This window comes from Ipomoea nil, unplaced genomic scaffold (genome assembly GCF_001879475.1).
Source record: "Ipomoea nil cultivar Tokyo-kokei standard unplaced genomic scaffold, Asagao_1.1 scaffold0298, whole genome shotgun sequence".
Lineage (NCBI taxonomy): Eukaryota > Viridiplantae > Streptophyta > Magnoliopsida > Solanales > Convolvulaceae > Ipomoea > Ipomoea nil.
This window is the reverse complement of record NW_017616726.1, coordinates 1107873-1179961: the sequence shown is the minus strand read 5'-3', so window position 1 is coordinate 1179961 and position 72089 is coordinate 1107873. Positions and strand designations below refer to the sequence as shown.

General features: G+C 38.6%; 2 protein-coding genes, 1 long non-coding RNA gene and 1 pseudogene across 3 annotated transcripts; 1 reads left to right on the top strand and 3 right to left on the bottom strand.

Moving 5' to 3' along the window:
* Positions 1–14439: 14439 nt before the first annotated feature.
* On the bottom strand, positions 14440–16781 carry LOC109157582. Its single transcript, XR_002050251.1, has 3 exons — positions 16772–16781; positions 14797–14807; positions 14440–14538 (listed from the first exon to the last, which is right to left on the bottom strand). It is a non-coding gene; the product is annotated as an uncharacterized LOC109157582 (long non-coding RNA).
* Positions 16782–22074: 5293 nt separating this feature from the next.
* LOC109157574 (heavy metal-associated isoprenylated plant protein 20-like) lies at positions 22075–23386 on the bottom strand. The gene is made up of 3 exons (XM_019305427.1): positions 23188–23386; positions 22687–22762; positions 22075–22467 (listed from the first exon to the last, which is right to left on the bottom strand). The coding sequence occupies exons 1-3, from the start codon at positions 23260–23262 to the stop codon at positions 22178–22180; spliced, it is 441 nt and encodes a 146-aa protein (XP_019160972.1). The 5' UTR covers positions 23263–23386; the 3' UTR covers positions 22075–22177.
* Positions 23387–38620: 15234 nt separating this feature from the next.
* Positions 38621–40117, top strand: LOC109157381 (protein FAR1-RELATED SEQUENCE 5-like). The gene is made up of 2 exons (XM_019305298.1): positions 38621–38817; positions 39112–40117. The coding sequence occupies exons 1-2, from the start codon at positions 38621–38623 to the stop codon at positions 40115–40117; spliced, it is 1203 nt and encodes a 400-aa protein (XP_019160843.1).
* Positions 40118–55613: 15496 nt separating this feature from the next.
* On the bottom strand, positions 55614–59027 carry LOC109157374 (annotated as a pseudogene).
* Between the last annotated feature and the right edge of the window lie 13062 nt (positions 59028–72089).

The window sequence follows — 72089 nt, the reverse complement described above, 5'->3', positions numbered from 1 at the left end:
GGCAGTCCATATAAAATATATTTTATGCTCATGGGAAGGATACAAGCCCAAAAAAATGAGTAGTAAACAAAGGAACCACCACCTCACCGAAGAAAAGGCGCCGGCTATCAACTCGTGTTGGTTGTAACGCCCGAATCGGGTTCACAAGACACAAAAGCGGTAGCTACATAATCCATGCACTTGAGTTATGGCACACACATTGCTATGCTCTGACATTGGGAGGCCATTTCTTAAAATAAATAGGAAGCTAGATATTGGACACAAATATTCGTAGCAAACTGTGCAAGGGCAAACATTGGTTCCACAAAATCATGGAGGCTATACAAGGAAATGGTTGGAAGTTTTTCAGATATAGGAGCAACATCCACCGATTTCTGCAATTTTAGAAGGGACTTGTTGGCATATATTTCCGGAGCAGATGCACAAATGGTAGTAGAAGATATGTACAAAAATAAAGAGATGGAACCAGACTTCTACTTCGATTTTGATCTCAACGAAGACAGGGAGCTATGCAGCTTTTTTTGGGCAGACACGATATCCCGGAAGAATTATGTATGTTTTGGCGATGTGATGTCATTCGACGCAACTTACAGCACAAAACAGGTACACATCACAACAATTAAAATAATTTAATTTAAGAAAAATGTTTGTGTACATGCCGTTTAAAACTGTATGATCATGTCATTTATTTTTCTTTAACAATGGGGTGGGAGTGGCCGAACCTGTGGTTATGGAGCCAAATAGGTTGAGTGCACGACTATGCATGTAAGTGTGCATGGGGATCTATACCCCTGATTGCACGCGACTGACTTACAATTATAATGAATATCCACTGGACTAGAGCATGATAGTCGGCTACATACAGTATGCATGGGTAATAAGCATGAGGTACTTTTAATACCACTAACCGTATGGGTGCTTGTAATTAAATGTTAAACTGGGTAAAGGTGCAGTGTGCACTCGTATGAATCCTTGTGTGCATGGCAGTACTACCATGGTTCCAAAAAACATTTGCTAACTGTGGTAGGAATCATCAATTTTGTAACTGTTTTACGTATTTCTGTCTACAAAGCTGTTATTATATTATACGCGTGTGCACTAATTACTTTACAACATAAAACATGCAGATACAAGCTCATATTTGTACCGTTTACAGGAGTCGACAACCATAAACAGAGCATTACATTTGGGGCAGGCCTCATTGCAAGAGAGGACGTGGAGTCGTACGAGTGGCTATTAAAAAACTTCAAAACCGCGATGGGCTATACACCAAGATGTGTTATTACAGATCAAGACCCTGCATTAAAGGTCGCAATACCTAACATTATGCCGGAAACAAGGCACCGATTCTGTATGTGGCACATCATGGAAAAAGTGGGGGACAAGGTAGGGAATGCACTAGCACAAAACATGGAGTTTAGAAAGGCACTGAACAATGCAGTATGGGACGAAACTTTAAGTGTAACTACATTCGAATTGAAATGGGCAAAGGTAATGCAGGAGTACAACCTTGTTCAACACCGGTGGTTTGATCAAATGTACAAAGCCCGTGCATCATGGATACCTGCATATTTCCAAGATATATTCATGGGGGACTACTCAAAACAACATCACGGTCAGAATCAGAGAACAGTTATTTTGGCAAATTCACCAATCACCACAACAGCTTGGTAGAGTTCATAATGCAATACAACCGCGCCATCGGAGAACAGAGGTACCACCAAAAACAGCTGGACGCCAAGGGCGAAAGTTCATTCCCTGAAACCAAAACCCCATTGGCCATAGAACGCCAAGCTGCTGCAATGTACACCAAAAACATATTCTACGACTTCCAGGAAGAAATATGGGAAGGAAACTTCACATGCAAAATCACATGCAAGACAAATGATGATGGGGGTTACAAGTACACTGTTCATGAAACGGGGGGAAATATATTTGAGGTAACGCACGAAGAATCTACTAAAAGAACATAATGCAATTGTAACAAATTCAACAGAGTAGGACTATTATGTAAGCATGTGTTGGCCGTGTTCAAGAACGAAGGCGTGGAAGAAATACCAGGATGCTATATTGTTCCCCGATGGACTAAGAGTGCGTGTGCGCAGCCAATGTACAATGTTGTGTGGAAAGCATGCAGTAATACACAGGGTGGGAATGAATTACGAACAATTGCCAACCAACTTTGGAATGAGTTCTACAACTGCATGGGATTGGCTAATGGATGCCCAACCGAAATGATATAATGTTATCAACAATGCAAGAACTTAAAGGGAGGTTACAAAGCGCCAGACAACAAACCAGAGCAAGCACCACCCCACAATCAGTGATCGAATCAATACTAAACGCCACTGCACCTGCCGAGATCCAAATCAAACCACCAAGCGTTGCAAAAAACAAAGGTAGTGGGAAAAGATTAAAAAGCAACAAAGAGAAAGCAACTGAAAAGGGGAAGAAAAAGGTGAGGACATGCGCTACCTGTGACCGGCCGGGGCACGACAGCAGGAACTGTCCAGAAAGAAAAGCCCTACCAGACGAGTAGCCCGTTTGTATTTTACATCACTATGAATACTAGCTCATTTGGAATTTCAATTAAATACTTGTCAAAGTTTAGATTTACACCCATTATTGGTAATTAGTTTTTTCAGCTATGCACATTATCTACCACCCTTGCACAGGGATACATATTTTATTAATAACCATGTATGGCAATAGAGAACTACTTTATTTGTTTTGCTACCGCACACCATCTAATAACAATGTGCACACCCAGTTTAGTCAAGTAGGCAAGACTCGCAGCTATGCACACCGTCTACCACCATTGCGCACCCACCCAGTTTAGTCAAAATAACTAAGACTCGCAGCTACGCACACCGTATACCATCGTTGTGCACACAGAGTTTTCAATAAATTGGCCTTAAACGCAACCCGCCAACTAGTATGCCGATCTAGCTATGCACACTATCTACCGTCACTGTGCACACCTCGATGTTATTATTCCGATCAAGCTATGCACACTATCTACCGTCACCATGCACACCCCGATGTTAGTAGTTGTCATACACGCTAATAACGAACTAAATCTACCATTAAAAATAATCATAATAATAATATCCATGAGCACAATGCATGTACCAGTACAGGCATATACAAACCATAATTAAGATTCGCAAATAAGATCACCATCGAAAATAATAACACCACTAGGCCTAAAAACTGCAAAAAGGAGGCCAAAATCCAAAACCAAAAAAAACTACGAACTAAAACTCCACTATAGAGCCCCTGATACAGACTTCACGGAATGATACGTCCTGGAGATATTTTGACACTTATGTAAATTGAATTCGGAGGTAGTAAGTTCCTTCATGTATCGCAACCTCAGCTTCTTGAGCTGGGCAGTGTTACCTTTGGTAAGCCCGCATTTCCATCTGGTAACTCCCTGACCTAAATAACTCTCCATATGATGCATAACATACACGCCATAGTAAGTTCCTTCATGTATCACACATCGTAGACCTTGTCGGGTCGATGGATTTAAAGAACTCCATAAGCATGTGCAACTACAGCAAAATTCCAAGTGTCGAATGAATACCAAACAAAAAGACACATAACAAAAAGTTAAGCAAGTAAAAGCCTGGTCACACAATCAGACAAGTATAAAAAGTTTGACAAAAACCCTACCAAGTCATCCGGACAATCACCATACTTCAACTGCTTGGTGGACTAAAGCGTTGAATTGTCAATAATCTCAAATCGGATATTACGAAAATCGACGCAAAGAAGAAAGTAGTGTCCCTGGCGCAGGATGGGAAACATAAACTGCAACCAACAACCATGAATGGGTGAAGACATACAATGACTACAAGCAAAGCATCCCACACCAAAAAGTAAAACCAAATCTGGGCTGAGTGCACAAAAGGCAGCCACCGGGTGCACAACAGAACTAACAATAGGGGCAAGGAACAGTACACTGAAAAAAGCAGAAAGCCAAACATACCATGTCAACTTCATTAATATGCTGGTAAGGCGTCATCTCAAACTCCCCGTAGAGACTCTCCTTAAACATAGCAATCCGCTTATCCAGATCAAGAGAGGTATCCCAAACCGTACGAAGCTTCAAGAACAATCAAATATGCAAAATCAAAACACATAACCACAAAAAAAAAAAAAAAAAACCTTACCATAAGGGTACGGACTAGAAACAAACCGTGGAAAGAGTGGATGCAAAAAAACGGGAAGGGGCAGAAGGAGCCCTATACCGCTCTCGACAATTCAAAAGACATGCCCGCGCATCTACCACGGCAACCTCATCCAACGACCCGGGTGCAAGTGACAACAAATCCCCCCATCGAGCAGCCCTACCACTAACATCGAACAATATATCATCCCTAAAACACACAAAGAACAAAAAACACATGAACTAACCATACGAAACAGAATCTGCATAGCAAAAAATAGATTCAGAAACTAACATGTTCGCATCTGCTGCACACAACAACCAATTGCAAATCACTCCCTCATCCGGTTTGTCCAAGTCGGGCAAAGCCATAGAACTCGTGGAACCGGATGCGCCGATATCTAGGCGCGACACCCCCGGAGGACCACTACTCGGCGCCCGAGTACCACCCCGACAAGGTTTCAAAGGTGCTTGACACAGAGGGCCGGCATACCGACACCCAATGGCCTCTCCCGCAGGTATTGATGGCTGCACACCAAAATAACATAATTAAACAACACAAAAAAACACACGCAGCGGGGGATATCGCGCTGAAAGGTTATAAACCCTGGACCATGCGATCGTGCACTCGTGGGAATAGCCAGTGAGCAGTGCCATACACACCACAGTCAATTCATGTGCACACTGCATACACGGAAAACAAAAGCACATACCAAACCATGCTGAACTGGCATAGCCATCGCAAATTCACCGTGCCCAGGAACAGCACACTCTCTAGCTTGTACTGCAGCACCCCCACCCTATGGAAGACAGAAATCGAACAACACCACATTTCACCAAGTAACTAGATCAAACATAGGCCACATGCAATGTGCACCCACATTAACACTAGTATGCTCACCCCGCCGAGAAGAACCCACATGTTTGCAAACACAAATTGAAACATATCCCTAAGTAACTACGCAGAACACATTATACGTACCACCCCAGCAGACACAGGTGTAGCAACCGGATGAGAGGCAGACGCAGGTTCACCAGTCACCACCGGCCGAGCACCCTCAGAACCAGCCCCATGCTTACCACCATTTGAACCACCCTATTCGGCAAAAACAAAAAATAATAATAACAAGACAACAATGAGCTTAAAAAGTCAAAACAAAAGCAAAAAAAACAGTTCAAAACCCACATAATGTAACCACTAAGCCGAATGCACACAAGAAACTGGCCAAACAACCTTATAAAACTAATAAAATCAAAATTGGCATAATACCCACCACATCAGAATCAAGAATGCCAGTATTTGACGGGACCAAGTCCCGCAACACAGCCTCAATATCACCCCAACCACAATCCGCTATATCCTGCGTAATACCCAGACTGAAGGACGGCATATCATCGGATAACGCGTCACACTGATTTGCAACAACCACCCGAAGAAACTTGATGGCATCAAAAACCCCTCGAAGCACATCACTACCGAAAGCACCATCCGGCCCTTGCTCCACCAACTCTAACACCTCTCTCGCTATCTTCGTTGTTGTTTGAATTACAACATCACCAAATGTCTATCCAAACAAAAACAAGACAACAAAGCGAATAAGTGCGATTAAAAGCCACAAAGACACCTTGAATGACAGGTGCACCCGCAGCAAAAGACATGTGCACACTTAAAACATAAACATAAGCAAACCAACAAAAAAAAAAAAAAAAACCATATCCTAGGCCCATATTCAACCGGCGGGATATCATCACCTTCATCCCCCCCACCACACAACTGAACCGGGGGCTCAATGCCACCAAGGCCAAACCCTCCACTCCGAATCTCAACGAACTCACGCTGACGTAGCAAAGGTGACGACCACCCACGAAGAGCAGGTACAGACCGAGGGACAACGCGGGCACCATGCACAACCCGATCTACATAAAGCAACTAGAAAAACACCAAAAAGAAATACATGAAAAAATATTACAATATTAGTTGGAACAAATAAAACAACACACATAACTCAAGACAAGAATAGCAACAATACCGTAATGAACTCAGTCGGCCCAAGAAAAAACTTATGCTGACCAGAACGCCACGCAGCCTGCGTCTCAACTAAAGTGTCGACCACAAGCTTGCACCAGTCTAGATCACGGACACTCGACACATCTTCAAAATGATGAAAATACATCTGGTTCGAGTAACCGTTACACATACAACAAACCAGGGACGACAAGACTAACACAAGGAAATGCCGCTTAAACCAGAATCCACCATCAACGGCTTCCACCATCCTCTGAATAATCTTCGCCGCAGTCACCCTGTGCTTCCGCTTCTGAAATAGACCCCTCCAGTGTTTGAGGGTGTTGCTCACCTTAAGCTTATCCCGTGGAACCATCTTAACATGACCCCGTGGAAACCCCAAAATCAACTCGACATCACTCTCATTTACAACCAATGATCTCCCACCCCCAAGATCAAATGACTTCGACTGCGAATCAAAATTAAATAGTAACCATCGCAAAAGACGTGGTGGAACGTCCACAATGTTGAACTCAAGCAACGCCCCAAACCCGAGCTCCCGAATGTCAGCCTTCTGTTGAAAGCTAAGATCCTTTAAGGCGTTTACCAATACCCCCGTTTGTCCCCTCATTTTCGCCCTAGGATACAACGCATCCTCCTCAACGGTCAACTCATACTCGGGAACATCCTCCTGCGGTGGCTCTTGCTGAAACCTGAAATGTACCACCCTAGGCGGGGGCGACACAAAATCACTATCGCCTTCAGATACTCCAGAAAGACCCGCATCCGATTGTGCGCACCTAAACTTTTTAGCTGCAAAAAGAACAAACACAACCAAGCATATGATCCACCAACCATTCCAAACTAAAAATTAAAATGACAACAAAGGACACATACTAAGTGCCATATAAACACTGAACTTCGCCACACCCCTAAAGCAGCAGTGCACACATATGCAGTCAGCAGTGCACCCAGCGGATGAACAACAAAAATGCATACCCAGCATTTATTTAAAATTTGCAGATTGCACAAAACATATTTGCAGTGCACACATATCCAGTAAGCAGTGCACCCACAAAAGGAAAAAAAAAAAAAAAAAAAAGCTTAACCATATTTTATTTAAAATTTGCAAACTGCACAAATCATATTTCACTTATCTCATTCACCAAATATAACAAATAAAGATAATGGATATGTTCCATGGCTGCATTTTCTTGTTTTCTACCACCCTCATAACTATAACCAATGTAGCTACCATGAAAAATAGAAGCATCATGTTTAATTTTGTTGACACAATTAACTTCAAACAAAAAATATAAATACAAATCCACACACAAACCCCCAAATACAAAATTTAATAGCACTGAGTGGAGAAATGAGAACTGAGAAATCCTCAATAAACAAGCTTTTCTGTTTTTATTTTTCCAGCTTTGCGACTATATTTCAAACTGCATACGCTGAATTCAGCCCTTACTTGTATCAATTAACTCATAATCATTTCACCGTCAAACTTTAAAAAATATAAATTACTTGATGAAAATTTTTGTTACAAATTTCTCCCCTCAGCCGGTCACAATTCCACACACAAATCCCCAAATACTCATTTAAATACCACTATTATAAGAGTTCACAATATACAAACGGAAAACCTTAATTGATCAACACAATACCACACACAAACCCCCAATTAACCTTATTTGATCAACACAAACCCCCAATTACTCAATTTAATAGCACCCTAATAAGAGTTCACACTATAAAAATTCTACAAACAAGGTAACATGCTTCCTTTCCCGAATCAGGATTCTCAATTAAATACCACTGTAGTAAGAGTCCACAACATAAAAATGGAAAACCTTATTTGATCAACACAATACCACACACAAACCCTCAATTACTACATTTAATAGCACTGTAATACGAGTTCACAATATAAAAATTCTACAAACACAAGGATAAGGTAACATGCTTCCTTTCACAAATCAGTACATGCCATAACAGATTAAGAAAGAAACTCATAATTCATTACTGTCCGATTACCGCCCAACTAACACCCCCCTGCGCCAACCACCACACTCGGGAAAACAGGGGAACCGAAATTAGGGCCTAATTTCCGCTCAGATTAAGCCCCAAACCGTTAAAAGTTTATAAAAATTAAAAAAAAAAAAAAAAAAAAAAGAAACCCTACCAGTGCCGGCGCTGCCAACATCCCCACCCCGCCGTGCACCGCCCAAACCAGCACCCCAGCAACCACACACCCCCCAAACTCGTCTGGAACCCCACATGCAAAACACCCCAACCCCGACGTTGCGAGAAAAAAAAAAAAAAAAAAAAGCAAACGGAAATGTGCGATCAGTGTTACCTCGACCTACGCCATCAGACGGTGTTCCCCGGCGCTTGGCACCACCGCGATCCCTCCCGGCGACCATCTCCGGCTGCTGATGACGACGGCGTGGAAGAGAGCTCGGGACTACACTGAAACGCGAGAGTGAACGAGGGAGAGAGAGCGCCCGAAAAGCTCGTTGGCTAATAAAATTCTAATACAACTGAACCGCCCACCCAAACACAAAATCGCAAAAATACCCCCCTTAAAATATGTCACGCGGCAATTGAAATAACAGATACCATAATTAATCAAAAACAAATCCTGTACATCCAATATCAAAAACCAACGACCCAGATGAATCCGCATTGTTTTTATTTTAAGCACTGTTTGTATTTGAATATATTCCTATATATATATATATATATATATATATATATATATATGGATGGAAGGGTTCAGGTGCGGGTATAGCTTCCCGTTGTGCGGGTCATTAATGTGTGTGAGGTTTGTACTTAGTTTGCATGAGTATCGTGCTTAAGGTGCGTGAGGTTTGTGCTTAATGTGCGTGAGTGTGTAGTGCTTAATGTGCGTGAGTTTTGTACTTAAGGTGCATGAGTCTGGTGCCTAAAGTGCATGAGTTGTGTGCTTAATGTGCGTGAGTGTGTTCTTCATCTATAGGGATATTAATAGGCATCTCAGTCTGACTTAAGTTTTTAACAACTCACATTATGTACACACTTACGCACATTAAGGACAAAGTCGTGCATCTTAAGCACAAGACTCACGCACCTTAAGCACAAAACTCACGTACATTAAACACAAAACTCATGCACTTTAAAGTTTCAACAACAACTCATATTAAGTACGCACTCACGCACAATAAACACCAAACCCACGCACCTTAGGCACAACACTCACACACCTTATGTACAAGACTCACGCACATTGAGTACAAAACTCACGCACATTAATCAACCGCACAACCGCACGGGAAGCATTCAACCGCACTGGAACCTTTCAATATATATATATATATATATATATATATATATATATATATATATATATATATATATATATATATATATATATATATATACCAACAGTGTTAACAATATGCACCAACAGTGTAAGGAAAACACACCACAATGAAATGCAATAAAACATCAAAAAATACACAACACACCCAAAAAAATACACCATATAACTCACCACTCCCAATGGTGTATTTTCGAACACTGTATGGTGTTTTTACGCACACCTAATGGTGTGTTTTTGGTGATGCGTACCTAATTTGTCTCTGTTTTTTGTGGTGTATTTTCCTAACGTTGATGGTGTATATTTGTTGAACTATTGGTGATGCCGCACCGCCGCACCGTAAGACAGCGTCGCACCTGAACTCGCCTATATATATATATATATATATATATATATATATATATATATATATATATATATATATATATATATATATATATATATATATGTAGAGAGAGAGAGAGAGAGAGAGAGAGAGAGAGAGAGAGAGAGAAAGGTTCAGGTGCGGGTATAGCTTCCCGTGCGGTTAGATCTGAGCCGTTGATCAAATCTAGATCAACGGCTCAAATTAATGAAAATTTAAAAAAAAAACGCATGTTTCGAAGTAAGAAGCATAAGTGTTAGATCTTAAGCACAAACTCATGCACATTAAGTACAAAACCCACGCACATTAAGCACAGCCTCACGCATATTAAGCACAAAACCCACGCACTTTAAGTATTTCACAGACCTTAAGTTTCAACAACTACTGACATTAAGCACAAACTCACGCACATTAAGCATAAACTCACGCACATTAAGTACAAAACCCACACACATTAAGCACAAAACCCACGCACTTTAAGTATTAACTCACAGACCTTAAGTTTCAACAACTACTTAATCACTAACCTCACACACGTTAAACACAAACCCTACGCACATTAAGCACAAACTCCACTCACATTAAGAACAAATCTCACGCACCTTAAGCACAAAAGCCCACACTTTAAGTTTTAACAATTACTCACATTAAGCACAATCCCACGCACATTAAGCACAAAACTCACGCACCTTACGCACAAGACTCACACATCTTATATACAAAACTCACGCACATTAATCACAGAACCGCTCACCTTAATTTTGACCTAGATGCAAAAATAAAAAAATTACCACCGCGTTTTTTTTTTTTTTTAAATTTGGTAATCCTGAACGTTGATTTATGCGAGATGAATGGCCCAGATTAAACCGCACAACCGCACCTGGGCACCCTAACCGCACCAGAACCTAATTATATATATATATATATATATATATATATATATATATATATATATATATATATATATATATATATATATATATATATATATATATATATATATATATTGATGGATATATTATACCCACGACCCGACCCGGGGCAGCAACATGGACCCGGAGCACCTTAGTGGAGCCCAAGAACAACACAGACCCGGGGCACCACGGAGGTGCCCAAGAGCAACACGGACCCGGGGCACCACGGAGGTGCTCAAGAGCAACGCGGACCCGGAGAACCATGGAGGTGCCCCGACCCGAGCCGATCTACGTGGAGCTCAGTCCTACCCGAGCTCGGCACCACTCGAGCTCGAGACCCGACCCGACCCGGTCCACCCGGGCCCGGTCAAAGTGAGATCTAACCACCCCCCGATTATGGGGGAGGCGGTTGGGGGGTTAGCTTGTATAAAACCCCCCTCCTTGTCCTAACAAAGGGCGATTCATTACATATTCTACACTTATTACACACTTTGTCCTATCGGATCTTTGTAATAGCCAAATACTACGGCAATTAATATAATATACGGTCCCCAGCGACCTTTACGACATCGTTCTATATTATTCGCGTATTATTCTTATTATATTACGTTCTTATCCAGATTTATTGATTCGGGCACACCCCCGGGTTAATTAAATCCATCATATATATGTATATATATAGGGTTCGAATTCGGTGCACCCCATCTAATAGATGAGACCATGAGGCCTCCTAATATCCATTGATTCAATTTCCATCAATGGTTGAGATTATAAGAGATTAGGGTAGTAATTAAGGACATTTTTCAATGTAAAGGATATATTAGTAATTGTAATACTAATTTATTTATGGACATAATATTATTGGAATCTGTAGCATTAAATTAGGGAGTTTATGGATGGAAATTAATACTTTGAATTACTACAAAGGCTGATTAGGTGAACTTGGCGTGAACAAGGCTTGAGGAGAAAACGAACGGGTAAGTGCATTTACGTGTCATCGTCTGTGCATACGCTGAATATTGGGGTTTTTTCCGCTGGGATGGTGGGAGGGGGGTGGGGGTTGGTGGACGAACTAGAATATCTGTTATGTGCGTAGCGTGTGCGTGTTCAGGTGGTTGCATACAGGTCTGTTTGTGAAACCGATATGTTGACGGGAGGATGCATAGACAACAATGAGTTATATACATTAAAAAAATATCATGGTTTATATACATTAAAAAAAAATCAGCAAGAACTAACGCACACACCATACTATAACAATGCACACACCGCTGTAAGATTGCATTTAAAATAAAACGGTAATAAAGGCGTGCGCATTAAACTGGTGTGTGCTTAGTGAAGTAGGTGGATGCGTAGGAATGAGCACGTAGATATTTGCTAATTAGGTTTTATTTCACAATCTATGGCCTGTGCGCACACGGGTGACAGTGTGTGCGTAATGCTGGTGACAGTGTGCATTCGAGGTATAAGGCGCATGCGATATGCTGAAATTCTATTATTGCACAGACGTCATTATTATCATGCACATAGCAAAATGTGACAGTGTATATTGCGCAGCAGATTCCCACATACCAGAAATGTGATGCGCACAAATTACAATGTGGTTTGCACACACCTAAAATACAAAACGAAAAAAGAGAAAATGTAGTCCCAACAAAACATAAATTGATCATTGACCCGGCATAGCCATTTACTAATAAAAACTTTAGGAAATGAAAACAAAATGAAACAAATCAAGATACAATCATCTAAGGCTCATGGAATAAAAATAGCAATATCAATTATATAGGATATAGGGAATAACACATTTAATGTAGATTAGCAGCAAATAAGGCTCTTTAAACTTCTAGATGCCAGATGAACAGCTTTAATCCCTTCCTTTTCGTGAGCAACAACAACATTAGGAACCCACGTCCATAGTTGAGTATAATTTGTGATCGTGGGAATATAAGACAAAGACTATAAAAGAAATAAATATGATTATAGACATTAGCAAAGACCAACATGCATCAAAATAAGTTAACAATATTCCACTGTCAATGAGAAGATTGCAAGAGCAAACATTAATAGGGGTTTGCAAAAAACATTTAGCATCATAAATAATTCCAATTTTCCACATCAAAGTGGAGTACAATTATGATGGAGGGATGACAATTAAAAACCAATCTGCAGGCACCCACTCTCACCCAATACGCACAAGTAAGGTTTTTTCAAGGGTGGTGGGTGGGGATTGGGTGTGGATGTGAAAATCCCACTCAAATCCATTGCCAGCAAAGGGTGAAAATCCCACTCAAATCCATCCAAAGCACAGACCATATATAGCAAAATAACAGAGATCATATATCTTAAACACAACATGACTCTTGTTTTTCAAGAAACTCACTTCATAAAGCTAAAATCTTCCTACAATTTTTCAGCAACCAATCACAAATATTTCGACTAAAGTTATGAAACTCCAGATCTACTGGCATCAAGTCCAAAAACTGAAAACAAAACCCCTGAAGATAAATTGGAATAAGGGTATCAAACAAGTATAAATGAATAAGAACAAACTTGTTTCCCCCATTTTTCCTAAAACTTGATAGATGAAGCAAAGCAACCAAGGGAACCTACTCATTACCATCCTACAACAGCCACCCACCATCCTACAACAAGCACCATCGAGAACATACTCTCACCGACCGGAACCCCAACCATCCAACAATGGTCACCCAGCACTGCCAGACCAAAACCCCCCAAATTGATACAAATTACCAGGTCTAACATCCAAAAAAAAAAAAATACACCCAACCGTGCAGAACCCTAAACCCCCAAAAGAAAAAGAAAAAAAACATGAACGAACAAAAAAAAAAATCACCTTCCTTTCAAAAAAAAAAAAAAAAAAAAATCACCGCCACTACGCATAGCTCCCACCATGCCGGAAAAATCACAAAAACAAATACACAATGAAACCCAATAAAAAACGAAAAGAAAACATGAAATCGGAATACCTTGTTGACACTCGGAAGAATTCCTCTTTTGTCGCTTTGAATGCCTGAAGAAAGAGTTAGTCATTGAGATTATCACGCCACTACAGGGAGAAGCGACATCAGAAAATCCACTAACTCGACAAAGACGGATGAGCGAGCGCCGGAAAATTATCGAGTCGGAAGATTGAACTCTGTGGAGACGGAGGAGTGAGAGATATTTCACAAAGCTGCGATCGAAAAAAAGAATTGAGAATAAAAAAGACTTTGCACCTTCCAATATAAAGCAAGAAATAAATAAGGTAATATAATAAATATAATGCCAAAAGACTAGAACGCCCCTGCCTAGTAAATAAATCAGCTCACAGCCTTAAAAATGCAAAGCAATCTCACGCGTTGAAATGAAAAAATAAAAGATCAGGATCTAGGCTCACGAGCTCACCTGGCAAGAGGGGATATACCGGATTCAAAATCTATATATATATATATATATATATATATATATATATATATATATATATATATATATATATATATATATATATATATATATATATATATATATATATATATATTAGGGAAGGTTCAGCTGCAGGTATAGCTTCCCGTGCGGTTGTGCAGTTGACGCACCTTAAGCATTAAAAGTGCACCTTAAATACACAAACCACGCACCTTAAGCACACAAACAAAGTACCTTTAAGAACACCAACCACGCGCACCTAAAGCATTAGATCGACGCATCTTAAGTAGACTATAATACCCCCTAAAACCATGCTATTTTAAGCCTTAAAACATGCAGATAACTTAAACCAAAACACCAAACACAGCGGAAGACTGAAAGTGAAGATATATATAAAACAAGGAAACGGGGTGCTATGTCACGCTCACCCAAGGGTGAACGCACAGGCTAATCTGCATTGTTTAAAATCTACAACCATCCAACAGAGTACTAAGTGTAGATTGGCTCACAGGCCACAAAACATAAAAGGGGAGCTATACTAGCTGGCACTAAACCGCGCACTCGTCTAAGCATCACCTGAAAGAAACATATAAAATATGGGACGACGCCCGGTCAGCGAATAATGATGGTAACCCACCAATACATGTGAAATATCATACATAGGTAAGGTATAAGTTTGTAAAGCCATTTTCGAAACGGAATACATATATATAAGTCAAAAACCAAGAGTAATAGTCAACACAAACTCAAACACTCTCAACAAGAACACGGGAACACATCCCAAGACTATAAAGAACAACAACGACTCACAAGAAGGCTCAAGGTACAATCTATCATCACACAATAGATTACTACCCGACATGCATAACTCAAAGGAATAAAGACACAACACACAGCAACACATGCCTTTGTGACTACACACGTCACAAGAAGAGAACTCATAACAACGGCTACACAAGCCCTCGTGACATCACCCATCACGAGTTGATATGCCTTCCTTATGCCCGGTTTCGACCTTATGGCTACCCCCAACCTTATATCTTCTTCCAACCATTACCTCCAGGACCCCTGTACACCAAGTCCAACCTTTTCCCTCCGAGGACCGTCGTCCCCATCCGCCAACGACCGCCAATAAAACAACCGATTTCATAGTACACGAGGGTACCGTTCACACACTTGGCAACACATGCCTCTCCCAAAATACGTGAACCTGACACACAGGCCACAATTCCATAATCACATCATGGACACCACGAGGACCACTGCAATACCTTGGTGACTAGTGTCCCATACCACTAATCGTGCAATCCAGGTAAAGCCACACACGCATCACACCACAACAGGGATCAATCAACGTATCACAACGAAGATATGAAACCATACTCAATCAAGGAATGGGTCACAACCCAACAACAACAACGATGAATAACAGAAGTTATCATCAACCAATTAGGAAGGTACAAACAACACACACGCTAGCATTTAAACACCGAACTAGCATGCTTATCAAACAGGTAAACCAAACGTAGTTCCGAAGAACGCACAAGACTCATCACGGTTCAACGAAACACAATGTTGAACACTTAGCACGATTCAAGACACCAAAACCTACATGGATTCCTACCATATAGTTCTAGACATACGAAACATCAAGAAGACACTCAAATAGTTCCACAAAAGAACAACGGGAAGTCAAAAGACCAAATACCGAGTCAAAAAAATCACGGGGAACAAATCCCAAACATACACCAAGGTGTACCCCGCGGGTGGACCCACGGGTAGGCCCCTACCCGTGGTTCTGCCCGCGGGTACATACCCATATCTGGCCTGTTCCCCGCAGGTAGGCGGCGGGTAGGGCTCTGCCCGCCGTTCCGCCCGCGGGTACGTTCCTGTGCCCAAAATAATCCCTTCGGGGATTTTTCTCTCCAAACTCAAATTCAAGTCCAAAACATGCAAAATCTCACCAAATACAACAAAATGACTTGAATCAAAGGAATAGCCAAGCAATGGCATACAAGAACCCTAAACACAAGCTCTAGATATGCATTTTCACAAGACAATGCATAAACACTCACATTTCATAGCAAAACACGTGTAGAATCCAAGAAATATTCATATAGGTAAGCAAAATAGATTTTGTAGAGCATGGGTTACCTCTTGTAGACCAAAAACCTTCACTTAACACCACACCAAGCTCCTATCAAAGCTCACCTTCCAAACCCACTTCAAGAACATACCAAAAGATCATAAAGATTCTATCTTTAAGAAAAGACACATAAGAACATACTAAAAACACAAGAGGAACATGGATCTTACCCTCCTATATGCCCAAATGTATGAAAGGTAGAATCTTGGAGACAACTCTTGAAGTCTTGACAAAGCTTCAACTTGGCTTGGAAGAAAAGCTACCCACCTTTTTAGAGAGAGGGTGGAGCTAGGATTTTGGAAAGTGTAAGGATAGAAATGAGGATGTTCTCACTAGGTTAGGTTACAATACTAACACAAGGTGAAAGGTCAAGAATACCCTTACTAACATGGAAAAGGTGTAAGGAACAAGGGAACTCCTTACAAAGCTCAAGGTACAACTTTGACTTTGGGCTTGACTAGTCAATTACTAGTCCCCGACTATTAAATTTCAGGAATTTAAGGAATTAAATTACAAATTGAAATAGGATTAATTACTTAATTAATCCCTTAACCAAATTTGGATTTCGGGGTGTCACTTTCTCCCATCCCCCCCCCCCCCCCCCCCTTCTTCAAAGAAGCTTCGTTCCCGAAGCTTGGGTACGACGAATTAAAACAAACGGTAAAAGAACAACAATGTGACAAAGAGTGTCAAGAACAATTTCTTTTGGCCAAAACCCCAAAAGGTTCCACAAGATTTCAAGGCAAAAGACTTCGAATCAAGAATTGGCAAGAATTAAGCAAACGGATATATTGAGCATAACGAACTCTAGTCCCAACACAAACACCAACTTCTAGACAACAACTAAGAACTAAGCAACTAACTCCAAACACCAACTACAAAACTAACTATCCAACAAAGCAACAAGCAAGAACAATCATAAAAGCAAGCAACAACCAAACGGTAACAATGGCTAGGAAGATAACAACAACTAAAGAAGAGCAAACAAGACGACCACAGCTCCACTCTAGAAAGATTCGGTCTCCGTCTCCTGAGACTCCTCGGATTCATCTTCATCTTCTCCTCTGTGGCTTGAACTGGCTTCGATCTGGTCTAGCCTCTGGTGCACTGCAACAAACTGCGCCTTCATGAACGCGAAGCCTTCTTCGATCATACGGTTCTGTTGACGAAGCAAGGTGACAACGCGCTCTTCATGTGCCATGGCATCATGCTCCCTCTTGGTGCGATCTTCCTTCCTTCTTCGGTTCTCTTCAATCATCAACGCTACGAGTATGATCCAATGCATTGGTATCATAAGCTCGATCGGGTCATTTCTCGATCGCAATCAGAGTTAAAAGGCGAACTCGAGAACCCGTCATATCTACTCCATTATGCTGACGATTCTCGCAACTAAGGGAGTGGGGGGCTACAGTGGTAGAATAGCTCGATTAGCTCGTTCGCCAAAGTATTTCCCGAGTAGATCGGTCGAGTAGCGCGTTCGTCTCGTGTCTCCCGAGTAGATCGGTCGAGTAACACATTCGTTTCCCGAGTAGATCGGTCGAGTAGCGCGTTCATTTCGTGTTTCCCGAGTAGATTGGTCGGGTAGCGCGTTCGTTTCGCTAAAGTATTTCCCGAGTAGATCGGTCGAGTAGCTCGTTCGTTTCGCTAAAGTATCTCCCGAGTAGAGCGGTCGAGTGGCGCGTTCGCTTCGCTAAAGCATTTCCCGAGTAGCCAAAGTGCTTCCCGAGTAAACCGACTTAGCTCGTTCGCCAAAGCACTTCCTGAGTAAACCGACTTTCTCGGTCTCGTCATCACTTCTCGATCAAAATAACTTTCTTAGTCTCATTATCGTTAGACCTTTGGGTCTCTTAGCGACCCCTTCGCTTGGGGGCTCTCTGTTCATAAACTGAGCGTAAGAGGGAACAAACTTCCTATTCAGCTGATTGTCGTTTTCAAAACGCATCTCGCTATCGTTAGACCATCGGGTCTCTTAGTATCCCTCCGCCTGGGACTTTCGATTCGTAAACAGGGCGCGAAAAGGGGGAAATCGCCCCAACCGAGTAACTCTTAGTTATCAAAAGGAAATCGTAGTGAGTAGTGCAATAATCAAAGCCAGCCGAACGCAATCGGCTAAGAACGATCTTTTTAGTCGAGTGATCTAGGTCAGAGTTTGGCCGAGCTCAAACCAGTCACAACCGGTTAGTCCGAGTAAGGCGGGAAAAGCGTTCCCGTCTACGATCCACGCGATCCACTGAGGTCCCTAGACAGTAAATAAAACCAATCTCTCGATTGGTAAGAAATAGATAGTAGGTTCCCCTGCAAACCCAATCTCTTGATTGGTCAGTACTTGATCGTTAGACCGCGTGAAAAGTCCAACCTCGTATAGTCCGAAAGACTGTGCTTAGCGTTGTACTCTTTTTCCTTAGCTTGGCTGAAATTTTTTCCCACTGAGTTTTTTATTAGCCTAAAGGTTTTAAACGAGGCAACCAGCGCATGTCACGAACCATAGCCAGATTTTCCAGCTCGAACCCTTCCTCGTTAACTCGTCGTTAGGGCACGGACTGGGGGGGGGGGGGGGGGGGGCTCCTTGATAGGATATATGCCCCGGATTCAACCTTTATACGTCAGAGTTCCCATTTTATGGTCGGGTCGGGGTCCAGCGGTTCGGGACCCGGTCTACAGGTCAAAGTCAAAGGTGACAGGTCAAACCTGTAACACCCCGTGTTACGACCTCCGAACCCGGACTAATTATGGAATTCATTCCGTTAATGTATAATTAAAAAGGATTTAATTGGACTAGCTTTCCCATTAATTAATTAGTGTAGTCCATAATGGATCATGGACCCTTATCCTTAATCAAGTCTTTAATTCTGTTAGGAATAGGGAAAGTGGGCCTTTACTATTCAGATTCTAGTTAGGACTCCTGAATATATATATATATATATATATATATATATATATATATATATATATATATATATATATATATATATATATATATATATATATATATATATATATATATATATATATATATATATATATATATATGGGATTAGGAAGCATTTAGAAACCCTACCACAATTGATTCTACCACGCGAGACATCCCCCGAGGAAACTTAGCAAAGGAATTCCCCACCACCGAACCTAGGGAGATCAATCGGAGGAAGATCTTAGAGAAGAACCTTAGTAGCCAAGGATATTGATTAGCGCTAAGAGGTAACCCATGTCTTACAAAACCTATTTTCCTTGCTATATCTTATTTATTGGCTCCTTTGATGATTGTATGTGTGATTCCGTGATTGAGTCTTGATAGAGCCTTGCCTAAGATTCATATTGTGTTTATTTGATAATCTTGGTGATCTTGATGTTGCGATTGGTTATATGTGTAATCTTGTATTTAATTATGTCTAGAGCTTGTCCCTAGGGTTTATATCGTGAATCTCGTTGTTGTGTTGTTCTTGGTATTCTTGGGTGGGTTTATTCATGATTGGGTGTTGGGTCTAGCCTAGGACTCGTCTTTAGGGCTTGCATATAGAATTCTTGATGTTCTTGTGGTTCCGGATGCTCCTGAATCGTTATGTGTTTGATGTCGAGTCTTGGCATGTTTAGGGATCGTGTTAGAACGTAATTGGAATGATTCTTGGTTTAATCTCCGTTAATTGAACCCGTGATATTGTTGTTGCGTGTCAGAATGTGTTTGGACATGGTTTTGGGTTCCACGAACGAACCCCGAACCGGATCTTCTACCCTTGTACTAGTGGGGGGTAGGTGCGGGGACGAATCCCCGCCACCTACCCGCTGCCCACACTGCCCGGTTCCAGTGGGCAACTAGCGGGCAGGCGACTGCCCACCGGGCACCCACTGGAACAGTGACGCTGCCGGCGGGTGGTCCACCACCCACCCCCAACCCGCTGGAAAGGCGAGGTGTGGCGGGGTGTTTTCCCCCGTTTGTTGTTTTCCCGTGTCTCGTTGTATCCCGTTTGATATTTGTGAGTCTCGTACGATGTTTTGAGTACCGTTCTAGGAATTTGCGTGTGTCGTTTGTTTATATGCCTTGATTGTTATTGTTGATTACATGATTGATTGATTGAATGATGATGGGTACCGTGGTCATTGCGCAATGATTAATGTGACTAATGATGATGAGATTGTGATTGATGGAGATAAATTGTTTGCGGAAAGCACAACGAGTGCACGGTTATCATGCTAAAGGCACGGACCACCCCTTAGACTTGCTGGCTAAAGGCTTGGGTCAGGGTATAAGCGCCGCGGTGTCATGTTAGAGTTATATGCGTTGACCCCTTGGTATTGGTGTTAGAGGCACGGACCATGCGAATGAAACTTCGGTGCTACCATGTTGGTGGACTTGTTGGTGGTTACGTAGTGGGGCATTTAGTTGCTCCGAAGGAGGTATAAGGGTGGCCTGGAGGTACAGGTTGGAACTGATGTAAGGATGGATAGGAATAAAAAGGTTGGAACTTGGTATAAGGTTGGAAGATGGATTGTGTATTTTGATGATTACTTGCTAATTGATTATCTTTGAATCCCGTTGCTGTCTCTATTTGTTATTTATGAGCTTGCTTTCCTATTATGCGTTGCCTTGTGTTCTTAGGATGCATGTTAGTCTTTATGATTGTTCTATAGTGTTAAGTCTGTTGTTGTATCTTGAGTCTTGATCCCGGTTTAAAAGCTAGTGTCGCTTAGGCTATATATGTATTCCAGTTCCAAAATGATTTCCTATACTTATATTTATTGTACTTAACGTGTGGGAGTGGGTTACTCAGCATTATTCGCTGACAGTTGCTACGATATGTTTTTCAGGTGATGATCATTAGCTGATGAGTGCGCTAGATGGACTCGTAGTCTTAGTCTAGTTATTCCTAGCTGTAGTGGTTGGCCTACGTGTCATGGATTGTAATTGATTGTTGACTTGTGGATTTACTTGTCTGAATAGTCTTAGCCTGGGCACCTAGGTTCTCAAACCTAGGTGTGGCATAGCACCCCGACAATTGTGTTTAGTGTATGCTTTGTTTGGGATAATTAATGGAAGATTGCGTTATTTATATAAGCTTTTAATCACTTTAAAAATTAGGGGTGTTACAAAACCCGCCACCACCGTATGCCTATAAAAGGGCCTTTGGCCCTCATTATTAAGGGGTGACCCTCACTCTCTAAGGGATATTACTCTCTCTGCAGACACCCTCCTCTCCCCCTTCTCTCTACAAAGACGAGAACAACATTAATAAAAGAACCCCCTTTACTATATCTCATCTTCTTCATTCATACTACAGAGATTCTACATTTCATCTACACATTATACATACAGTACATACATCTTACTATGAGGGAATTAGTACTATCAATGACGTTAAATACAATGACATTTTAATCTATTCAATTCTATGTGTTAAGTCATTTTCCCCTTTTGGTCCTAATAATTTGTGTCATTCTATTTTTAGTCATTTTTTTTTTTTTGAAAATATCTATATTGATCGTAACATTATTGTAGCATGACCATTATTGGTCATCCATCAACAAATATGTTTAAATGATATTAAAAATAACGTTATTAACCACTCAAAATCATCCAAAAATTTATGACCAAAGTTCACCAAACAAAATGCATATCAATGTATACACAGGTATAAGTTCTATATATATATATATATATATATATATATATATATATATACTCGTACTTACAAAATCAAAGAATACCTACTACACAATTAAAGAATAACTATATATCGTATCATACTAATCTAACATCAAAATTTAAAATTGAGAGTAGAACTTAAAACTTTACATAATAAAACAAGCATTAGGGTTTTCGTCGCTAAACATGGTGGTGAACCTTTCAGTGGTGGGATTGGGCAGAAGGGCTTGAGGGACATTCCTGACATAACCCTGGGGTGCTACCTCATCATAGGCTTCATGGGCATAAGGGTAGGCCACCAAATCATATCTAACGTATGGCCAAAACTCAGCACTCTTTCCTGTTCTTTGCACCTTCCTTAACACCTTGTTTGGTTCCACATAACCCTTTACCGTCACCCTGCTTTCATTTCTGTCGATTTCCACTGACTCCGCGCCTGTATCAAAGGGAAGTCATTAAACATAAAGCAAATTCAAATATACTCTCTATAGTCTATACTATTAGCTTAATGCATACACTACATACATATATCTCTCAATTATAAAACATAAAATGTGTTACTAAATGAGGTGGAGATTTAATTTGAGATAAATATATATCAGTATATATGTATATGTATATGTATATGTATATATGAGAGATGGACATATCGAACCTTTGATAGATGAAACAGCTTTCCTCACTCTCTTTTCACAACCATCACAGTCCATTTCCACCATGATTTCAACTGTCTGAAACAATGCCCAAATTCAACATCATACTTAGGAAACATTGGGAGAAAAACCCAAAAAGAAAAATAAAATCACAGGCCAATATAGAAAACAAATTAGGGGTGTTTGATAAATAGCTGTCAGCTGATTGTAGAAAAATGTTTGGTGAATTAGCTGTTAGTTGATAATATAGCTGATTATATATACAAAATGACATTCTCAAAAAGACAAAAAAATTATTTTGAGCAGGTTTTTTAATTTTAGTATTTTAAAGCAATACAAAACTCTAATTAATCAAACACTCATATTAGTGGTTTAACCAAGTCAAACAACTAATAGTGATCAAACAAGCCAAAATTAGCTGATAAGTTAACAAGTCAAAATTAACTGATAAGCTAACTATTTTACCAAACATGACTTAAAGCAAGCAAAAAATAGAAGCTTACCTGCATGGCTTTTCTTGAGCTCTTTCTTGTGCTTGTAACCTCAAACTTGTCTGATAGATGATCAACAAAACCCATATCTTCCTGTCTTTCGTTCCTTGTATTTGTCTTTTATTATTTTCAAATTTAATTAATATTTTTTTGAAAATAATTTGAAGAGCAAGAAGATCTATAGTAGTTGTTGGAAGGGTGAGAAAGATTTGTGTGCATTATTTATAGCCCAACCTAGTCGTGTGCTACAACGACAACTAATGATTAGCACACAAGGAACGTATAGTTGTCAGCTAGCTGTGATTGAGAGATATTAATTTATTTATTATGAAGTGTATATTCAACGAAATTACATAATACATATATATATATATATATATAGTTGGGTTTTACTTGCACCCCAATTAATCAATCAGTAAACGAAAATGCGTCCCATTTTGGACAATATGCTCTAATGTATCGAGCGCGTAAGTAACAGAACATTTCCAGGTTACTTCCCTTTACAAAAATATAAAATAAAATTAAAAGATTTTATTTAAAAATCAATAAAACATTACATTACGTTGTACGAAGACTATCTAAGCCAATAATAATTAATTATGTACTTAACAGTTACGTTTAGATAATATATAGTTTGGTATTATTATAAATTTTATTGGTAAAGACTATTTCATGAATGAGAAAATTTTATGATGCGTCATGATCGTGATTAAAGAAGAAGCTTGTGTTTATTAAATTAAGTTTTTACTTTGAATGAACTAAATGTTCAATTTTGAGCGTTGGGTAAATGTTTAATTGTCAATAACTTAATGCCTAACTAGTTGGAATGAGATAATCTAAATATAAAAATATGAATTTGATGCTGATTATATATATTAATTGCATTTTGTGGATTAAAACTTGTTTGAATTTTTTTATTATTTTTTTTAGTTTTAAGAATTCGATCTCGGAAGGGTTAGTTCTAATTTTAATTCTTATGATTTTGCTTTTCAATTTTAATTCTTTAATTCAAAATTCACTAGATCTTATCATCAATAATTAAAAATGTATCACATTTAATTTGTGTTCAATTCGTGTCACTTTTTAGTCCTATATTAAAACTAAAAGTGACACGTTTTTAGTAGTTTGGTAAATAGTTATTAGCTGATTGAGTTAGCGAGTTTGACTAGTTGATAGCATTAGCTGATTGTAAAAAAATATTTGATAAATTAGCTGATAGCTGATTACATGCAAAATGACTTTATCAAAAAACTTATTGAAAGATGCTTTGAGCAGCTTTTTGAATTTTAGCATTTTAAACCAATAAGTTGTTACAAAAAACTAATAATCAAACACTCATATTGATTGCTTAATCAAGTCAAACAGCTAATAGTAGTCAAATAAGTTAAAATTAATTGAGAAACTAACTATGTTACCAAATATGACCTTCATATTGTTTGTTTCATTTCTCTATAGTCATTGTTGATTAGATTATAGATTCAACTTAATTAATACTCCAACAAGTAGTCAATGAACAATTATGATCCATTTTAAAAATAATTGCATTTTTTAAAAATAAAATATAATAACCAACAGATCAAAACTAAAATTAATAAAAAAAAAAGGGAAAATTAATAAAATCACACATAACAAATTTAATTAAAATATATGGAAGAAAATGATGTGAACTTACAGTACTGTTTCATTACCGTTATTAAAACATAAAATACATAATGATGTGAACATAAAACAAGTTTTTATATATATATAAAATCAAATTTTAATCACATAAAACATATGTGGGGCCGCTAGGTTAACAACATTTTCAAAATCTAAATGTGAAAGCGTGGTTTACAAGTTTTTGCATATGATGCGAACGTAGTGTTTCATTGCCGTATCAGTTGACTCAATTGTTCCCACGCGTTTCGGTTTGTCGATATTAGCAGTATTAGCTAAGGTTTAACTGCATATAATTATAATGTTGTTCGTCTTTACGTTATTCCATTTTCTTGTCTTGAAATGAATTGTTATTGGCTTGCATGACAAGATTAAGGTTTGCTAGAAGCAACTATATATATATTAGTATTTTTTATACGCAATGTGCAAGAAATAGGTGCCCAATATTAGTACTTTATATTAAAAGTTTAAGTTTAATAATAATAATAATAATAATAATAATAATAATAATAATAATAATAATAATAATAATAATCCTTTATATAATAAAGCTATATGGTTTGGGAAATAATTAATGTTACAATTAATGCCACAACATCCTTTATTATAAAAAAAAAAAAAAAAAAAACACAACATTTAAAAAATAAAATAGCTATATATTATATAATCATATAAAAAATATACTTTTGAAAAATAAAATAGCTATATATTATATAATCATATAAAAAATGTGTTCAATTAGAGTTTAAATTTACACATACAAAATTTGAAATTTACTTTCCAAATGTAATTATCTTAGTTATTATTCGTATTGTGATAAAAAAAAAAAAAAAAGCACAACATTTAAAAAATAAAATAGCTATATATTATATAATCATATAAAAAATATACTTTTGAAAAATAAAATAGCTATATATTATATAATCATATAAAAAATATGTTCAATTAGAGTTTAAATTTACACATACAAAATTTGAAATTTGCTTTCCAAATGTAATTATCTTAGTTATTATTCGTATTGTGATAAAAAAAATAAAAAAAAAATAAAAAAAAAAGCACAACATTTTAAAAATAAGATAGCTATATATTATATAATCATATAAAAAATATACTTTTGAAAAATAAAATAGTTATATATTATATAATCATATAAAAAATGTGTTCGATTAGATGAAATACAATTAACAATAAATCAATGTAATTATGTAAATTCTCTCTATAAGTTTATTTGAATATGCACATAATTAGAGATTATATTAACCATATAAAATTATAATTTTAATTTTAATTGTAATTTTGTATTCTATAAAAATAATAAATACTTGACGAATGGAAGCTCAAAAATATTATTATATTAAATAATTTAAAATATTTTAGTTTTTCTATTTTTTATTTATATTTATAATAACATAATTTTTTTCCGTGCATCGCGCGGGTGAATTACTAGTAATAATAATAATGTAAATGTTATAAATATTTCATTATGGCCATTAATCTTGAGTCTCTTCATTTGCCTTCCACTTATTACATTGTTTATGATTAAGGATATGAAAGGTTGTATGGATTCCTATAAATTGATAGTGAAGGCTAATGAAATGATATGGTTGTTGTGCCCTACATTTGTTGTTCTTTTTCTCTTTCTCTTTTACTTCTCTACTCTATACACGCATACATATACACGCATATCTCCAAGCTATTACCGTGCAACTATCACGCGAGATCTGGGCTAATTGATAGGTTAAATTACAACACGTTATCAGCACGAATCGCAAACATATTCCTCGGTGAACGGTATGCTCGGACTTGTTATAATACATGTTTTTATACTAGGCAAGCATGTTCATAGGATTCATATAATACATGTTTTATATGGCGCATGTTGATTCTACACCTCTTGATATGATTATGAAATGCATGATTGATATGATACATATTGATTCTAAAATTTGAAATATGAATTGCACATACTGGTTCGTATATATATATGATTGTGTAATTTTTTGAATATATATTTTCAATTTTATTTTTGATTCTTCAAATTGAAAGAAAAACATGTGATATATATGTTTCTGTAAATAGAAGTGGCTTTTCGTATGAAGATGCAATGTATGTATACATATTATTTTCATTTCGCATACTTTGTATGTTATATACCCTATGTTGTAGTGCATTATTATGTTTTTATGATATGTCGTTTGCATGTGATTAGCAATTCGTTTTTGTGCCTAATTAGGCAATGAATGAATGGTTTTAATTAAGATTGTTAAAGTTTATTTTGTGGAAGCTTAAGAGTGAGTAGACTTTAAAGCTTAATTGATGACTTGGGAGCATCAATTAGGTGAATTGGATAGTGAAGCACCACTCATTGCCTGTAGCACGAGTTGATGCTATAAACATGAGTCGATGCTTGCTGCATCAATTCGGTGTTTGCCGCAACAATTCGTGTCTTGTTGCTTGTAGCACGAGTCGATGCTTGTTGCATCAATTTGGTGTTTGCCTCACCGATTCGTGTTGCACCATTTTGATTTTTGTGTATATATGAATTTTGTTTGGAACCTTCAATTATTGTTTCTATGAAATGGGTGATAATTCTTCATGTTTGTTAACAACTTTTGAGTGATGAACCCCTCATCAAGACATGGTTAAGAATTTGGGTAAATACATTAATTTGTAAATACATATTATCTTTATTTATTCTCTCAATTCATGTATATGAGATAGGCTCTATATGAACCATGATGCTTTGAAATGGTAAATACATGTGGTTATATGTCAAATTGTATGTATATGTATCCATGTATGTTCTATAACTATGGATATCGAATGCATAATCGGTCCTTATTATGTTTGCATTGGATTGTTGTGTTTGTATTAGAATGCTAAGAAACAGATATGCATATTTATGTAAAAGGTGTTTCTTCATCCATTGCTTGAACATGTATTCAAAATAGTGGTTTTTCTACAAGTTGTCACATTGTTTCCTAAAGTTGTATCAAATGATGATCTTGTAGATTATGCATTTCATTGAAAATGTGAATTTATTGAGCTCGCTCATGTCGATAGCAATTATTTCATTTATGCTTTGGATATTGAAATATTTTTGGCATCTAAGAAATCGAGCCAAACTTTTGTTGCTAAGTCACAGAGAACCGATGCCCAGAAGGCACAAGCTCTCATTTTCATACGTCACTACTTGAACCACGATCTTAAAATTGAGTATTTGATTGAAAAAGTCCATATTGCGTTATGTAAGTCCCTGAATGACCATTTTGACTAGTAGTCATCTATTGTCCTTCCTCAGACACATTTTGACTAGATTAATCTTAAGTTTTAAGATTATAAGTCAGTAACTGACTATAATTCAGCTCTTCACAAAATAGTCTCAGAAGTGAAACTCTAAACAAGAAGTTTTAGAGAAATATTTAATTGAAAAGACATTGACAACTTTTCGTGTGAGTAATTTGTACTCCAGCAGTAGTACAAGACAACAAAATATGAGAAGTTAGTTTATGCCTGAAGCATGAAGTATCCGAGTAGTTAGCTCATGCATGAAGCATCTGAGAAGTTAGCTTATGCTTGAAGCATCCGAGAAGTTAGTTTATGCCTGAAACATCCGAAAAGTTAATTCATGACCGCAATATTCGAAAAGTTAAGTTATTTTTGGACGCAAATTATTATGAGTGCAAAGTGATTTTACTACTCGAATTGACTATTCTAAAAGTTTACTTCGATCTCTAAGCTTATCCATCTAAGCTTTAACATGGAGTGGTAAGCCTAGAAATTTTACTTTTCGAATGATGTTTACTTCCTGGACTTTATTTTCCGGAGGAAGTTTACTTCTCGGAGTTACTTCTCTTAGTTTGCATGCATATTTATGGAAATTTTTCTCATGCGTGCAACATGATTCTCGTATGCAATTGACTGGTTGCTAATTCGAAGTTGAATTATTATTTGTTCTACATATCCTTTACCAATTCCGGAAGGATTGCTATTATCAAAAAATTATGATAATCATCTTTTGACTAAATTTAAGATGTCAAAATGTTGAATATTTCTCCGAATATGGCTTAGTGCAATTTTGTGTTATTTAAGAAATGGAATACTCCTATATAAGAATGATAATTGATTTATGCCATACATGATGTAATTTGTTTAAATGTTATTTGAAAGGTAGAACACTACCGGAAATTATGGAATTTCCGACCACCTGAAAGTGATCTTGAATCAAATTGATACCAAAAAGTGGTCGGAAATAGCAACAAAGGTTTTTCCGGATACCAAAAGTGGTCGGAACAAGGCTTCGACTTAATTTAAGATCACTTTCAGGTGGTCGGAAATTCTATAATTTCCAGTAGTGGAAGTAAATTATATCATGTCAGTTTGCCCGAAGCAAACGAGGGAGTAACTTATATCATGCCAGTTTGCCCGAAGCAAACGAGGGAATGAATTATTTCATATCAGTTTGCCCGATGCAAATGAGGGAGTGAATTATATCATGTGAATTTGCACGAAGCAATTCCCAAACCAGTGAGTGAACTAATGTAAAGTTGAGGATAAGGATTTTTGGGAGATCTTGAAGATCTTTTTTTTTTTTTTTTGACAAGCTTCACAGCTTCCTTATGATTGTTGCGTATCCTTGTAATATCATTTGATATGTATGCTTTCATATCTTATTATATATTTTCTTGTTGGGGACATCAGTTTTATATGCTATTGTGGTTATCACAATCTGACCTACTGCATATCATAATTATTCTCCCCTAGAACCTAGTACGTGGTATAAAACTAACATTTCTCATCTGCGTTTTATTCACAGTGTGCAGTCTTTTTCCTATATCACCACCATAGCGTACCTTTGTGGGCATGTATATGTTGATTATAAACCTCCGTCTGTTATTTAAATCCTTAGAGCCCATGATAAGGGATCAATATATAAATTAGGTACGCTGACTGCACAGTTTATGAAGATCATTTCACGGCATTAGGGGGAGATAAGTGCTCAAATTTTATAGAATGCCGGGAAATTCTATGAATGATTGATCTTCAATTTTTGAATCCACGTACTAGGTAGACTGAACTAGAAGTTCATAAGAAGTAAACTGAACTAGAAGTTCAGAAGATAATTAATCTGCCAATATATATACTGATAAAAAGAGTGACTAGGTCCCATGTATCTTCCCGAACTTGGACCGTATGTATTTACCAATGCTCCTTGGCGCCAGAAGCGTTGAGACATGTTGATATAAAAGACAAGAATCCGCGAAAAGCTAAAGCTAGTAGTAAATTTCGTCACTCTTGAAATCGATTAAAGAAGTATATGTCCTGAAGGCATTCGTCCAGAAGGCAAAAAAAAAAAAAAAAAAAAAAAACCAGTAAATTTATAAGTGCACCCAAAATTATAATACTGGGGATGCGGAATGACCAGATAAAAATATCTTTGAGAAATGTCTAGAGTCTGGTTGAATTAGAAATTGCCATTATTTTATATATATGAGAGAAATTTATGAAAAATATTATAGTTGTCGACAACAGAATTGCCTTTACAAATTGCTCTCGTTATATGAGAATCTGGATCCAGAGCTAGGCACCAGTTGTGCCTTGGTATTTTTTATGTATAAAGGAGCAATTAAGGCATATATAGCTCAACTCGCTAAAACTGTATTCTCTTTATAACATGTACACCATTTAATGTTAACCCTGAAGGCTACAAATGAGTGTTTGTACAAAAGAGAAATACAAATAATCTGGTGGTATGATATAAAGCGAGACTGGTAGCTTAAGGGTTTACGCAGAGACCCTAAATTGATTTTAATCAAATGTTCTCCCCCATAACATATGGCATTACGTTCCGCTAATTAACATTATTGGCAGTGAATTATAAATTTAGATATGCAGTTGATGAACGTCATGACCAACAAACTTATGGGTCATTAGACGCTAATATTTATTTGTAAATCCCTGATGGATTGAACACTTTTGAAATAAGGAATGTGAAAATCGCAACGTGTAGCATTAAACTACCAAGTATTTGTATGACTTGAATATTATTAACTGAGTGTTTTCCTCCCAAAAAAGGAATATGCAAATAATATGTACCATTATGTGTTCCTTAACAAATTGCTAATGGAGTTATTTATTTATCATCTCAGTCGATATTGATGGTTTAAACATTATTGAAACACATAGAGAGCTTGGTGATATTAGCTCCTGCTGAAAGACGGAGTTTTAAAATATAAGACTTGGGAAACCCAAGTATTGTATCGACATGAAGATCGAGCTTCTCCTTGAACAAGTTTTTATATACCAGTTAGCCTACTTGAAAAATATCTTGAAGATATTTTATATGGATAAATATTATTTACTTATCACACCAATGATTGTCCAATAATCTCTTGAATTAGATAAAGGACCATTTAGACTCGAAGATGATAATGAGGATATTTTAAGACTGGAAGTCCATTACTTCATTCCCATTGGAGCACTATTATTGAACTAGAAGTTCCATAATCGCATCAGGCCTGATATTGAATTTGCGATGAAATTGCTAGCAACATTTAGTGTTTCCCTCTACAATGAAAATTGGAGTGGTATTTAACATATCCTCCAGCACCTTCGAGGTACAAAGATTTTGACATTTATGTGAGAAACCCATATGTGGTTTTGATGGGCTACTTGGGCATTGGTTCTTTTATTTGATCCCTATGATGCCAAGTCCAAAACTGGTTATGTTATATTTTTACCCCCAATGTCTCATATGAGGACAAATAAGATTGTGTTGCACAAACAAGTAATAGGTTGGTTAAGGGGAACCTTACAAAACCTGTTGCACCTAAGTCCTTCTACACACATGAACTCTAGAAGAGTTGTAAAATTCTTGTTGAGAAAGTTTGCCCCACTGAACAATCTTGCAGATATGTTCACTAAGTCTCTGCCTACATCCACATTTGAGTAATATGTTTATAAAATTGGGATGCTCGTAGGCTTAGAAGATTGTTATCTTCAGGGGGAGCGACAACCCATAGCTGTGCTAGAATGGACAATCTAGAGGACTTTTGTAATCCTGAAGATTATGCTATGAAAGAATATGGTTGTACTCTTTTTCCCTTAGCTAAGTTTTTCCCCACAGGGTTTTCTTAGGCTAAGGTTTTTAATGAGGCAACCAGTGCAACACAATAGTTTAACATACTTCGTGTACTCTTTTCCTCGTCTAGATTTTCCCACTGGATTTTCTAGCGAGGTTTTTAACGAGGCATGAGTGTGGTAAGATAATGGCCAAGGGGGAGTTTTATAAATATTTCATTATGGCCATTAATCTTGAGTCTCTTCATTTGCCTTCCACTTATTACATTGTTTATGATTAAGGATATGAAAGGTTGTATGTATTCCTATAAATTGATAGTGAAGGCTAATGAAATGATATGGTAGTTGTGCCCTACATTTGGTGTTCTTTTTCTCCTTTTTCTTTTACTTCTCTACTCTATACACGCATACATATACACGCATATCTCCAAGCTATTACCGTGCAACTATCACGCGAGATCTGGGCTAATTGATAGGTCAAATTACAACAGTAAAACATTTTTATAAATTTGATATTTATTTTTTAAGAAATAACTAACATATAACCCCAATATATAATGTGTATATATTATTATTATTATTGAATAATATATAAGAAATTATATGCTTTCAAAAAATATAAGAAATTATATGGTGGATGCATGTCCATAGTAACAATAGTGGAAAAGATAACGGAAGTTATAATGGTAGGGGTATGTTTGTCCAAAATATTATATAGTACAACTTTTATAGCATAATGTATCAAAAAACTTTTAACGGAAAAAACGGAGATAAATGAAGGGTATACCTTCATCCACACTTATTATGTTTATATATATATATATATATATATATATATATATATATATATATATATATATATATATATATATATATATATATATATATATAGGATGCAGTTCAGGTGTGAACTTTGCGTAAAGTGTGGACGTGTGAACTGTTATCTGCCGTCCGATCGTTGTTGATGTACGGTATCAAGCGTAGGTGCAGCGGATACGGTGTGCATGCGTCACACACTAACTATTACACTGTTAAAGTTGGGTAGCTTTTGGAGTCTTAATTTGACCGTCTATCTTGCTAGACCTCCACACCCGAATTCCATAGGGCTCTTCACTGCAACACTCATCGGTGACCCTGTCGGTATTAGTGAAGGATCCATGGGTGGTGTCCGTTCGTGTTGTTCGGACGGCGATGACCCCACCACAGAACGACGGGCGTCCGGGATCACCATGCGGCCTTCTGCAAAAGCACAAGTTGAATGTTAGGGGGTTAAAAAAAAAAAAAAAAAAAAAAACACCCGCCGCCGGTCACCCATGCGGCGAGAACGCGGGGGTACCTCTGACTGCACCGGTGTCGGATTCGCTCATTGTCACCTCAGTGCCGTAAACATCGCGAACTGTTAGCGGTCGATGAACGGTAGAACTCTGTTCAAATACGTTTGGGGGGATCCGTAGTTATGTAATGAGGGAGTGTATCCCATGTTGCGTAGTGTAGGGTACTAATGTGCGTAGCCTACTTTGCTGCCGTTCGATCTATAACACCAATGCTCCGGATTGATCCACTAGTTCACATGTTAATAATGGTTTGCACCAGAAAAATAGCGTATATATATATATATATATATATATATATATATATATATATATATATATATATATATATTGGCTCCGGATCCCATGAGGTCACATATTTAGATGGGTGTATGAGATCTAATCATATCCATTAGATCAATGAATATTTAAGGGTGAGATTGAATTAGAATCTGTATGGATTTTAGGATGCAGTATAGGCATAAGGGTGAATAAGTAATTGTAATGTAATAAGTATTTATGGTTACAAATAAAATGGAATATATTCCATGATTAGCATCCGTTTTTTTGGGATTGTAATATATATTTGCGATAATGTAATAGAATTTGTATTGTGATTATTGCTTAACGCAAGCCATCACCATACAGTGTGAAAGAACAGCAGTTGTAACGAGCTCAAAGATGGGACTGCCGGACATAGGTATGTGCATTTTAGTTTATGTTTTTTTTTTTTTTTTTTTTTGTTGTATTTTTATTCTTGTTTTCTTGTGAACATGTATGTGCATCATGTATTCAAGCGTTATTGGATTCTAGTATCGTGTGCTTCTATCACTATGCGTTTGAATGCGGCGAGAGACCTATTGTTTTCCAGGCGTGTTTGAATGTTTTTGTTCCTTTTCTGTCGTTATTATGGTGTCATTTTTTGTTCAGTTTCCACGTACTGTATAGCGTAAGGTGTTTTGTGCAAATTCAAAGGCAGGTGTGTGCAAATGACAATCCATTATTTTTAAAAAGGTGGTGAGTACCGTAGTTTTTTCCGACATGTGTAATGGGGGTTCTGTGTTTGTGCAAAATGTAATATGAGCATGTGCAATCAAAGTATAACTACATACGCTTGTATTAATGATGTTGTTGAGTAAAATATTATGCTGAATTGTGGGTTCTGTGTTTGTGCAAAATATAATATGAGCATGTGCAATCAAAGTATAACTACACACGCTTGTATTAATGATGTTGTTGAGTAAAATATTACGCTGAATTGTGGGTTTTGTGTTTGTGCAAAATATATGTTAGAAATAATTTCTATGGCTCAGAATCCATGCAGCCATCATCCACGTTGCTTCTTGCACGTACTGCCGCAACTGTCGCACTATGTATGCATGTTCTCCATCTTTGCGTTTTTATCTCTAAATTGCTTAGTATAAATAGGGTAGCTTTATGCTTTGTAAAATGTATCAAATCTTTTGAATTCATTCTCCTTCCTTTCTTTCTTCACGTAGCTTATATATATATATATATATATATTTGTAATTCTCTTTTGAGATTAATATATATATTTATTATATCTTACCCCAATTTAGCAACTTCTTATTTTGTCATTTATATAATTTTCTTCGTTTATATATTTTTCCTATTATTATACTTCTATAATTCTCAATTTTCAATTCTTTGCTTCCGCATTATTCCGCTATATTCCTAACAAGTGGTATCAGAACGGTTTAATTGAGAGTTATTTTCAAAGATGTCAACTGTTACCAAGTTCGATATCGAGAAGTTCGACGGGAAAATTAGCTTTTCTATCTGGAAGGTTCAGATGGAAGCCGTTCTAACCCAGAACGGTTTGAAGAAAGCGCTAGCTGGGAAGAAGAAGAAACCGGCTACAATGACAGATGTAGATTGGGAAGATCTGGATGACAAGGCACGTTCAACCATTCTTTTGTGTCTGTCTAAAGAAGTTCTACGTGAGGTAGTAAGTGAGACGACTGCGTCAGATTTATGGTCCAAGCTGGATACGCTTTACATGGCCAAAACTCTGGCGAACACGTTGCGTTTGAAGGAGCGTCTGTACACAATCCGTATGACGGAAGGTACTTCTATTAAATCTCACTTGGATGAATTCAATTCTATTTTATTGGACTTGGAAAATATTGATGTTATAATTGAAGATGAGGATCGCGCTGTTTTATTGCTTGTCTCTCTCCCTAGATCATACACGCATTTCAAAGAAATTATGCTGTATGGTAATAGTAGTGATACCCTTACTTTCGACAATGTTAAGTCGAACTTATTGTCCAAAGAAAAGTTTGACTTTGAAATTAAGTCTGAGGACAAAGGTGAAGGCTTGACTGTAAGGGGTCGTTCACTTGAATCAGGGAGTAGCAATAAAAATTCTAGATCCAAGTCCAAAGGACATAAGTCCAACAAATCCTGTAAGTACTGCAAGAAGCATGGTCATGATGTGACTGAATGCTTCAAGTTGAAAAACAAGCAAGAGAGAGAAAAGAAGTCCGCTGAAGCTAGTGTTGTTGAAAGTGATTCAGATGGTGATGTGTTGTTATCTGTTAGCTCCGGTGAGAAACGGAGTGAAACCGAGTGGATTTTGGACTCTGGTTGTACATTCCACATGTGTCCCCACAAAGATTGGTTCATCTCTCTGGAACCGGTTGATGGTGGAGTTGTCTTGCTTGGTAATGATATCCAATGCAAGGTTAGTGGAATTGGAAGTGTTCAGATTAAAACTCATGATAACGTTGTCAGGACTCTTACCAATGTTCGGTATATTCCTGATTTGAAACGCAATCTGATATCATTGGGCACCTTGGAATCTCTGGGGTGCAAGTACACAGCTGAAGGTGGAGTTTTGAAGGTCATAAAAGGCTCTCTTATTCTCATGAAAGCTTCTCGTTCTGGAAGCTTGTATGTCTTGCATGGCAGTACTGTGACAGGTTCAGTAGCGGTATCCTCATCGGTGTCTGATGCGAATCTCACTCAGTTATGGCATATGCGTCTGGGGCATATGAGTGAGAAAGGCATGCATCTCCTGAGCAAGAAAGGCCTCCTTGGTGATTCAGGTACGAGTAAATTACAATTTTGTGAGCATTGTGTTTTTGGGAAACAAAAGAGGGTTAGTTTCTCTACTGCTACACACCGTACCAAAGATGTTTTGGAATATATACATTCTGATTTATGGGGACCAACTAAATTCCAGTCCCTGGGAGGCTGTAGATATTTTATGTCTATTATTGATGACTTTTCTCGCAAAGTCTGGGTCTATTTCCTGAAACACAAAAATCAGGCATTTTCTATTTTCAAGAAGTGGAAAATACTTGTTGAGACTCAGACAGGTAAAAAAGTCAAGAAGCTCAGGACAGACAATGGCTTGGAGTTCTGTGAGTCAGATTTCAATGACTTTTGTGCGGCAAATGGAATCGCCAGGCACAAGACCTTGCCTGGTAAACCCCAGCAGAATGGTGTTGCCGAACGTTTGAACAGGACTCTATTGGAAAGAGCGCGTTGTATGCTCTCTAATGCTGGGTTATGGAAACGACGTGATTTTTGGGCCGAGGCCGTTTCTACTGCTTGCTATTTGGTAAATAGATCTCCACATTCATCCCTTGATTTCAAAATTCCAGAGGAAGTTTGGTCAGGTAATCCTGTTGATTACTCTATCTTAAGAGTTTTTGGATGTCCTGCTTATGCTCATTCCAGTACGGGTAAATTAAACCCGAGAGCTGTCAAATGCATTTTCCTTGGTTATGCTTCTGAGTCAAAAGGGTATCGTCTATGGTCTCCTGATTCTCGGAAAATCATTCTGAGTCGAGATATCACTTTTGATGAAAATGCACTACTTTCTTCTGGAAAAGTTCCCAGTACAGGTGAGACGCAAAGTACTGGTGAGAAGGTGGAGTTTGAGTTCAGGCCTATTGATAGTGTTACTACTGCTGATGGTAATACTAAAGATGATGCATCTACTAGCACCGCTCTCGTCGAGCCACAACGAGAGTATTCCATTGCTATGGATCGTCCTAGGAGGACAATTAAAAAACCTGCTAGGTACGCTAGTGACGATGAAACCAATATGGTTGCTTATGCTCTTTCAGTCACATAGGAAGTTGATGGTGATCCATCCTGCTATTATGAAGTTCTTCCTGTTGTTAAGTTCAAGTAGTGCTTGAGTTTAGTCGACTGTTCCAGTTGTTAATTTTCACAGATGGATTTGATCCAAGGTGGAGATTGTTAGAAATAATTTCTATGGCTCAGAATCCATGCAGCCATCATCCACGTTGCTTCTTGCACGTACTGCCGCAACTGTCGCACTATGTATGCATGTTCTCCATCTTTGCGTTTTTATCTCTAAATTGCTTAGTATAAATAGGGTAGCTTTATGCTTTGTAAAATGTATCAAATCTTTTGAATTCATTCTCCTTCCTTTCTTTCTTCACGTAGCTTATATATATATATATATATTTGTAATTCTCTTTTGAGATTAATATATATATTTATTATATCTTACCCCAATTTAGCAACTTCTTATTTTGTCATTTATATAATTTTCTTCGTTTATATATTTTTCCTATTATTATACTTCTATAATTCTCAATTTTCGATTCTTTGCTTCCGCATTATTCCGCTATATTCCTAACAATATAAAATGAGCATGTGCAATTAAAGTATAACTACATACGCTTATAATAAGTATTTTGTTGATTAAAATATTATGCGTGGGCTATTATGTACATGTTGACGAAATGTATGGTACAGGTTTGTGGAGTCCAGACGAGGTGAATGCAAACGAACCAGAAAGGGATTGTAGAATGGATATTAGCCCAGGAGGTACGAAATATTGGTATACAGAATGTGACCGTAGTCTGAAACCATATGAAGGTCAATTGTTTAACACACTAGAAGATGGAATAAAATTTTATACAATGTATGCCGCAACAACCGGATTTGATGTGCGTCGAAGTTCGGATAAAAAGAACGATTTTGGTATTGTTTTGAAAAAGGATGTTGTGTGTTCGAGGCAAGGTTTTAAGGAGGATAGGGGCAAAGAAACATTGGGTGAAGGAGGGGGGTCAGAGAAGAAGAGAAGGCGGACCACTAATAGAGTTGGTTGCGGGGCAAGGATTGTAATGAAGATAGTCCCCGACGGGAGGTATAAGGTACACAAATTTGAAGAAAGACACACACATTGCCTGTGCGAGGATAGTCAGAAACCACTTATGAAAGTGAATCGCAACATTGAGATTGCACACCAAGAATTCATTACCAAGTGCGAAAAAGCAAACGTTGGTGCAAGCAAAAGTTTCGACATATATGCCGAGATCGTAGGGGGGCCGGAGAATGTGGGTGCGACGCAATAGGACTTCAAGAATTACAGAAGAGATCTATTAGCGTACATGAAGTGGGGAGATGTGCAATTGGTTATATCAAATTATCTTGAGCAGAAAACAGATTGTGGTGACATGTACTTCGAGTACGAAGTGAATGCAAATGATCAATTGTCTCGTGTATTCTGGGCGGATGGTATGGCAAGGAAAAACTATGGTGCGTTTGGTGACGTGGTATCCTTTGATGCAACATACAAAACAAATAGGTATGAGAGAGTTAATGTAAATAGATGGGTGTGTAGATGTTAATTCGTATACTGGAACATAATAATATGATAAGAGTTTTAAGTATGGCAGTGCGTGTGTGTGAGAGAGTGTTTTACTCGCACAATGCATGAATATATGTGAAACAACGTATAACGTAGGTGAAGGGATGTTTTTGCGTGGGTTTTAAGTTTGTGCGTGATTGTAGTATGTCTGTGCATGTGTTTGCGATGTGTGGGATTGATTTGTTTTGCCACATTTGAGACACCCGATTAATTGGTATGTAATGAATGCAGGTACCACCTTGTGTTTGTTCCATTCACAGGAGTAGACAACCACAAACGATGTGTGACGTTCGCAGCGGCCCTGATTGATAAGGAGGATGTGGAGTCGTACAGTTGGGTATTAAACCACTTCAAGAATGCAATGGGGACTGCTCCACCTATAGTAATAACCGATCAAGACCCAGCTATGAAGATTGCAATTGCAGATGTGTTTCGCGGTAGTCGTCACCGTTACTGTATGTGGCACATTATGACTAAGGTTGGCGAGAAAGTGGGTGCTGAGATGTCAAAGAATAATGAGTTCCGGAGGGCATTGAATAGTGTTGTGTGGAACGAGAAAGCAACGAGAACAGAATTCGAGATCGGGTGGAAATCCGTAATCGGGAAATACAACCTACATGAAAATCGATGGCTAACGCGTATGTACGAGGAGCGTGCGTCATGGGTGCCTGCATTTTGCGATGATATGTTCATGGGAGGGCTGCTACATACCACTTCCCGTTCAGAGGCGGAGAATAGGATTTTCCAGGGTAACATGAATAAGCACCTATGCCTGGTAGAGTTTTTCACCCGTTTCGAGCGTGCGGTAAGAAAACAACGAAAGAACAACCTAGAATTGACAGCAAGTACCATCGGACAGACCCTAGTATTTGAGACAAAACTACGAATAGAGCGAGCAGCCGCCAGAGTGTACACTTTGACTATTTTTTATGAGGTCCAAAAGGAAATAAGTGCAGGATGTTTTAAATGTCGAGTTCGATCATACACAGAGGCAGACGGGTTGAAGACATATATGGTTGAGGATGAAAATGAGCAACGATACACAGTCACAATGCAAGATGGAAGCAACATAGCATGCACATGCAGAATGTACGCAAGAGTAGGTCTCCTTTGTAGCCATGTTTTTGTCGTACTGAAAGATGAACGTATCGATGACATCCCCCCACAACATATTACACCGCGATGGACGCGAGACGCCGTGAAGCACTCCACCACTGATACAGACGGAGATAAATAGAATGGTTGTAACACTTTTGGCCAATGCAACAATGAGGAAGGACAAATAATGAATATATTTCATAGATGTTTGGGCAAGGCTAAAGGAAGACCGGAAAAAATGAAGGAGATAAAAATGTGGATGGAAGAGTTTGAAGCAACATTCGGGGAGCACGAAGGAGCCGATTTGAATGTAAGTGGGAAGCGTGCAATAATGGAGTCGTATTGCGGCGTCGTAACCCCAAAGACGATAGAAGTGCATCCTCCACCCGTCGCAAAAACCAAAGGGTCTGGCAAACGAATGAAATCTACAAGGGAGATAGCAATGACGGAGCATTATAAGAAAAAATGCACATTCAAAACATGTGGACTGGCTGATGGCCATAATAGCAGAAGCTGCCCGCGAAAGTAGATGATCTATTATTCCGTTAATAAGTAAAACACAAAACAAAAAACTTTTGCAGAATAAGTGTTTTTTTAAGATTTTAAGTTGAATAAATGGTGTGGGTAGCGTATGTGCAAAAATCCCGGTGAGCGTGTGCAGTATGCGCTACGTTAAATTAATTATATACGGTTGGTGCATGATATTGTGATACATTGTGCGGCGTTACTGGCATGGACTAATGAGGTAAAACACCCACGATACAAACAGTATTTGAGTTAAGTGTAGTTAAAAATGAAAAGAATAAAGTCTGAGAAATCGAATAATAACGACTCTACACAGCTTGAAGGAATAAGGACAATATGACCTGAAAGTTTATAAATATTGTGATTGAGCCGAACCGAGCGAGAGAAAAATTTACAGCTGTAGCAAGAAAACCGACACGGACATGCAGTAGCATTGCTTAAGTAGCCGTATATATTGTAAAAAAATTTATAAACTAAGTGAATTCGATAAAACAAGACGGCAGAACGTTTGAGTAGATTACGAAAATGCTTAGGTGATAAATTGTAAATGGAGAACGACAGAAACAAAAATTAGTCAGAGAGCTACGATGCAAATTATATTGGTAGCACGTGCAAAAGTCCGTGTAATACTTGGAGCACAACTAATCATATAAAATGTAGGCACAGTCTTTCGAAAATGCAATTTTGAAAATGAACTATATTTACTGTTTGCAAACGTTTACCTATACAAATGAAGCTTTAGAAATGATGAAAAAGATGCATGGATGGTATAGTGAGAGTCGAAGTAAATGGCTAAGTGTGCGATGGCCCGTGCGTGGGCAAGTGAATGTCCGAGTGCGTGCGATAACGTGTATGCGTTTTTGTTATTAAATTTATAAGTGTAAGTTGGCCAGCGTGTGCGAGATAATGTTATAGTTGTAGCAAACGATAGCATAAACCATAAACACGTACATAGATTCAATGTTGCAATGGTATGTTCTGTGCAACTTCGAAAACTGAAGCGTGCAGACCTGAGAGAGATGGGGGTAGGGAATATGTTTAACGGCAATTGGGTGTGTTTGTTAATATAAAGCAGTAGATATAATAATATTGTAAACAGTAGCAGTAATAAATATTACACTGCACGAACAGCATAAGCAACGGAATACAGAACTACCCAAATTAGATATCGAAATATTGAAAAACGGATGAGTAATGTTTGCGAATTAAGCAAAATATCCATTTATGTAAGAAATCCAAAAACTTTAAAGTATGCAAAAAATGTAGATGCGGTAAACAACTACCAGATGTAAGTTCTCCATTCACCACCTTTCAGTCACTGAGCACAAGCAACACTGTTGACAATGATTTGGCGACGCGTATTTTTGTGAAACAGAAGAATTTCATAGATATACCGCACGCGGAGAGCGAGCAAAGCCCGCGCGTCACCCCGGGTTAGACCGCAATCCCACGAAGCAATAGACTGACCAATGTACGTCTCCATATGACGCATAGCAAAAACCCCACAATCCACCTTATTTTTTGTATCATGCCATGACATTCGGAGTCTCCTTGGTATTAGTTGCAACACCTTGACATAAAGTTCCGGATACCCAGCATCGTCAAAGAAGACCAATAGGACATCTCTCTGCAAAAAGTAAACAAATGGTCAACGCGGCAAACGAATACCGTGATGACTAGAATATAACGAAACGACATCTGTTTAAAAGTAAAACACCAACATAAGGATAATTTAATACCAACACAGACGGGGTATCCCCGTACTTGGCAAGAGATACCCCATCCGCAGATGAGTTATCGATGAAATCAAACTTGTTGCGCCGAACGTCAACAGCAACGACGTAATAATGCGCCTTATCTATTATCGGAAAGATCAACTGCGAAAAAACGTGTACATATAAATAAATCTGTAATCCAAATTTAAAAGAAGAAAGCACTAATCACAAAGGTGAATGGCACATATACATAAAACTGTAATGCAAAAACATGAATGTATTAGAGCGTACACTAACCATGTCAATATCCGACCATAACTCATATGGTGACACCTTCAAATCGGCCTCTAACGCAGCAGAAAACAAGCGCAACTGGTTAGACCATGTGGTTGTGATTTCAACTACCGAGCCCAACTGCAATACAAAAAATCATTAGTATCGAAATTAAGCGGCCTGTACGGGGAAAAGATGCGACCATCCAAACGAGGATTGACTAACCGTTGTGGTTGGGGATGCAAATAACTGCTTGGGTGCACCAACTGGTTTGGAACTCTCACGGGCATTTAAAATGCAGGACCACGCACTTAGCACACCCACAAGCACTTCGTTCCCCCCCAACAATGACAGAAATTCGCACCGACGAGCAGAACGGCCACAGTAGTTAAATAATTATGCCGTCCTGAAACATTATAATCAATAAATTAAAAAAACATAATACGTCGAAATCCACGAACAACGAAATGTAAGAAAGCAAAAATACTTACAAGTCAACATTAGCAGTACGAACAACCCAATCATAGACCGCTTGAGGATCAACATTATTTGCACCATGCATATTGGCAGCGCGAGTCCGCGTGAGGGGCGCATACGAATTGAAATCGATTGTGCGCAAAGAACCAACATCGTGCGCTACACGTCGTGAAGCCTTGACTGGTGCAGTACGCACTGGCGGACCGGATCCCACGCCCTTGCACGGACCTAGTGTAGCGTTTTGCTACGTCATGTGAACAACCCAGAGATGGATAAGTATGTAGAAAAAAAATTATAAAAAGGGTGGGGAAGACGAAACGAGGGCGACAACAATACCTCAGGAGGAGTCGAAAAAACATTCTGAGATGTTGGACTACGTACACCACGCCCACGTGCAGTCACGATCCCATCCGCCCCGACACCCCCAACAGACTGTGCTTTTGGCTTAACCGAGATGTGGTGTTCTAACGCGCGCACCTATTATGAACATCGTTCAGGGTCTTAGAGGATTGAGAGTGACGGAATAATTGTGGGCCGAAAGTAGGTATACAGATAACAAAACGGCATCCACAGTAATACTTACAGGTATACAAGGTGCAGACCTACTACCCCCGGTTGGAGCGTTTGAAGTATCACCCACATATTCGCGCACAATCGCATCCACCTCCTCCCAACATTGGGTAGGGAGATCTTGGGACAACCCATAACTGAACGACGAACCGTCATCACATCCCTAATAAACGCATAGAGAACAATAAAATGAGCTGTGGTTGCATAGCAAGAAGAATGTATGTGTGACAGACCCAAAATAAATGCCCACCCCGCACTTAGTAAAGTAGGGACAACCGATATACAACACACCTGCACCACACAGAAAGTACAGTACCATGCGAGCACAACTAACATACAAATCAACATAAAAAAATAAAATAAAAAAACCCACCGACAGATGTAGGCAAAAAAACAAAGAGTATACCATCAACCTACAACCTACACCTGCTTAACTTTCCTGCGCTTGTACACAATCATACTTACAGCAACTTGGGTTTCGGCCACGGGACCCCCCGATGACGCATGCAGAGACACCCGATCATGCTTTGGCGGCACACCCCCGGCACCATCAATAATAGGCCCAACCTGCTCATCAACAACGCATGGTCCCGTATGTGGGGGTACTGAGTGATGGCTACCATCTTGTACCGCCCTAACCGCATCATCCACTACCTGAAAGCTTTCCGGGTTACTCCAAATCTCATCTCCACTTGTCGGCGTGATAGCGGCCGGATTTGCAACGGCAACTGGCACTGTAGATGCATGAGTCTCAAACAAAGAAATAATCTTCCGTGCACCGGTTAATACACGCAAAACACTATCAGTGCGGGTGGAGCATTGAGGGTGAACGCCAACAAATTGCACAACGTCATCCAACGCAGCGTCTAATGAGCACATCTTCAAAACAAACAATTCCCCTGGCGCCTGGACAATTTCAACGGATTCAAAATTTTAAAAAATTGTGAAGAAAAATAATAAACTAATACCATATTAGCGCATTTAAAACTAAAACGACTAGTGAAAAAGCATTGAAGACCAAAACCATACCATGAACAATCATAAAATCAGAACGAACACCGAAAAGAAATGCACACAATAATAAGGGTGTAACCGTAAATCATATAAAACAATGGTAGTAAAATAATACACGACCACCGAAAGACCACAAGATAGTTGACGCTCGAATTCGCACACACAAAGTAACATATGTACGGGAATATGAATAAGCGCAAACAGACTATGGTATCACATAACTGGAATTGAGTGTGTTTATTTCTAAATTCATTAATTATACCCAACATTATATAAAAATAAAAATAAAAATGAAAAACTGTTAACATTTGAGAAAATAATTTTTTTTAAAAAAGAAAATACAAAACACATCAGCAACGCAACGACCATTTAATCAACCAGCACACACAGTAAACATAATTTAAAAAAAAAAAAAAAAACAAACACAACTGGCATAGACCAATGCGTGAACAAGAAAATGTTAAACAATAACCACACACCATATATCAAAAATGTTAAAACTCATAAAGCTTGTTAAATGAAGTAAAAAAATGTTACAAACAACGCAATGTCATAGGCATGCACCATGCAATCAATCAGCACATAAAAAGGAAAAATCATAACATTTGTTAAATGAATAAAAAAAAAAATTGTAACAAAAAACGCAATGTCATAGGCATACTTCAGTTTTCGAAATTGAACTAAGTTCGCACAGACTTAGTGCATAATGCATACACCCATTAGGAAGTAGAACAGAAAGAATTGCATAACGAAAAAAGACCTGGGGAGCAGTAGGAGCAGAAACACGGGGAGCACTACGGCCAACTGGGGGAACAAAAGGCCCAACTATACTCCCAACACCAAACCTCCCAACCCCCACCTCAGCTAGTTCACGAGCTTTGAGAAGAGCCGTAGTCCACCCTCTGAACGAAGGGAAAGCCCGAGGAACAACCTTGTCCGCCCCCCATGCTGTCGACGACACCCCCAAACATCCCACCGCCCACATGCACCACCATCAACCACTCCATATACACACCCAAAGCCGAAAACACCAACAAAAGCATATGGGATACCTGGATTGCGAGTAGCAGATCCCCGCCTTTGTCTCTTGGCTTGGCGTGATGAAGAACCTGCCATGCAGAACGCCGGATAATATGCTAGACGTCTGATCGCCGGAGGAAAAAACGCCAGAGACAGGAGAGAGCAGCAGCAACACCGGAGGAGAAAGAGTCTTATTGGGAGACTAACAGACGGACGCGACACCACATAAGGAACGCGAATCGACAGTAATATATTTAATCATCACATAAATACCATAATTAGTGTTGCACAAGCCCATAAAATCTGCTAATCAATTATTACAACCTAATAAAGACACCATAAAAAAGACAACAACACCCCCATATGCACTAAAGACACACGCACGTGGCAAAAAATTAAGATTAATCTCATCCATCCAAAAAAACAAAACAACGCACCAGATCAAGCCTCACCACCTTGCCTGACAAAGGTAACCTCACCAGATTCAATATATATATATATATATATATATATATATATATATATATATATATATATATATATATATATATATATATATATATATATATATATATAGGATCAAGTGAGAACGGCTTGCCCATGAGAGAACTAAGAACCAATGATATTCGTTGATCGTGTTTGATCCAACGACAGTCATTAAGCTGGATTTTTTCGCGTCTCGCCATTCGTAAGGGTTTCTTGTCTTTTTACACTTTTATTTCCTAATCCTTTATGATATTGTGATCCATCCCACTTTATTATTCGTCGTCTTCTTTCGCTGTTTTTATCATTCTTCATATATTTTGCTATTTCCGCTATTATTCCTTCTGCGTAAGTTTTTTAATACCAATTTTTTTTTGGTAGTGTTTGCGTAGGTGGTGCTTAGAAGTTGGATGTTTATGTTGGAAAAATAGCATTAAAATGACATTTTGAATGATTATTTTGTGGTACAAATATATGAGGGATCCACTTCCGATTTGGGTCGGGTCAATGTGGATTCGGGTTCTTCGTAGTGAGACGAAGAATTTGATATAATGTACGCTCAAAATGGGTAATAGGTGAATGAGAAATTGATTCTCAAAGTGAACCTATTTGAGAGAAGTCAACTTAAGTTTAGATGGTAATTAAAATTAGCATTCTAATAACTTTCGTTGCACTGCACGAAAGTTGCAAATGTAATTAAGCATTGAAAGAATGCACGAAAGGTCAATTAGCTTTTGATGTGGCATTCGTGAAATGATGCATGGACGAATGTTCCAAACTTCATTAGTGAATTAAGTTGTGAGCTCCTTTCGTGCTGTGGATTCGGTGAGCACGAGTCAATGCTATAAGCATTGATTCGTGCTGCACCGTTTCGGTGCTTGCAGACCACTCGGGTGTGGTTTCTGGTCCCAATATGTTAAACTTTCGAGTTTGTACGGATTTCTTGGTCACTCAGATATTTTGAAACGAGTCGTTATGGTTGGTACGAATTAATCGTATATTAAGTTTGTGATCGTTGATATTATTTCGATAATAAGTACGACCGTTTCAAACGTTATAATTCAATTATTAAATTGAATTTATGTTGGTTAATGTGTCATGATGATGCTATTTAGTACCAATCTCCTATATAAACATGTTGTGGGAGAAACTTTTTTTTTTTTAAGTGTGAGATAGAGAGAAAGTGAGATACAACGTGAAGGGAAGAACAAGAGAGACACAAGACACAAAGATAAGCACCTTTTCTTCTCAAAACTTTGATCCTACTCCTTTCTTGCTACTGTGTTTTGCCCGTGCTCTTGTTCGCCGGGTTCGTTCGTTTGGGTGCTCAAACTTCGAACCGTTGTACGTTTTATCCTGGGAAACCTAGGCCACAACGCTCCTAGCACTTTTGGGAGGTGGAAAATAAGGTTTTAAGGAAAGAAAGGCACCTCGCATAACTCGTACTTTCTTCTTTCTTCCTTCTCCTTCTTTCTTATTTTGGATTATGCTTTTAAGCAAAAATCCGTTCTCCCTCTTTTGATATATTCGTTGGATTGGACTTATAATCTGAGGATTATTAGTTCTAATTTTTGGTTAATATATATTGGTATATCTTTTTCGTAGATATATATGTATATATAACCGTTGGTTCCGTTATATATATATTTGTGTGTATATATATATTTCGGATAAATATTGAATAATATTTTATATACTTGTGTTTATATATATAAATATTATTTTGAGATATTAAATCGATTTGGTTCATCATCACCAACAGTTTATTGATCGTGTAGGTATTGGCGGACAGGTGAGCTCACTATGTCGGGGGGGGGGGGGGGGGGGGGGGGTGATATCTGTTTAGGGGTGCATTAACAAATCTATGTCATTTGATGGGTATGCTATTGGTGTAATTTTGCAAAATCTGATTGCAGTGTTTACAATTTGGTAAATGATGTTCAGGTAGGGTCGAAACATGTGTTTGGTTAAGGGAGATGTGTTTTAGGGGGGTGAAGCAGGTAGTACATGGGTTAGACATGGTAATGTGCTGGACGACTTGTACTCTGTATGGCAAAAGCCGGACAATTATGTACTCCGTTTGTTGGGTGTGTAGTTTTAGATTTCTTATGTGGTCCTGATTTTTGTGAGCTCACAGGTACTATTGTTGATTCAAACATCTGCCACCCTACTGAGTTTGACTATAGACATGGAAAGCACTGTTTAGAAACATAACCTAAACCAAAAAAGAAATTCAGGTGTGCATAGATTTGGGTAGATACTAAAAAGTGATATCATGTACCACCACTTTAGGTACAGTCTTTCATGTATCTAATTTGTCGTGGGTGCATTCTGTTTTAACTCCTGCTACACTACTCAGTCAGGTAACAATCTCAGTGTGCATTTCCCAAATTCAGTTGGTGCAGGTACCGGTACCGCCCCCTGCGGCACCATGCACAGCTCTACGGCGGGTGGACGGGCAAGGTCAGAAAGGAAAGGGATCGCTTGTTCAACCGGACTGATCGGCTGGCATTTTCTTTAGCACCACATATGGATACCCAAACGTACCGCTGCCCCATGTGTATCAGTGTATGTTGTGTGGTTGTGGATGACCTGGTACGTGTATTTGACCTATTAGATGTAGTACTCTTGTGCATTAGGAGTACGGATGCACACCCCTATTCCAATATAGTCACAAAAACATCTTAGTCAGGGAGATGACCAGGAGGGCAGTCTGGTTGTTTATAATTGGGGGCAGGTTTCATATGTCAATTATACGGGTTAAATAAAAATCAACTACTCATTCATTTCTTGTTTAAGCTAACATAAAAAAAAAAAATTCTAGTCTCTAACGAACAACATATATATACTCCTCTGCAAAGATTCAATTTTGATGCCTCATGTTCTAATCAACTGCTGACTACCAATGCATTCTAAAATTACATCCAAGCATATTAATATGCAATTTAACCCCCTTAAAGAGCCTAATTAATATATGCTAAATGTGTTTGATTGTTGACATTATAAAGGTTGGTGCAGATCATGTGTCTTGCTACCTACCTAGACTCCAACCTTCAGGGCTTACGGGCTGCACGTCTACGAAACATGAAACCGAAGAGGATGCAGATGTCATGGAGGGATACGACTTCTACGATGGATTCCGGGATCTTCACGATGCGGCACATGGAGGCTTTCGCTGGGCAGGACTGTGCGAGTTGGGACACTGGCCTACAGCGTGGGAATGCTATCCAAATAGTCAACCTGTGCAAACGCTACATGGATAATATCATACTCAGTGTGGCCAACCTGCATGCGCACAACATTGCAGCGTGTGTGGGGGAGTTTGAATGCCGGAGGGTAGCACAGCTGGTCCACTAACCATGGCGTCTAGCAAAATAGCGGAGAAACAGCCATGCAGTCGGTTATTTAGCGCATTTGGTAGCATTTTTTTGGGTAGATGAGCTTAGTTTTTGTTAGTTTATTTATTACTAGTACTTAGTCCACTGAATTATCATCTTGTAGCTTTCGGTAGCTTGTCTCCGGCATAAAAGATACTTTTACTTAAAAAGATATAAGCGTAGCTGTGGCTGAGTATTCTTTTTTGCAAACTAATTGAACAAAGGCATAAAATAGGCAGTGCTTTGTGGTTGCTCCGCGTTTTGCAAGTGGAACTTGAATGTCTATTCTGTTATGTGTGACTGTCTCTCTCCACGTTTTCCAAACCAGTGTAATTTGTTATGTTTCATATGCAGAGTTGTTATATTAGAATGGACAAGGATTGGGGTCGGTGGACAGCATTCTGGATTCTTGGTAATAGCCATAAATTCCAGGACTAATTGGCATTTGGGGGCACAGAATTCCGTTTTGTTTTCAAATGGCGATGTGTATGGGCTGTATGGTGTGCATGCGGTCATTTAGTGTAGGTATTGGCTGTAATTTTAGGCTCTTAAGTCTATTTTGTGTTTTTGGTCAATTATATGAAGATTAAATTACAGGCTATGCTGACCCCCCCCCCCCCCCCTTTCAATTGCACAGGAACTACCCAGAAACCACAGCCTGGAAAAAGCACCGCACGTAGGCAGGCTTTTCAGTTACACTCAATTATTCATACATAGACTTCAATTATTCATACATAGACTTCCTTTTAGCTGATGCATCACACAAGACGGAGGTTAACAAAAACTCATTGCAATCTAATTCTTTTGCAACGATGTTCCTAAGCTAGTAGATGGGAATAAAATACCAAATAAAACGTAACAAGAATGCAATAACAAAATCATATAAACAAATGCAGTAACTTAAATTTCTCCAATAGCCAGCTGTATGAGTCAACATCTTCTTTAGTGAGCAAATCGGCTCCAAAAGTGATACATTGCTTGTGGTTGTCCACACCAGTAAACGGCACAAACACCATGTTGTACCCGCATAGTTAAAAGAAATGTGTGATTTGCTATTGGGCAACATTTCACTATAAACCCTTGTACAAACAATTTGAGGGGGAGTTGTATATATATTATGGTAAAACCTATATATATTTGTACCAAACTAGGCTGTATGCACCATAGCTCTAGCTTGCTATAGATAAGAAGTAGATGCATATGTGCCCTCATAGCTCACTGGGATGCACCACACGCATACATGCAATCCTAACAACTGGGCAATACTTTTACTGCCTCCACGCCCCGAGTGGAATTTCCCACAAAAAAAAAAAAAAAAAAAAAAAATCTACAACCGAGTACCAGCTCGCATACTTTCCAGGGGATTAGTACAAACATCAAAGCCAATGATTCGAGCGTAGTTCATGTAGCAGTGGATACCTTCGCTTAGTGACTTGAATACACGCCCCGCTGTCGGTATTAGTGAAGGATCCATGGGTGGTGTCCGTTCGTGTTGTTCGGACGGCGATGACCCCACCACAGAACGACGGGCGTCCGGGATCACCATGCGGCCTTCTGCAAAAGCACAAGTTGAATGTTAGGGGGTTAAAAAAAAAAAAAAAAAAAAAAAAAAAAAAAAAAACACCCGCCGCCGGTCACCCATGCGGCGAGAACGCGGGGGTACCTCTGACTGCACCGGTGTCGGATTCGCTCATTGTCACCTCAGTGCCGTAAACATCGCGAACTGTTAGTGGTCAATGAACGGTAGAACTCTGTTCAAATACGTTTGGGGGGATCCGTAGTTATGTAATGAGGGAGTGTATCCCATGTTGCGTAGTGTAGGGTACCAATGTGCGTAGCCTACTTTGCTGCCGTTCGATCTATAACACCAATGCTCCGGATTGATCCACTAGTTCACATGTTAATAATGGTTTGCACCAGAAAAATAGTATATATATATATATATATATATATATATATATATATATATATATATATATATATATATATATATATATATATATATATATATATATATATATATATATATATATATGTCTACGTGAAAGAAGACAAAAGAAGGAATATATAAATGAATTCAAAATGAATTGATGTGTGATTACAAAAACAAGCAAAGCTATTTATACATTAAAAAGTAGAGACATATGTGGTGATTGTAAGAAGACCCAAGAAATTAGGTGAAGATGTGAAACATGGATGATGAACAACGCTAGTTTCATGGTGAGTGGTCTTCATGACTTTGAGCCACACAATTTGAGCCACATTTTATTTCGAACAATCTCCACCTTAGATCAAATTCATGGTAGAATTAACAACTGGAACAGCCGACTAAACTCAAGCACTGCTTGAACTTAGCAATAGGAAAAGCTTCAGAATAGCAGGATGGATCACCATCAACTTCCTATGCGACTAAAAGAGCATAAGCAACCAAGTTGGTTTCATCATCACTAGCATACCTAGCAGGTTTTTTAATTGTCCTCCTAGGACGATCCATAGCAATGGAATACTCTCGTTGTGGCTCGACGAGAGGTGTGATGCTAGTAGATGCATCAGACATTGATGAGGATACTGCAACTAAACCTGTCACAGTACTGTCATGCAAGACGTACAAGCTTCCAGAACGAGAAGCTTTCATGAGAACAAAAGAGCCTTTGATGACTTTAAGAACTCCACCTTCAGCTGTGTACTTGCACCCCAGAGATTCCAAGGTGCCCAATGATATCAGATTGCGTTTCAAATCAGGAATATACCGAACATTGGTAAGAGTCCTTAAGAGTCCTGACAACGTTATCATGAGTTTTAATCCGAACACTTCCAATTCCACTAACCTTGCATTGGGTATCATTACCCAACAAGACAACTCCACCATCAACCGGTTCCAGAGAAATGAACCAATCTTTGTGGGGACACATGTGGAATGTACAACCAGAGTCCAAAATCCACTCGGTTTCACTCCGTTTCTCACTGGAGCTAACAGATAACAACACATCACCATCTGAATCACTTTCAACAACACTAGCTTCAGCGGACTTCTTTTCTCTCTCTTGCTTGTTTTTCAGCTTAAAGCATTCAGTCACATCATGACCATGCTTCTTGCAGTACTTACAGGATTTGTTAGACTTGGATCTAGATTTTTTATTGCTACTCTCTGTTTCAAGTGAATGACCCCTTACAGTCAAGCCTTCACCTTTGTCCTCAGACTTAATTTCAAAGTCAAACTTTTCTTTGGACAATAGGTTTGACTTAACATTGTCGAAAGTAAGGGTATCACTACTATTACCATACAACATAATTTCTTTGAAATGCTTGTATGATTTAGGGAGAGAAACAAGCAATAAAACAGCACGATCCTCATCGTCAATTATGACATTAATATTTTTCAAGTCCAATAAAATAGAATTGAATTCATCTAAGTGAGATTTAATAGAAGTACCTTCCGTCATACGGATTGTATACAGACGCTCCTTTAGGCGTAGCGTGTTCGCCATAGTTTTAGCCATGTAAAGCGTGTCCAGCTTGGACCATAAATCTGACGCAGTCGTCTCACTTACTACCTCACGTAGAACCTCTTTAGACAGGCACAAAAGAATGGTTGAGCGTGCCTTGTCATCCAAATCTTCCCAATCTTCATTTGTCATTGTAGCCGGTTTCTTCTTCTTCCCAGCTAGCGCTTTCTTCAAACCGTTCTGGGTTAGAACGGCTTCCATCTGAACCTTCCAGATAGAAAAGCTAATTTTCCTGTCGAACTTCTCGATATCGAACTTAGTGACAGTCGACATATTTGAAAATAACTCTCAATTTAACCGCTCTGATACCACTTGTTAGGAATATAGCGGAATAATGCGGAAGCGAAGAATCGAAAATTGAGAATTATAGAAGTTAAATAATAGGGAAAATATATAAATGAAGAAAATTATATAAAATGACAAATAAATAATTAACAAAGGGAAAATATAAATATATATATATATTTGTTAATCTCTAAAAAGAGAATAATAAAGAAAACAAATATATATATATATATATATATATATATATATATATATATATATATATATATATGTATGTATGTATGTATGTATGTATGTATGTATGTATGTATGTATGTATGTCTACGTGAAAGAAGACAAAAGAAGGAATATATAAATGAATTCAAAATGAATTGATGTGTGATTACAAAAACAAGCAAAGCTATTTATACATTAAAAAGTAGAGACAAATGTGGTGATTGTAAGAAGACCCAAGAAATTAGGTGAAGATGTGAAACATGGATGATGAACAACGCTAGTTTCATGGTGAGATGTCTTCATGACTTTGAGCCACACAATTTGAGCCACATTTTATTTCTAACAAAAGGTTTGTTAATGCATAATTTTAAAACCAATTAAAAGTCATAGGTTTATACTTGCATTCAAGACCCACGTACTTTTCATAGTTTATGTTAGATCATCAATAGTTATACATTTGTACATTTAGGACGTAATGGTGCATTAATTTAAAATACTTGGATACACAGGTGTTGGATGTGATGGTGAAGGAGATTGTTATCATTTGGATATTTCTCCTGGTTTGACAATATTATGTTCCTGTTTGTGAAGATTCGATGAAACCTTTTGTTGGGAAGGTTTTTAGTGATTTGGATTCTGGTGTTGCATTTTATTCTAACTATGCATTGAGTGTTGGGTTTGATGTTCGACACAACATGGTGAAAAGATCTAATGATGGAGTGATAGTTTGGAGGTATATTGTCTGTAGTCCGGAGAGGTTTAAGAATGTTGTTTCTAGGGATAAAGCTTCTGTGACAAAATAATTGGATGGTGGTGTTGAGTGTTTTTGTTCAAAAGAGGAAGACATTTTCAAATAGGGTTCGTGTTATTTTTGTAAGCAAATAAAGGCACATATACAGTTATACATGCATTGTATATGTAATATAATATGGACTAACCTCCAGCTATAGATGTTTGCTATTGATTTGCCTTGAAGTTGATGTAGAATGCCTTAGTTGTTTGCTGCAGTAATTTGGGTAGAGTGTCTCCCACTGGTCTCAGGTTCAACAAAATGGTGTATACTTTTTGTCAGAATGACAGTGTCCTGAGTAGTGGGGGGACCTAGCTTTTATCGCATATCTAACCATCAATATAGGCTTTGTAACAGTTGTAATGGTAACCGTTACACCTGTTACAATTGGCACACCTTAATGGCCATTAAGGCTATAATAACACTTGCACCAGAACATGGAAAATGTTATATTCTCCCACTTGATGCAAGAACAAACTTAAAGAAACAAAATACATGAACTATAGAGATATGTCCTCTGAATACAAGTAGTATCTACTATGATCACAATGCAACTTGTTCTCTAAGTACTTTATGTGCTTAACCAAAACTCAATGGATAAACCTTATGTTTATTCCAGGTCCAAAAGATATATATTTTCTCAACAAAATGTGCACAATACAATAACGAGAAAATATCTGAATGTTTTAAAAATTTCATAAAATAACTGTATGTATACAAGTTTTTAAAAAGTGGGCGTAAGTCCCATTTTCTCAAAAAAAAAATCCCTAAACTTGAATGGTGGCATGCCTTTAGTTAAGGGATCAGCAATCATCAACTCATTGCACTACAAAAAAAAAAAAAAAAAAAAAAACAAAAAAAAAAAAAAAAACATGAAAATAGCGACGAATATTTCCGTCGCTAAAAAGTGTAAATCCGTCGATGAACTGTTTAGCAACGGAATTCGTCCGTCGCTAAAAGGCGCGTCGCTAGATCTTTACGACGGAATTTATATCCGTCGCTAAATAAAAACAATCCGTCGCTATTTTCCTCTCCACAACAATTTAATGACGAAATTTGCAAAGAAATAACGACGAAAAATTCCATCGCTAAATATAGCGACGAATATATCCGTCGCTAAACCAAAACAAACCCTTGTTAATTTCGCTAATTTGTTTTTATTGATGTCATTTAGCTACAACTTAGCAATGAAAATATCCGTCGCTAAATTTAGTAACAGATTTGTCCATCGCTATTTCGTTGTCATTTTTATTGTTATTAGGTTTTTAGCTACAGATTTACTATCATTTTTGTTCGTCATTAAATTTTTAAAATTTTTGAAAAAAACCTACCAACTAATTATCAAATACCTGTATTAAACCTATAATATAGTACGTCAATAATATAATTGTAAAATATATTATATTAAAAAATTCAAACTCAATAACAATAACAAAAGTATAACATTGTGTAATGTTACATCGTTAGAAATAGTACCAAATATATTAATAAACATAATGTAATCATCTCTTAAGTTTTTAGCATTTGAATTAATAGAATGTTTAGCTTGAATAATAGTTGGAGGTCGTGGCATAGAAGTGGATAGTATGTCGTTGCGACGTAACTCATCCATCAAACTTGTATTCTGAGCTTGCATTGTTGAGGGCATTAACAATGGAAAATGAAAGATGTGACAATGCTTCAAGTATTGCGATTGCTTGCACCTGTCCAATAACATCTTGGTCCCTTTCCAGCTGATTTATCTAAGAAAGAAGATTGAAATTATAAGGCAACAATATGATAGCTAGAAGAAACAAAGTTTTTGAATGTTATACTGACACCAACTTACACAGATTTGACAATAAGATAGAATTTGGTAAGATGATAAAAACTGAAATTGATGAGATATCTATCCCTAGCATAAAGAAAACATCAAATGCAATGCCAAAGGAAGTAGTATTATAGCATCATTCAATTCAATGTTAGTTTTTGGATGCCAAGTGTTTGAAATTCAAACAATAGAATCAGAGAAACATTGTGAACTAGAATGAACCACTAACGTCATATCCTACTAATTATAAAATGTTTAAAAAAATAAAAGACAACTTTAATTTGTTTAAAAAAAAAAATTAATAAACAAAGATCTAAAGAGGGACTGAGCTATATTTTAATTTCCTGCACCAATGTTCTAGGAACCATGAACCACGACCAGTATGAAATACCCTAATGCCTTAATTTAAAGAACCAAAAGGAGCAGACATCCAATGACATCTCAATTCATTCAAAAGCATTAGGATCAAAGGTACTTGTTCAAGCATATTACTAAGAATATAACACATTTAGGTCAATACTGAATAGGAGAGATAAAATCATTCAACTCATAAAGATGGATAACACTGGACTCTTTTGGCATATACATATATAGCCACACCCAAACAAAACTCTCCACCTTTAGTTCACAGATGAAATGTTTAAGTTCATGTGATAAATAACAATGGACCATAGCAGTATGATAACAACTAGGGAGAGAGAGGAAAAAAAGCTTTCTCCACCTTTAGTTCACACAGAAGAAATGTTTTAGTTCACCAGCCTAATTATTCACTTTCTTTCAGCATAGTCTAAACTCTAAGGAACATCACAACATATTATATCTCAATAAGAAGAGAACAAAATGCTTACATGAGAGGGACATAAAGACTCCACACCTTAGATTTCCAGAAACTTCTTTTCCTTGTTTAGAGGCACATAAATCTTTTTCAAAATTGTATCATGGGTTTTCTTGTACTCAGAAAGGATGATGTTATGTGCCAAAATGAGATTATCATCAATTTGGTCTTGGTAATTCTCATATAATGGAGGAATCACAAGACTGAAAATGACCCCTGAAATAGAACCAAATGTCTTAGGTGTAGAGGAAAAAGGCTTCAAATAAGATGTTGGACAACAAAGCAGCAACAAAACTCACCCATGTAGAACAAAGTCAGAAAGTTGAAGAAGCTTCCGAAATATGAAATGGCCCACAAGCCAAAACCAACCTGTCAAACAAATCCCACATTACAAACATATTCTTGATTGTAATTTGGAAAATAATTAAAACAAATACATCTAGAACCACCTGAATTAAAAGCTTAACATTCCCTCTGATAGCAATGTGATGTGCTACTAGATGGTTAACCCAAATGCGCATTACTCCACCTGCCTTCACAACCCATTCATCTGAAACCTCCAAATCAGGAAGGAGAGATAGAGGTCTGAAATGACAAAGTATGAACCAATCACCTAATGAAAAACACAGCATAATATACACACTGATTTCTAATATATAATTTCCCAGGTTAGCAGACCAATTTCAGATTTTAAGTCAATGAAATATGACATATATACGAATATATGATGAAAGTCCACTAGTTCTAGGCTAATTATAACGAAAAAAATTCATCATATAGTAGAACCTACACGGCATGAAATGAAGTGATAGATCGTTACCTATTGAGAAGAGATGAAGAATTTAGCCCAGAAAAAGAGAATTAGGACTAGAAGCAAAAGAACATTGGCGATAAAGGATACAATGTTATGGCCAGCTCGTTCAAATAGGAACCATAGGGCAGTGGAACCTAAAAGCATAGTGAAATTCCCATACCATCTCCTCCACAACAAGACATCGGTCAAGCTCTTCGTCGTCGAAGCTTTTCTGGTCTGCCTACGCTGCTTCGCTGGTGAATATCGCCGCTGCTACGCTCCTTCTTCGTTGACGTCCCCTTTCGGCGGCGTCCCCCTTCGGCTTCATCGCCACTGCTCTCTCCGATGGTGGTTGCCGAGGTTCAGATCATCACCGCTGGTCCTTCGTTTTCGCCGGTGGTCTAACCCTTCATCGTTGTCATTGATGCTCTCTCGGATGGTGGTCGCAGCCGTCGTGGTCTATCAATGCTTTAGGTTTGTGAAGATCAGAAAAAGATAAGAATAATAGAATTAGGTTTGTGAAACAAATTATCGCTCTTAGCGACAAAATCCACAATCGGTCGCTAAAATTTAAAAACAATCTGTTTTGCCAATTTAGCGAGTGGGAAAATATTTGTCGCTAGTATATAAAATTAATTTCACTTGTAAATTTAGCAACGGATACTAAAATTCGTCGCTAAATTGTTAAAAAAAAATCCGCTATGTAAGTTAGAGACGGAATTTTCGTTGCTAAAATATTTTTTAAAATTCCGCTTTATAGGTTTAGCTACGGATTTGAAAGTCCGTCGCTATATAGCAACGGATTCTTATATCCGTCGCTACCATGTAAACTCAAATAAATTTTTACTTGAATATGTAGCGACAGATTCATAAATCCGTCGCTAAATTGTATCAATTAAAATTATGGAATTAACCCGCAAAATATTCGTCGTAAATCCGTCGCAAAGCTATCTCTAATTTTTGCGCCAACATTTACCGCTAAATTTAGATACGTATTTAATGACGGAAATATTCTGTCGCAATATCCGTCACAAATCCGTTGTTAATCCGTCGCTAAATATCCATTTAACAAAAAAATGAAAATTTGTCGTTATTCCTTCGCTAAATTAGCAACGGAATGCGTCCGTCGCTAAATTAGCAACGGAATGCGTCCGTCGTTAAATCCGTCATTATTTTCGCGTTTTTTTGTAGTGTTGCTTATATGCTCAATGACCACTTTCTTATCTTTAATACGCTCCCTGATGGTCAAGTACTTGGTGTCGATATGCTTACTTCGACTCCCACTGTTATTGTTCTTAGCCAGGAAGACTGCAGCTGAGTTGTCACAATAAACCTTTAATGACTTAGAAATAGAGTCCATAACTCTAAGCCCCGAAATGAAATTGTTAAGCCATACACCTTGAGATGTAGCCTCAAAACATGAAACGAACTCGACTTCCACTACTGGAAATTATGGAATTTCCGACCACTTGAAAGTTATCTTAAATCAAGTCAAAAGCCTTGTTTCGACCACTTTTGGTATCCGGAAAAATCTTTGTTGCTATTTCCGACCACTTTTTGCTTTCGACTTGATTTAAGATCACTTTCAGGTGGTCGGAAATTTCATAATTTCCAGCAGTGTTCCATGGTTGAAGTGGTGACAAGAGTTTGTTTAACACTTCTCCATGAAACAGCTCCATCGGCCATGATAAAAATGTTCCCCAAAGTTGATTTCCAAGAATCCACACAACTGGCAAAGTCCAAATCAGAATATCCAACAATGTCCAAAACGTCCATCTGTTTGAACACAATCTTATAATCTTTGGTACCCTTAAGATACCTTAAAACCTTCTTTGCAGCTCTCTAGTGGTCTAAAGCCGGACCACTTTGATATTGTCAAAGGTGATGTCCGACCTAGTACAGACTTGAACATACCCGAGGTATCGTACAACTGAAGCATAAGGAATATTCTTCATGGATTCTCTTTCAAAATTATTCTTTGGACATTGGTCCAAACTGAATTTATCTCCTCTCACTATAGACTTAATAATAAAGGTAACATCTCATTAAATCCCAAAGCGTAACATAAGAGTACGGGGTGCTATGCCACACCTGGGCTAGAGAACCCAGGTGCACAGGCTGTCTAACTACTATCCTCTGAAATGTAAAGGCATAACATGGCACGCAGGCCGAAAGGGAAACTATACTACTTCTACACTCCAGTTCTAGCGCGCTCCAGTGCTCTAATCCTCTGTGCCTGAAAGCCAAATATATCTGTTCAGCGAGAGATGCTGGTAACCCACTCCAACGCGTTGAAATACAATACATATAGAGATATATATATAGATATACGAAAACCATTGTGAGCATGAAGATATCTCCTACGAACTCTAGCTTTTAAAACCGGGAATGACTCGACAGATAAGGTCAGATGCAAGCAATAGTTATAACAGTCATATGCAGTTCACAATAGATAAGGCAGATAAGGCAAGACATAAACAATAATCACCACCCATCATAAACAATCCCCAACATAAATCCCATAGTCACATCCCAAGACACACATAATCACAATCTCGCCCATATCACACACATAACGCACATTGTTGGCGCCACAGGACCGATCGCATGCCCATACATGAGGGTCAGCGCATATAGCTCTGACATAGCCCCGCAGCACCATGCCCCGTATCGCAACACGGGGAGGTCGATCGCAACCGACCGATGAACCGCAGCTCATCATAATGTTTGATCGCAACCAAACAGTGGACCGCAGCCCAAGAGAGTGTGTCATCTGACTGTAGCCAGGAATTCCCTTCTGACTACAGCCAGCCTCTGAACCGCAGCTCAGGAAAGATGTCACCTGATTGCAGCCAGGAATTCCCATCTGACTACAACCAGCTTCTGGACCGCAGCCCAGGATACCGTCATCCGACTACAGCCAGGAATTCCCATCTGACCATAGCCGGCTTCTGAACCGCAGCTCAGGATAACCAATCCGATCGCAACCGAATTGGGGTAACACGCACACATAACACATAGCAAGCACATGCAACCCACATTACACATTGGGAAGGGGGATAAAGCGTATAACAACCTTATGCGTGATCCATCACGTACTAAGAATAGTCCTAAAGGGTTCATACTCCTTCCACCTAGGTCAACGGGATACCAATTCAACTAGCATGCAATATAATAGACTCATAAACCTACGAACGGTACCCGAAATATCAAACTAGACATAGGCACGACAAACGGGGTCCGTTGGGACACCACGGGGATCGGGGAAACATCAAACGGGGAAACCGGGGTCCCGAGGTAGTGTAATTTCCAGCGGGTAGCCGGTGGGTGGGGGTCCACCCGCCGGCTGCCACTGTTCCGGGCAGCGGGTGCCCGGCGGGCAGCTGCCCGCCCGCTGCCGGAGCTGCCCGAGAATGCCGCGGGTAGGTGGCGGGTCCCCTACCCCCACCTACCCCCCACTGACTCTTTCCATCACTTTTCGCCCCGGGAACCGTTGTGGAACCCGAAACCATGCTTAGACACTTCACAACGCGATTAACAACAACAAGTAGACAATTAACGGATCAAATACGGGAAACGAACGGTACATGGCCTATCATGCTTTTCTAAACGTAATCAACACCCAAACATGCGATTTCCCACCCGATAATCCAAGAATAAGATCATACGATACAACCTAGGGTTCTAATCACTTTTATATCAACAAGAATACGGTTCGTCTTCTAATTGCAAGATTCGGTAGGAACAACACATAATCATCAAGGATACCAACTAATCATCAAGAACATCATAATCATCAAGAACAACACATAATCATCAAAATCCCAATTAATCATCAAGAACATCATAATTATCAAGAACCTCCCAATATCAAGATTATCAAGATTTCTCATGGAATCATTATATCAATCATTAATAATAATCGTCACCAATCATTAATACACAATAATATGGGGAAACCCTAAGGGGGAATCATAACTATGAAAATAGGTTTTGTTGAGACATGGGTTACCTCTTAGCCTTAATTAATTCCTTGGCTATGAAGGGTCTTTCTTTAAGCTTTCTTGCTTTCTTGATTTCTTCTAAGGGGATTCTTGGAGCACTTTGGGGTGGTGGAACGTTTATTGTGGTGGGGGGTTCTAGGTGCCTCTTAAGTCCCCTATTTATATATTTAGGAGTCCTGGTTAGGAACTAATATTATAGGCTTGCTAATTCTATTGCTTTTGGAACTAAGGATTGGGTTTAGGGATAAGGGTCCATGGTCCATAGTGGACCGTATTAATTAATTAAAGGGAATCCTAATCGTAGTCTGAATAGTAAAAGGCCTACTTCCTTTATTCCTAATAGATAACTAGGTCTAGGATTCCTAATTAGAATCTGAATAGTAAAGGGTTTACTTTCTTTATTCCTAATAGGCTTAGGACTCTAATTTAGGCAAGGGTCCACGGTTCATGGTGGACGGAAACCTAACCGAATTAAATCATATTTAATTATTATTAATGGGATTAATTTAATAATTAATCCGGGATTGAAGGCCGTAACACGGGGTGTTACACTCTCCCCCCCTTACGAGAAGCTTCGTCCCCGGAGCTTGGAAATCATTGCAGGGTTAACGAGTCAAGAGAAGAACCGTGGTCCTATAGAGAAGGTATTCCACGGGGAAATTGTATACTTGAATGCCTATGTGTGTTGGGTTTTTGGGAGCGATCAGGTTTTACAGGGCTAAGAGAGTGGGTTTCAAACTTGAGGACTCGGTGAACAATCCTTCATCCGAAATCTTTCTAAGACTTTGTTGATATAGGTTTCATGCAATAGTCCCAGAATACCCCAGGATCTATCCCTATGGATCTTTATGCTAATGACATAATATGCCTCGCCCATATCTTTCATATCAAAGTTCTTAGAAAGGAATTGCTTAACCTCGTGCCGCATTCCCTTATCATTTGTTGCAAGTAGAATATCATCCACATATAAAACAAGAAAACATATTTTACTCCCACTTGTCTTTTGGTATATGCAATGATCTAGGGGACTTTCAACAAATCCATATGAAGAAATGACCCCGTCAAACTTGATATACCATTGGCGGGAAGCTTGTTTTAAACCATAGATGGACTTTTTGAGCTTGCAAACCAAATGCTCACCTTCACTAGAAGAAAAGCCTTCAGGTTGTTTCATATGAACCACCTCTTCTAGATCACCATTAAGGAATGCCGTTTTCACATCCATTTGTTGCAATTCAAGATTGAAATGTGCAACCAAAGCCAGAATTATACGAAGTGAATCTTTCTTTGATACAGGAGAAAATGTCTCTGTGTAATCGATTCCTTCTTTTTGAGTAAACCCTTTAGCAACGAGTCTAGCCTTGTATCGTTCGATGTTGCCTAATGAGTCCTTTTTAGTCTTATAGACCCATTTACAGCCATGTCCTTGGCCCCATTTGGCAACTGAACAAGGCCCCAAACCCTATTGCTCTGCATGGAATTCATTTCTTCCTTCATGGCTTCATACCATAAATCTGATTCTTTACAATTTATGGCTTGTGAAAACGTTTCTGGATCATTTTCGGCTCCATCAGACTCTTGCAGATACACTATATAATCACTAGGAATTGCCTGTCTTTTTTTGCGAGTAGATCGCCTTAAGGTTGAACTACCATCTTCTTGAGAAGTTAGCGGTTCAACTACTGCTTCAGGAATTTCATGAATTGGTTGATCTATTGGAATAATATCAGCATTTTATGGAATTTCTTCAATAGGTTGTTCAATACCCGTTTGAACTTGAGGGGTGTTCGAAACTATTATCAACCTATTTGATGACGTAGAAGGACATGATTCAGTATGATCATGATTAGAAATCAAATCATTGAACCGATCCCTCCCACTAATCATGTCATCTTCAAGAAACTTAGCATTTCTTGATTCCACAATCCTAGTTGAATTAGATTGACAATAAAATCTGTATCCCTTAGAGGACTGTGCGTATCCAATAAAGAAACCACTAATAGTCCTTGGGTCCAACTTCTTTTCTTGTGGGTTATATATCTGCACCTCGGACGGGCATCCCCAAACACGCATATGTTGCAAACTCTGTTTCCAACCTTTAAATAACTCAAATGGCGTCTTTGGGACAACCTTGGTTGGAACACCGTTTAATATATACATAGCCGTCTTAAGTGCTTCGGTCCACAAAAACTTAGGAAGTTTTGAGTTGCTAAGCATACTCCGCACCATATCAATAAGCGTGTGGTTTCTTCTTTCAGCAACACCGTTTTGGTCCGGAGAACCAGGCATGGTGTATTGGACAACAATCCCATGTTCTTGAAGAAACTTAGTAAACAGACCAGGTGCTTGTCCACTTTCAGTGTACCTACCATAGTATTCACCACCTCTGTCGGATATTACTATCTGTATTTGTTTCCCGCATTGGTTCTCAACTTCAGCCTTAAAATACTTGATGACATCCAACGCTTCATTCTTATTATGAATCAAATACACATAAGTAAATCACGAGTAATCATCAATGAAGGTGATGAAATGCTTTTGACCTGGCATATCCATATTTGGACAGCAAATGTCAGTATGTATGATTTCCAATATGCTTGAACTCCTTTTGGCACCTTTCTTAGACTTGTTCGTCTGCTTTCCCATAATGCAGTATATACAAGTCTCGAAATCAGTATAATCAAGAGTACTAAGTACTCCATCATTTACTAATCTCTTTATACGTTCAAAGGAGATATGACCTAATCTCCGATGCCATAACATAGAGGAGTTCTCACTAACACTCGATCTTTTGGAACCGAAGTGAATATGCAATGAGCTATAAGTGGCATTGTTTTGTAAATGTAAACGATAAAGACCATCAGACAATGTACCATATCCAACAAAAGTTCATTTATTGAAAATATCAAAACACTTGTCTCGAAAATTAAAGGAGAAACCCAACGGCACAAGTCTAGAAACAGATATCAAGTTTCGGGAGAAACTTGGTACATAAAATGTCTTATTTAAAAACAAAACAAAGCCACTACTTAATATAAGCTTGCATGTTTCAATGACTTCCACTTGTGACCCCATCTTGTTTCCTGATAAGATGGTTCGTTCACTTCCCACTGGCTTCCTTAGATCCTGCATTCCCGGTAAAGAGTTTGCAATGTGGATTGTTGAACTAGAATCAATCCACCAAGTATTAGTGTTAACTTCAGATATATTGGATTCATAACAAACGAATGACGATAAAATACCTTTCTTCTCTATCCACTTTTTATACTAGATGCAATCTTTCTTCATGTGCCCCTTCTTTTTACAAAAGAAACACTTATGCACCTTCTTTATGTTAGCTTGAGGTGAAAGTTTTCCTTTCCCTTTAGCCTTAGAAGTGGAACCTCGAGATTTTCTAGATTTAGACTTCTCGTGTGCCGTAGCCAACATGGCACTTTCTCCCATTTCCATCACCAACCTTCCTTCTTCTTGGACACACATGGTCATTAAATCATTTATGGACCATTTTTCCTTATGTGTGTTATAAGAAATTTTAAAAGTTCATACGGTGATGGTAGGGTGTACAAAGCATAGTACATAACAAAGTCATCCGAAATATCTACCCCAAGAGTCATAAGTTGAGCCACAATGTCCTGCAATTCCATGATGTGCTCACGCACACCTTTGACGAAAGTGAGACGGAGAGAGGAGAATCTCATGATGAGGGTGCTTGCTAAAGTCTTTTCTAAAGTGACGAACTAGTCGTCAATAGACTTGAGCAATGCTTGGACATCCTTATGCTTTTCACTAACGGAACCCCGAATCCCATCAAATATTTTCGACTTGATGTACATTGTACTGAGCCGATTGGACTTATTACATCGCTCATATAGTGCAATGTCATCTTGGGTACCATCTTCAGTGGGGACCAGTGGTTTCTCGTTATGGATAGCAAAGTCCAAGTCCTTCCACCCTAAACGGAGAAGAACCCTTTCTTTCCAAATTTTGTAGTTGTCACTCCTAAGTTCAGGAACTTCGATGTTCAAATCTGTATGATGTAGGGATTGAGATGCTGTAAAGGTAAATGTTTAGATTAGAATTTTGAGGCATAGAAATAACTGAATCGCATACATTACCAATGTAAATGATGCATGTCAAAGATCCAAATGCCATAAAAATTGCCTGTGGGCTAAATTTTTACGCAAAAAGGGACCTTAGAAAAATTTTAGAATAGAAATGGGATGGGAACAAGGTTGAATTTCTATTCTCAACGATAAAACTACCACAGACTATATGCCGATACATAATTGCCTGTGGGCTGAATTATGATCATAGTTTGGTATTTTTATCCTGATTAATCATACAAATATAACAAAATTGCATGTGTGCTAAATTTCATTATATTACATATAATTAATCACAATTTATGCCTAAACTTTATATGATTTGAAAAGGCTTGATATACAATTTAAATTAAATTAAGGATGATGTGACTACTCCTTAATTAACTAAATTTGTATTATCACATCGGCATAGATTTATGAAAAACAAAACAAACTATGCACTCAACATGATAAGCAATTACCAAGTATACTTCCAGGAAAGTTGGTCGATATGAAACTCGGTTAAATACCAACTCCTTAGGCAGAGTAGGATTCCAAGGGAACTAGTAGCATATTGGTTATTCTAGTTTTCTTCCCAAGAAATTTTCCCCAGTTCATGCATTCTCATATTATAGCATAACGTTTTGAAGGGTTTATTCAAAAGTTTGAAAAAGGCTTTAAGGATAGGTGAACTTTTGATCTTTAATGTGCTAATCATCAGGCACTACCGTAGTCGTACTGAACCTTATGTACTACTATCACCGCAATATGCTAAAGTCCAAAATACTAAGGAATTCAACAAACTCCTAAAAGGCACTACCAAAGTCCAAGTACTAAGGAGTTTAATAAATTCCTAAAACATGCATTTCTTAGGCATAAAATAAATCGCATATTAAAACAAATTAAAATTATGCTAATTGAACATAACATGCATATTACAAAAACACAAACTCATATTAAACAAATAAATTGCACAAACATCATAGCAATTTAAAACATATGAGCATAATAAATAATGAAATTTAAATTCAAATTGTAATTGAATAAAAATTTATTAAAAACAATATTGAGCCCATTAAGATGGTAAGCATTGCAAAAGCCCAAAAGTTTTTTTAATAGAATGGGCCAAGCCCATTCTCAATAGTCTGCCCAAACAAAATACCTATATTCACTTTCATTTAACAAAGGAACCTAGCAGCGCAGATTGAAGGTGAAGAGACGACGACATCCATGGCCGACGGAGAGAGGGAGAGAGATCACCAGAAGAGAGGCCAGCTAGAGCCAACGGCAGAAAGCAACTCCGCTCGCCACCATCGCCCGAGCCTCAGCACCGCCATCCCTCAATCTTCGTTCCTCAGCCGCAAAGCTGCCAACACCATCGCCATTCATTGCGAGATCCCAAGACACAGTTTCAATCACCCAATGCTCTATCACCGACAGGTGGAGCACAAAACCACGGTCGAGGCCTCAACAAGCCCCGATCTAGATCCGTGGTAATTTCATTTTTTTAACATTGTTTCACCGCCGTTCCAACAACGATCAAAGTCGCCGGAAAAGGAGCCGCACCGACGACCGTCCGAAATCACTACAGGATCGTCGGTGAAGGGCCAAAAAAGGAGACAAAAATCGGAGAAAAATTTCTCCGTAACTGCAGGTTAGATTTCCCTTCTTTTTTTTTTTTGAACAAAATACAGTATGCATATACATCATTTGTATACAGATCAATATATATCCATATATACACATACATACGACATTGGATTTTTGGATTCATATATATCAAAACTGATATGAAACCAACATTCAAATTGCATAAATACAAGGATATTCATTCTAATTTTCAGAATAGAACAAAGCAAGATATAAGCAATTTGAACAACTAGGCAGAGATAAACAAGCTCTGATACCAAATGTATGCAAATAAAGGCACATATACAGTTATACATGCATTGTATACGTAATAATAGGGACTAACCTCTATCCATAGTTGTTTGCTATTGATTTTCCTTGAAGTTGATGTAGAATGCCTTAGTTGTTTGCTGCAGTAATTTGGGTAGAGTGTCTCCCACTGGTTTCAGGTTCAACAAGATGGTGTATACTTTTTGTCAGAATGACAATGTCCTGAGTAGTGGGGGGACCTAGCTTTTATAGCCTATCTAACCATCAATATAGGCTTTGTAACAGTTGTAACGGTAACCGTTACAACTGTTACAATTGACACACCTTAATGACCATTAAGGCCATAATAACCTTGCACCACAACATGGAAAATATTATAATTTTTAGATATGAAGGGAATGGTACTTATGATATTAGCACGTTTGAAGAGCACCATAATCATTGCATGTCGTCAATATTGGCAAGACAATTTTTGAAGAAGAATAGAAAGATTCACTAGTACAAAAATAAACATAAGAGACTCACTTTTACCAACTGTTATTTAAAGAAAGGTGGTGTTTTATTTTTAAAAAATGCGCAATGGCATAAATGTAAATATTTATATAAGAATTCGCCACCATTTCTAAACAAAACAGTTGCGGGAAAAAAAATGCGGGGGTTTTTCGCCGTTGTTTCAACTGGAACAGTGGCGGAAAGTTATTATTTAAAAAAGATGTTAAAAAAAAAAAAAAAAAAAACTCCCATATCGGATCGGCTAGGTCGCGTCGTCCATAGATGCACAACCAAAAAAAAAAAAAAAACACGACAGCCTCTAGACTCTCCCTTCTCACTCTCAAATCCACCGCGAACTGCCACCACTGCCACAGCCGCAGACTCTCACTCTCTCAGATCTGTCTTCTCCACTGGCATCGACGCCCCTACCACGTTCAACCGCCATGCCTCTGTATTCTCCGATTTGTCTTTCTTCCTTCTCTCAAGCTTCATTTTCTTTTCAGATCTATAGTTTTCTTTCTGCAACCTTTTTTATTCTACAGATGTTCTCACCGGCGACGACCATTTGTGAGGCGAGAGCAGCGACGGTGAGTTTCGGCTTCAACTTTTACACTAGCGACGAGGACTTCAACAGCTTGTCAGTCATTTTTTTTTTCGTTCATACTAGGGTTTTTGGGGGTTTTTTTTCACATTTGAACATACTTGATGGGGAGGGATTCACAGGTTCACGGATGAGGTTGGAAGGATTGGCTGGATCTCCTTATAATCCCATTCTTTCATGTAATCAGGTCTCTATTCTTTCAGAAAGATGGAATAGCATTCTTCAAATTCCATATCTCATGTTGTGATTCTTCATCCATTATCATTTCATTTGGAAATGAAGTTGGACTCATTATCATCAAGTGATTCTAATGGAAGCACTAGTCTCTATCTAGGAGATATCAGTACAGTGTATGAAGTGCTATAAGAACACCAACAAAATTGTGAAGCTAATCAAGCTATGAGCAAACTCATTGATGTAACCCCTGAAAAGTATGGTTCTATGAAAGAGAATCTCAAAATTTCAAAATTCCAAAAGGATGATATATATTTTATTTCTTGCTGGTTACAGCACTCTGAAACTTCAACAAGTAAGATGTACATTTACTTTGTGTATAGAGAATGTTTTGGAAGCTTTTACTTTTGTTTTCCCAGCTGTCTAATTCTGCTTTGTTTAGTTAGTTGAAATTTTTAATCTCAGTGTTTTTAGCATTGTGATTGCAAGGCTTACAGGTAGATTTGGAGGTTGTTCTCATGGAAATTGGAACACAACTTGCTAAACATGGCTGCTCTTGGGAAAATGTACTTTATATCCATCTTTATATTGCTGATATGAATGAATTTTCTACTGCAAATGAAACATATGTGATGTATGTGACCCTAATTGTACATGTTTCTAGTGTTAGTTCCAATCTATTTGTGGGGCTTAAGTTCATGAAAATGTTACTTTAAATGTGTTAGTGATATTATATTCTTAGTATAATAATGTGTAGTATTATTCTTGTACATATAGGATTGATTTAGTCTTATAGTCTGCACCTATTGTGTAGGGTTAGTTAGATAGTTATTCTATCCCTTTTGTATCTCTGTAACTGTCTGAGTTTGAATCAACGTGAAACATTCACTCATCTGGTATCAGCTAGCCAGGTTGGATTTTTCTCTCTCCTCTCCCCAAAACAATGTCGACGAATTCCAGCGAACGAACTGTCACCGCCGCCACCCTTTCCACTCTGGTCACCCCAAACACCCTATCCACGGCACATCACTTTGTGTCGATGAAACTTACCACGAAAAACTACCTCTTCTGGCGCACTCAATTGGTGCCTTTCTTGCGTGGACAAGGGCTGCTCGGATTTGTCACCGGTGACACGCCGTGTCCTCCGGCGACAGTGACGCCTCCGGCGACCAGTGACGCCGGCTCTGGTGGCACGACATCCACGACCATCGCCAATCCAGCGCACGCCTTGTGGGAGCAGCAAGACCAATCCATCCTTTCGTTATTAATATCCTCCATGTCCGATGAGGTGCTCTACCTTGCCGTCGGACGTGGAACATCGCATGAAGTCTGGACGTCCATCACCGCGGCATTAGGCTCGTCTACACGGGCAAGGTGCCTGAATCTTTTGGCGCAGTTCCAATCCTTGCGTCAAGGTGATAGCACGCCTGGTGAGTACCTCGGCAGAGCCCAATTGCTCGTAGAGGACTTGGCTCTCGCTGGCAGACCTGTATCCCTGGATGAACAAAATCTTTATGTTTTCCGGGGGCTCAGGCCCGAGTTCAGGTCCATGGCGTCGTCGCTTGCTGCATCGGGCGCTCCAGTCTCCATCCCGCAGTTGTCGGACTTCCTTCAAGCCCAAGAATTCATCTGGGCGGATGACTTCTCGATGCCATCCGGCGTTCCGGCAGGTGGATCGCACACTGCCATGGCAGCCGGCCGTAGTTCCAATCACCACAGTGGTGGTCCTCGACGTGGCGGTTCCGGTCGAGGTCGCGGCGGGAATGGCAGAGGACGCGGTGGCAATGGCAGAGGACGCGGTGGTGTTCCCCGCTGTCAGATATGTCGATCCCAAGGACATACAGCCGTTTATTGCTACCAGCGATACACTGGGCAGCCACCAGCACAGGTTCACGCTGCTGTCTCCGCTGATGATGGATCGGCTCCGCAAGACGCGTGGTTCCCGGACACCGGGGCCTCGTCGCACGCTACCCCTGACTCGTCGATGATGACACAGTCCGAACCGTATTCTGGCAATGACGTGTTGCGTGTGGGCAATGGTTCTGGATTGGGTATTTTAAATATAGGCCATGCATCGTTAAAATCTGAGTCTAAATGTTTAAAGTTACACAATATTCTACACGTGCCTGATTTGTCATTACCATTATTATCTGTCAATAGGTTTACCATTGACAATAACGTATTTTTTGAGTTTCACCGTGATCATTTTCTTGTGAAGGACTGTCAAACCAAGGCGGTGCTCCTTAGGGGTCCTACCGCGGGGGGCTTATATCGGTTGTCACTGTCTCGGTCACCTGTTGCTTTAATAACGGCTCGTGCTACATCAGATGTCTGGCATCGTAGGCTCGGGCATCCACATGAGCGGGCTCAAATTCGTGTCTTGCAAAAGTGTCCGGTCACTCCAACAAAATCAAGTGGCCTGCGGGTGTGTTCGTCATGTCAACTTGGGAAATCCTCTCGATTCCCATTAGATAGAGTTGTTTCCCGTAGTAATAATGTACTAGACGTGATATACACTGATATATGGGGACCGGCACCCGTTGTTTCTGCCGGGGGTTTTAGATACTTCGTTTTGTTTGTAGATGATCGATCTCGGTTTTGCTGGTTTTACCCTATGCGGTTAAAATCAGACATTTATAAAATATTTGAGTCTTTCCGTGTCATGGTAGAACGCCAATTCTCGCGTTCTATCAAGTCGATCCAGTCTGATCTGGGGGGCGAATATCGCCGTCTACATACAATCTTTGAGTCTCTTGGAATCGTGCATAGGCAGTCTTGTGCCTACACACATGAGCAGAACAGACGAGTAGAGCGCCGGAACAGACATGTTGTTGAAACCGGGCTAGCACTACTCGCAGAAAGCTCAGTCCCTTTAAAATATTGGGACTGCGCATTTGAAACTGCTTCATATCTTATTAATTGTCTACCCTCGTCTGCACTAAAACACGTCAGTCCCTACGAGTCTATCTACAACAAAACACCACCATACACCTTTTTCCGAGTCTTTGGGTGTAGGTGTTATCCCTATCTACGGCCTTATAATCGCCACAAGATAGAATACCGCTCTGCACCCTGCATCTTCCTAGGATACCCCACGTCCTATAGAGGTTATCGATGCATGGACCTAGTATCGGGAAAAACGTTCATCTGTCGCCATGTTCGGTTTGATG

Bases quoted from the DNA above. Each gene is read 5' to 3' on its own strand.
- LOC109157381 (XM_019305298.1), top strand. From the start codon at position 38,621: ATGAAGTGGGGAGATGTGCAATTGGTTATATCAAATTATCTTGAGCAG. The intron at 38,818-39,111 runs GTATGAGAGAGT...TAATGAATGCAG, and splicing joins GCAACATACAAAACAAATAG to GTACCACCTTGTGTTTGTTC.
- LOC109157574 (XM_019305427.1), bottom strand. From the start codon at position 23,262: ATGGGTTTTGTTGATCATCTATCAGACAAGTTTGAGGTTACAAGCACA. The intron at 22,763-23,187 runs GTAAGCTTCTAT...GCATTGTTTCAG, and splicing joins GCTCAAGAAAAGCCATGCAG to ACAGTTGAAATCATGGTGGA. The intron at 22,468-22,686 runs GTTCGATATGTC...CCTTTGATACAG, and splicing joins AGCTGTTTCATCTATCAAAG to GCGCGGAGTCAGTGGAAATC.